Genomic DNA, 72089 nt, shown 5'->3' with positions numbered 1-72089 from the left:
TGTCATAAAATTTAAATTAATGTCAATTGCGTTTGCCTCACTTAAACACAGCGACATGTTAATGGCAGAGTAGCTGTTATGTGTGATCAATGAAATATTAAAAAAGATATAAGTATATATTAATTGATAATGTTTTAACAATGTATGTAGCTATGATATCTGCGTGTAACAAATAACAACCTTCTGAATCTGAATCTGAATCTGAATGTGTACACTGCAGAACCTTCCGGTATATACGCAGCGGGAGAGAGGAGCTAAGTAATTTAGTAGCACTGTTGGAGAGCTGTTTTAAAGCTCTGTACTGTATCTGCGCACACAACGGCACTATCTAAGTTATTCCAATCACTAATAGTCTTAGGAAAGAATGATTGTTCAAATTGGTCACTTTTTGAGATAATAGGTTTATAGCACTTATGATGGTTTATAGCTTGTTTTTCTACAATGTTTTTAGTTATGTAATTGTCTAGTTTCTTAGGTTTAATTAGGCGTTTACCACGAATAGGGGTCAGATAGGTATCGGTGGGCATGGCTGGCACCAGCCCCTCAGCCACCTTGAAGAAGAAAGTCAATCGTGCCATTTTCCTTCTGTCTTGTAATGGAGATAGCTCAAGTTGCTTCAACATCCTGGTAACGCAGCCTTGATCTCTTGATTTGTAATCCCCAGAAATAAATCTAGCAGCCTTCCGTTGGATCGACTCAAGCTGATATGATTGTCTAGTTGGTAAAAATTAGTGGATCTGTTGTTGATACTCATAACATAACATTTTTTGGCATTGAATTTCATACCCCAAGTAGATGCCCAAGTTTCCAGTGATTTCAGGTCTGTTTGTAGTTGGAGATGGTCTTTTCTGGTTTAAATTTGCCGGTATAGGAGACAGTCATCGGCAAAGAGACGAACAGTTGATTTAACGCAGTCTGGTAAGTCATTTATATGGCAGAGGAAGGCTAGTGGTCCGAGGACAGTACCTTGCGGAACTCCTGAGTCTACTGTGACTGGTTCGGATGCTTCACCGTCTACCACTACTCTCATGGTTCTGTTGGTGAGAAAGTCTCGAAGCCACCGGTTAATGTTTCTGTCAATACCATATAATTGCATCTTGTGAAGTAAGCTTTCATGAGGGACGGTATCGAAGACTTTAGAGAAGTCCAGTATCATGATATCTATCTGAGATTTATTGTCGTGGTGTTGTAGTAAATCATGAACTGTGGTGAGGAGCTGGGTTTCACATGAGTAGCCTGATCTGAAGCCGTGGTTTAGTGAGGAGAGGATGTTGTTTTGTTCAAGGTGGTCAAGAATGTGCTTGCAGATAATATGTTCTAGTAGTTTACAGGAGACTGATGTGAGTGAAACAGGACGATAATTTTCGGCAAGGTGTGAGTCGCCCTTCTTGAAGACAGGGGATATGTTTGCGCTTCGCCAATCTGAGGGTAGTTTACCACTGTCAATTGATGTTTGGAAAATATGTCGTAAAGTTGGTGCAAGGGTCTTGGCACAGGTTTTAAGGACAATGTTTGGAATTCCATCTGGACCTATGGCTTTGCTGGTTTCTATATTGTTAAGTAGTTTCTCTATGCCTTTAGTAGTTATTTTCAGTGGAGGTATTGGTGCTTTAGCTCTTAATCTTGTCGATGGTTTATTGTTGTTTCCTTTGGTAAAGACGGATCTGAATTGTTCTATAAGTATTTCTGCTTTTTCTTTGCTGCTATTGAATAGTTGTCCTTTTTTCTTTAGTGGTTGTACGCCAATATTATCTTGTCTTCTTGATTTAATTAGCCGCCAGAAAGGTTTACTGTTTTTTTCTTCTAATCCTTTGATGATAGTACTGTTTATGTGTCCGATTTCAGCCTTCTTGAATTCTTTTTTACATTCACGTTGAAAGGTTTTAAAGTGACTCCAGTTTCCAGTCTTCTTAGCATTATTGTATAAGCGGGATTTTCTTTTGACCATACGTTTAAGTTTATGATTGAACCATGGTAGAGACTTTCTTTTCTTGCTCATCTTAGATGGAACATTTTCTTCTACACTTTTGAGAATCCTTAATTTGAAGAGTAACCATATATTTTTTATGTCATTTTCATTGCTTGAGATGATCTCCCTTTCTAGCTTAGTAAAGTCTTTGTTCAACGTGTCCCAATTTGCTTTATTATATTGAAAGAATTTACGTGGTTTCTGTTTGATGTAATGAGGTAAGATGTCAATATCTGTAACAATCATGGCATGGTCGCTGATGCCTGGAACAGATGTGGAGGACTTGACAAGTGATGGGTTGCTTGTAAGTATGAGATCTAGGAAAAGAAAAATAAAACTGTCTATCAATATAATTTACATTACTTCTAAAACTGAAATGTTTACACTTACATTTCCTACATATTTTCAACCAGTTTGTGATTTCATATCAGTATGTATTCTATAACCCCAATAGCTTTCAAAGAACAAAACTATATAAAATAACAAGATGAATGTAAGAATGAGTAAATTAATTGATAATTACGTTCAAGTTAATGATGAATGCGGATGAATGAAAATAAGTTATTTATTGCCTATTACGTTTAATTCATCAATGGTGAGTAATGGGAAACTAGCAAAACCCGCCAAAATAATTGATTTTGCATAAAAACTCATATTATATTAATTCAAAAATTCAAAATTAGATAATAATAAAAGGCACTGAATTGGGGGAAATATGAGAGTCAAATTTCGTACAATATGTCCTGAAAAATTACTGTTTACAAAACTAGGATTTATCATCGATTGTTGTAATAAATGATTTAAAACTTCAAGATGAAAAACGTAGAAAAATGAATACCTCAAAATATTTCACTTACTTATGACTGAAGTAAGCCCTAATTGACACGTAGTTAATTTGCAACAGCTTAATTATAACATAATGTTCCGTTAGCATTTTCCAACAAACTACTTAACTCGTCTTTTTCATTTGTATGTAATTATATTGAGGTATATGCACTTGTTAACAACTTACAATTTCTAATAAGCATACTAGGAAAATAAATCTTGTACTGAAACTTGCAAGTCGAAATTAACGGTGTATTTCTATATATATATGAAATATGTGGCAAATATATTTTGTAGCATCGTGTCTTGCAACAATAGCAAGGACCGTTGAAGTATGGTTGTGGTAAATATTAGAGCAATTTCATTAATAAAGTTGAGAAATTTGGTTTAGTGTTGCTGGTAGCCTTTGTGTTCTGGTTATTATGAAATATCAAACTAAGGGTCAATGTCAATTAGGCTTTTATCAGCTAAAAGTGTTTTGTGTTACTCTAGCATCTATGCGTAACTATCATGATTTACCTAATGCGCTTGTTCAAATTGTCATGTTATTCAGTCTAGAAGCAATATTAAGTATCTGTGATTGCGATATAAGACGGTACACTGGCTTAATATATCAACAGTTACTAGATAATTACATTACTTTTCCGATTTAGCTTTTTGGTTCATAATTTTTTCAGTGCTTAATATAAAATACCTTGCTTGGTTACCATATTGAAATAATTGGATGAGGTTCTAGGCAGCTTTAACTACTACAGTCTACAAACAGTGCCAGACCGAACGGGAGCCAACAACATTCACTAATCAAAATACAAGGTTTTCTGATTTCAATTTATTATATTAATATACTCTAACTTCCTCCTTATTATACATGTACAGTATCTGTATATAAATGAGTCAGTGTTATTGGCATGATAAAAATTATTTTCAGCAGGTAGTTTCTTCATTTAAAGTAAGTAAAGTAAGAAACGTTTTCATAATTGAACTTAATAAGATACGTTTAAAATAACCTTTTTACACTATTTAATTTGTTGACATCCTAAATAATGTAAATCCAGCTTTAAATTTTGCGATGCGTTGACAATCACTAAAAAATACGGTTTTCAGGGTGGAGTTATACATTTGGAACACGTAATCGAGTCTTAAAACAGTTAAGTATAAAAAGTAGAAAATATATTTGTACGATTAAAACGGTTTGTCTTGCTTACTTTGTGAATATCTTCGGATAAAAATAACAAACTGAAATACATAAGTAGAAACTTATATAACTGTTTCATAACTTTTGCAAAAATCACTGTAATTTGTAAATTTAAAGTTAAGAATAACGCATCCATATAGATTGGTTAATATCTACTAAATGTCGGAAGTATTTAAATAAATCTCACTTTCTTTCGACATAATTCGTTTATCTATCTTAAGTATATTTTTGTAACGTTAGGGGATGTTTTCAAGTATTTCAAATAAATGATATGTGGTGTATTGGTTTCGTTTGTGTATGTTTGTTTTTCGTTGTTTTGTTTATTTTGTTTTTGTTTTTCCTTCTTTTTTGGATTAAATGTATTTTTTTGTCTAACAATGAAGTTGTTTGCCAACTTTGGTACTGTTATATAGTGTAGATTTACTAAACTGATTGTAGCGAGCCATCGGTAGGCAAGAGAGTTTTGCTCCTTCTTGTTTCTTTTAGATTAAATATGCTCTAAAACGTTTACAATGAGCATATAAAAAGAAAAAGAAGACCAGCAATCAATTCCGAAAGCCATTTATCAATAATCAGTGCTTCAAATCCATTACGAAGCTTTTAGTTTTATTAGCGTTATATCCTAAAGAAAAAGAAATGAGATAAATAGCGACATTACGTAAATTATGAAAGCTAATTAAACAAAACATTTACAGAATGTTAACTTTGTATCGTGTACTTTAGGGGATTGGAAATAGAAATTTCTCTCTAGAAATTTCGGATCTTTTTCATTTACATTTGTAGAAATTCTATGATTCAATCCCACTAACCACATATCTAGTTATAGATTTCCAAATGTTCATTGCATTCAACAATAATGTATAAACTAAACTGGATTCATCGTTAATCATAACTTTTGTTAGATAGTATGTTTGTCATTACTTAGTACTAATAGTATAAGTTTTCTTTTCCAATAGTTTGTGTATCACTTCTTTCAAGCACTCTGTTTCTTAAAGCATTAGTTTCTTTATTGACAGTGAAATGGTATAAATTTTTTAATCTCAAGAAAATTTAGTAACAGCATCTGTTTTTCAGATTTAATTTAATCAGAAAAAAATCCTAGCAAACAATTCACATGATTCAATCTGTATTCTACGGCTTTAGGTAAAGAATTGAAAGTTCCAAGGAGTGGGACAAAAATATCCCTTAAAATAGAAGATCTTTTGGTAAAGGTGTGTACCCTTTAAAGCAAGATGTCTCCAGTTTCATATTATTAATTGTAATGAAATATTTTAAAATGTATTTAAAAGTAAAATAATGTGAAGTGAACAAAGAAAATAATTTACATATTGCAAACGGTAATTACAAACTACGTTATTTACCAAAAAAGTTCAAACAGGTAAAAAATAGACGCAGTAGATATACGATGATTAATATAGCAAAATTAGTCATTATATGTTTATAATCTAAGCATAAAAGATATGTTTCAGTAAACTAGTTGCAAAACAATCGAAACGACAAACTGTTACATGAATAGACATCTAATGCACTTTCATTTATACGGTGCACATACATAATGTGTTCTGATATATTACAATTGTCAAGAAATACAGTCTTAAACTCACATTTAGCTTAATATAAAAGATGACAAAAGTAACATAAAAAAATATGCATCAATAATCAGTGTTTTAAGTTCTTAACGTAACTTTTAGTTAGCATTCCAACTAAAATGAAAGGTATTGAGATGTATAGCGACATTAACTCAATTAAGACAGCTGTTCAACTAAACATTAATAATGTTCTTTAGCAGCTTAAAAAAATTAAACTGACACACTAATAGATGAGTACATCAATAACAATCTTTTTCTTCGTTTGGTGATATGTGTTTATGTACCGTCAACGAAAAGGCTCAGCCCTAACCTGCAGTTTTCGATTTTGCCGTTTTGGAAATTCTTTAGCAAATCCTATTTCACTATTTTTACGTACGATCCCTTTTATATCATTATATTTCTTGAAAACTGTACTTGACTCAAAATAATATCTCACTCAGAAAGGAAGATGTTTTCACGTGCATTTTTGAATTAGTATCAGATATGTCAAGCAATTCATCTATGCACAAGTTTTAAACTTACTTCCCCAGCGAGCGCGTTAATATTAATAAACAAACAATAACTTTAATAAAAACAAGTTGACTTGATATTACTTTATAAGCCATTATTATAAAAGTCAACAAGTACTTTTATGAATCGTTTTTGCAAAATGATATATATGAACAATATTTCTCAGTTGGTAATATTAATATGTTAAGATTATTAAAAATCATAAAATTATATGGAAATTGTATATCTATAATTCATTAGGCCACATTTAACGAAACTTTAAAGATTGTTCGCATGTCGGGTTAAATCTATTCATTTCAAAAATCAAAACACTGCACTCAATACGTATAACGATATATTCTTAATTAGTCCTGTACAAGTGTGAGCTGAGGTTGTTTCTTTTATCTTTTATCGTTTAAAACGTGAGTAAATTTTAGTTTGATACGGTATTAACTACTAATTATTAGACAATTTGAATATTCATTACGTGATCTATATTATGCATGTGCATTATTAACAACTGTTAATTTTTCAAGTTTACAGTAGATGACCGACTTTATCTCTATAATATATATATATATATATATATATATATATGCTGCAATGACATCTAATGAGCCAATAACCTTTTTAGAAATTCAATAATTGTTCATAAAACAGATACACATTTTAAGATAAAAATCTTATAAACATGACTTTCTTTATGTTCAGAAGAATATTTCTCACTAAAATTTGGATATATTGTATCACATTTCCTCGAGTTCGTTCCGTATCATAAATTAATCGACATTGAAAGTATCCATTTTACAAACTTATACTCAAAAACAAAATTATTTTAGTACTTTTATTGTGTTTATAATGATTATCACATTTGATACCCTACAATAGCTTTCTAGCAAAATATGTATCCTAGTCGGCATTTACTACTTTATTACTTTCAGTACAACAAAATCTTGTACAGAAATTTTTTATCAAACAAAAGCCAAGCAAAAGTATGATTTTCATCATCAAAAGTACAGATGTTCTAAATTCGTATCGGCAAAACATAATTTCTAAAAATATAATGTATTTTTGGTTTATACATAATTCCTTACACATGTAGTGTAAGTGTATATTAAAATTGATAGGTTTATAGAACACTTTAAAATCCGTTCTTGGAACCAACTAAGCAATGAGTGTAAAGTTTCTAACTCAAGGAGACAATGGTTTGCCCTGGACGGGGTTTGAACCCACACGTCTTGTGATCTTAAGGTAAATTGTTCGACGCGTTAACCCTTCCGCTATTTTTGCAATAAATGTATACGATATCTCACTAAGGCGACGAAGAACAAAGTCTTGAATTAAAGAAAGCAAATTCATGACAGAAATTGATTAGATTTTTTATTTGTTTGTGACAGAGTATGGTCACTGAATTTTTCTGACACATAAGATAAAACCTGGCTTTTTACAAAACAAAATGAGCTTACGATAAACACATTTCAACTTTTCCTGTTATAAAAGTAAAACCTTTTTGTAACATTCTTTTATCATCAATCTGTCATGAAATATTTTAATATGATATATTTTGCTACACACCTAAATTTTAATGTTATAACGGAAATCAAGACTTCTAATATACATAATATTTATAAAATAAACGTTTAAAAACTGTCAACCAAACTTAATCTTTGTGAAAATAAAACTAGACGGACACTTTTTTGTCAACAAAGACTAACAAGTGTCCAGAAATAAATATGAGACTACCTTTCTCAATAACCAATTTACAATTATATTAGCTGATGCCTGTCAATTAAGTTAAAAGGTAAGTTGTGTCAAGTTATAACTCAGACCAAATTATTACCTTTCTCAATTACCAATATATATTATGTGAACTGATGCCTGTCAATTAAGTAAAGAGATATGTTACACACAATTTTTGTTAAAACTCGGACCAAATTACACTTTTATGGTAGCGCAATCATACAAACAAATTAACAGCTTAGGACTTTGTTCTTGAAATAAATTTCCAATAATAAAAGATTATACATCTGTTTATCTCAAAGACCAAGCCTGCAAAAATTGTTTTTTTTTATGTTTCCGACAAATTTCTTTGTAACCTTACTTCTAGAACGTATGACACGGAAACATAAACTTTATGTTATTTACTAGAATGATATTAACGATAAAATTTCATGCTAGACACTGACAGAAGTGGCATTGATTTATTTCCAAATTTAGAACGAGATGATGTCGTGCTAGAAAACAATTCGGAACCTTTTTGTCTATTACATATGACATAACTAATTCAATGCAATGCATCGGCTGTGTAAAGAAACGATGTGAGAAAACTCCCTAATATTAAAGCATTTATACTTTGATTTATAGGTTTGTTTTTGAAAAAAAAATGACAGTCGATTGTTATTTGAAACCGTTTGATTCCGCACACCTGCTATGAAAACATTTTTTTTTTGTTTTTGTTATGACTAAACATGTCTTCATAATTTGGAAATGATACTTACATCTGCTTCCAGAATAAAAGAGGATTTTCCGAGTGTCCCTCTCATGCTTTTGACAAAATTAAAATAGCAACACTTTTGTGATTAAATGGGACTTTATAGAAGTCAAATTGAAGATACAAGAATGTAATAACAAAACATTATGAATCTAAAGACTGTACAAACTACAAGTAAACTGATTGACACAGTATTATTTTAGCAAAATCTAACCAATACATCAACTAAATAATGGTTGGAATATTTATGAAAAAAATAGAACTGTGTTTCGACTATGGAATTATATTTAATTAAATCAATATTACAGTTTGACAATAATTGTTAAGACACATTTAAAATAATAAAAACATTTATTATTGATGACAAAGATACATTCTAAATTCATCCTGTCAAACTTTCTACAGTTTTTTATTTCAGTTTTACGACAATTCTACGTCATTAAAAATTCTTTTCAAGACTAAATAGTCATAATTTGCACTAAGAGACTTGTTATTCTGACGTTGACATTCAGGCTAACTAAAAAGGTTCTTTATGAAGCAATATCAGTTTTAATTAAAAAAAAACGTTGACAATATAATTCAGAAAAAGTATGTTTAGAAGAGTTTGACAAAAATTCATAAAATTTAAATAAATGCCAATTGCGTTTGCATCACTTAAAGCACATCGACATGTTAATGGAAGAGTAGCTGTTATGTGTGATCAATGAAATATTAAAAAAGATTAAAGTATATATTAATTGATAATGTTTTAACAATGTACGTAGCTATGATATCTGCGTGTAACAACTAACAAACTTCCAAGAAAAATAAAACTGTCTATCAATATAATTTACATTAATTCTAAAAATGAAATGTTTACACTTACATTTCCTACATATTTTCAACCAGTTTGTGATTTCATATCAGTATGTATTCTATAACCCCAATAGCTTTCAAAGAACAAATTATTAACTATATAAAATAACAAGATGAATGAAAGAATGAGTAAATTAATTGATAATTACGTTTTAGTTAATGATGAAGGCGGATGAATGAAAATAAGTAATTTATTGCCTATTACGTTTAATTCAACAATGGTGAGTAATAGGAAACTAGCAAAACGCGCCAAAATGATTGATTTAAAATCAAAATTAGATAATAATAAATAGAGAATACATGGTTGATGTCGGGATGGAGAAGGTTTATCCGGTGAGCGAGAAAGTGTATCTTGGCCATCTTTAGCGAGCCAAGATTTACTTTCGCAGCGAACCGGATAAACCTTCCCCATCCCGACATCAACCATGTATTTGGCTTATCCTGCTTTTAATCATGTTTTAGATTAATTAAATGGTTTAATTCTTACTTTTCCCCGTTAAAATAGCATCTATATGTAATATTTTGTTTTGCTGCTAACCATGTGACGTCATCATATGACGTAATGACTGGAGATAGATAAGTTTATCCGGCAGGGCTTTATCCAGCTGATGAAATAGACAGTAGCAGGATAAAAGACACTGAATTGGAGGAGATATGAAAGTAAAATTTTGTAAAATATGTCCTGAAAACGTTACGGTTTACAATGCTGGGATTTATCATAGATTGTTGTAACAAATGATTTAAAGCTTTAAGATGAAAAACGTAGAAAAATGAAAACCTCAAAATATTTCACTAATTCTTATTTATGACTGAAGTAAGCCCTACTTGACACGTAGTTTATTTGCAACAGCTTAATTATAATATGATGTTCCTTTAGCATTTCCAACAAACTACTAAACTCGCTTTTTCTTCATTTGTATGTATTTATATTAAGGCATATGCACTTTTTAACAACTTACAATTTCTAACAAGCATGCTAGGAAAATAAATCTTGTACTTAAACTTGCAATTTGCAAGTCGAAATTAAACGGTGTATTTCTATATATATGAAATATGTGGCAAATATATTTTGTAGCATCGTGTCTTGCAACAATAGCAAGGACCCTTGATTTATAGTTGTGGTAAATATTAGAGCAATTTCAATAATAAAGTTTATATCTGTGTTGAGAAATTTGGTTTGGTGCTGCTAGTAGCCTTTGTGTTCTGGTTATTATGAAATATTAAACTAAGGGTCAATGTCAATTAGGCTTTTATCAGCTTAAGTATTTTGTGTTAATCTAGCATCTTAACGTAACTATCTTGATTTTCCTAATGCGCGTGTTCAAATTGTCATGTAATTCAGTTAAGAAACTGAGTTTATCCTGCTACTGTCTATATCATCAGCTGGATAAAGCCTTGCTGGATAAACTTATCTATCTCCAGTCATTACGTCATATGATTACGCCACGTGTTTAGCAGCAAAACAAAACTACATATAGATGCTATTCTATCGGGGAAAAAGAAGAATGAAACCATCTAATTATTCTAAAAACATGATTAAAGCAGGATAAATCAAATACATGGTCTAAAGCTCGCCAAGATACACTTTCTCGCTTACCGGATAAACCTTCTCCATCCCGACATCAACCATATATTTTCTATAAGAAAGCTAGCATAGCGATATTAGATGGTACTCTGGCTGAATATATCAACAATTACTAGATAATTGCCTTACTTTTCCGGTTAAGCTTTTTGGTTCATAATTTTTTTCAGTGCCTAATATAAAATACTTTGCTTGGTTACCAAATTGAAATAATTGGGTGGGATTAGAGGCAGCTTTAACTACTGAGGTCCACAATAAGTGCCAGATCGGACTGGAGCCATCAACATTCACTAATCAAAAATACAAGGTGTTCTGATTTCAATTTATTATAATATTCTTACTTCTCCCTTATCATACATATACCTTTTCTGTATATAAATGAGTCAGTGTTATTTGCATGATAAAAATTATTTTCAGCATGTTGTTTCTTTTTGGCAATATAAACAACTGTTTAGAACAAATGAATCGTGCTAGTGAAATGTCTGTTTGGCTAGTGAATATTCCAATCTGGTAGTCCGACCAGCCTTGTCGATTAAAATCCTAATTTCTTACATTGTAGACTGAAGACCTTAGTTAACAGGCCACATAAGCATGGATAGTGGTAAAATTATGCGACCAGGCCCGTAGGAACGGGGGGGGGGCTAGTAGGGCTTAGCCACCCCCCCCCCAATAATTTTGGCAATAAGACAACATCATTAATAGTGATTTAAATATCGGCTCGATTTTAACGACAATTTTGGTAGTCTATAGCTATATAAGTAGCCCCCCCCCCCCCCCCCAGAATCTGAATACGCTTCCACAGGGCCTGGTGACTACAGTATCTAGTCATAGAGTGCACTCTATATTGTATTCGCCAAATACATATGAGCCGCGTCACGACAAAACCAACATAATGGGTTTGCGACCAGCATGGTTCCAAACCAGCCTGCGCGGATGCGCAGGCTGGTCTGGATTCATGCTGGTCGCAAACCCACTATGTTGGTTTTGTCGTGACACGGCTCATATTTTAGGTGATAATAAAAATCCCCCATTATAGGTCAAAAATAAATCCCCCTTTATGGCCGTAAAAACAACAACTCTTGAACTGGGACTGAAAATCCCTTTCAATTTTGTTTTAGTGCAGAATACATTAGCTTTATTTTAGTATACTTACTTCTATCTTTATTCTTTTTGATGCGATTGACTGGGCAGATTGTCTCTTTTTCTCGGGCCTTTGGTGCTCAAAAATTGTTGGTAGGGCATCTCTTTTTAGTTGCGGTCTGAAACCGTCGCCACATCCAACACTTCTCAATACTAGAGGACTTTTCTTAAAGGCCGACTGCTCAAAGTGCTTAGAGCAAAGTCTGCTGTACATATTTGGTACATAAACACGTTCTAAACTTTTTATCACTTTTCCTGAGTCTTTCAGAGCACGTCTGCCTCAATGTCTTATTTGTGGGAAAGGTAAAAAAAACTTACTTTATCTCTCCCAGACCGAGAATAACACCCGAAAGCAGCACACACAACCATGGTGGCTTAGCGTCAAAATATCGAATAAGTTCCACGGACGATTTTTCAAAGAATTATGTCACAATATTCAAAAACAGACACAAAATGTATAATCCTTAAAGAAAGTGATAAAAATAAACAAATATAAACGAAGAAAACTCGATTACAAAGCAACTAAAAGTGTATGGCATATACGCGTGTTATTATTGTTTAGACAGGAAGTGTTCACTAGTGACGTCACACGGTCAAATAGACAAGGGAGGTAATCAATGTAAGCTTAGCGAGGGGATCCAATTTCTTTTCATAAAAGTGCTATTTAAGTTACCAAAAAACGTTTTTCAGTGTGAAACGATGCTATTATCAGATTTTAATAATTCTTTAGAGCTTATTTATCACTTTTGAAAGGTTTTTCATTTTTTCACCAAATATGACCTTTAAAGTAAGTAAAGTAAGAATTATTTTTCATAATTCAACTTAAAAAGATACGTTTAAAATAATTTTCTTTACACTATTAATTTGTTGATATCCAAAATAATGTAAATCCAGCTTAAATTTTGCTATGCGTTGACAATCTATAAGAAAATACATGTAGACTGTTTTCAGTGAGGAGAAAATATAAGCAGAAAATATATTTGTACGATTTAAACGGTTAGTCTCGCTTACTTTATGAATATCTTCAGAGAAAATAGCAAACTGAAATACATAAATAGAAACTTATAACTGCTTCATAACTTTTATTAAGATCACAATAGTTTGTACATTTAAAGCAAATAATTACGAACCCATATGGATTGATTAATATCAACAAATGTCGGTAGTATTTAAATAAATCTCGCCTTCTTTCGACAGTACTCGTTTATCTTTCTTATTAATAAGTATATTTTTGTCACGTAAGGGTTTTTTTCAAAGTATTGCCAATAAATGGCATGTGGTGGTTTTGTTTTGTTTTGTTTGTTTGTTTGTTTGTTTATATTTTTATGATTGTTTTTCGTTGTTTTGTTTCTTTTGCTTTTGCTTCTCCTTTTTGGATTTAATGTATTTTTGTCTAACAATAAAATTGGTTGCCAATTTTAGCCACGTTTTAAATGTTGTTCAGTCATATAGTCTTAATTGCGCATAATTAACTTTGTAAAAGCTTAGATTTACTAAACTGGTTGTAGGGAACATCGGTTGACAGGAGAGTTTTGCTCCTTCTTGTTTTCTTGAGATTACATATGCTCTAAAACGATTTACAATGAGCATATTAAAAGAGACAGAAGTTACACCAGCAATCAATTCTAAAAGCCATTCATCAATAATCAGTGTTTCAAATCCATTAGTAAGCTTTTAGTTTTATTAGCGTTATATCTTAAAGAAAACGAAATGAGATAAATAGCGACATTACGTAAATTATGAAAGCTAATTAAACAATACATTTACAGAATGTTAACTTTATATCGTGTACTTTTGGGGATTACAAATATAAGAACATAATTGCTCTCTAGACATTTAGGATCTTTTTCATTTATATTTGTAGAAATTCTGTGATACAATGCCACTAATTACATATCTAGTTATAGACTGCCAAATGTTCATTGCATTCAACAATTATGTTTAAACTAAAATGGATACATCGCCTGTTGACAGAGATGCCTTTCTATTCAAAATTATTTTGTTTTTTGCACGTATTCATTATCCCTCATGCACAGACTCAATCAAGCCGAGTCTGCAATTCTCTTGTAATTTTGTTGTGATTAATGCTTCCGAAGGATCACTTTCTTTCCAGATTTTTATACTTCACAACAGCAGGTGTCAAGTGCTGTGTGGCAACTGTAAAAGTTGCCCCGTACTTCACTTCAGTGTTGTTGTATTTTTCCGGTCCTTCGGGATCATTTATGCCAGCACTATTAAGTGCTGATTATTGTTCATTAAGAATTGAGTACCGCTGAAGCCGGTGCTAGGGGTTGTGAGGGATGTTGCACGTATTCATTATCCCTCATGTACAGACTTAATCAAACCGAATCAGCAATTCTCTTGTAATTTTGTTGTGATTAATGCTTTCGAGGGATCACTTTGTTTCCTGATTTTTTATGTATAACGCAGATGCCAATAATTGGTTTTTCTGTGTACCATGAAAAGCACGTTCGTATCAGTCGACATTGTTGACAAGTAGTTCTCAAAGAAATAATGCATGACTAGCTATTGTAAAGTATCTGAAATGTTACAATTCTATCATATACATTGAAACATTAAAAAAATCGACTTCGTGTCATTACTAGATTTGATGATGATGATGATTATGATTATGATGATGATGATGATGATGATGATGATGATGATCCTTACTCACATCTTAAAGTCTGATGCATGCACATGTATGTCAGGCAATTATCTTTAAAATGTCCTGTACTTTTTCTGAGTAAGTAATGTCAAGTTATGTCAAAAGATTGCGGTTTGATGGGGGCGACAGGGGACAATATTCCAATCATTGCGTGTGACATTCAATTAACTTAGTTTCCAAAGCTGTCGTTACGAGAGAAAACGAATACGCTCAAATATGTAACGAAAATAATGCTCACGTTTGAAAGTTACTTCCTCAATAAGTACGCAGACGACATTTCCATCAAATCTATGATAAAACAGGTTTTAAATTTACCTCCTTAAAAAAGATCTTCAACATGATTTGGTTTATACAGAATTTATTTTAGTTCGATTGTGTAGGAAGCTATAAGCTTATAGACACACTTTCGAATCCGTTCCTGGAACCAACCAGTACTGAGCAATGAGTGTAAAGTTTCTTGCTCAAGGAAACAACGACTTGCCCCTGACGGGGTTTGAACCCATGCGGCTAGCGATCATTAGATTACTAGTCCGACACGTTAACCACTCGGCCATGCCGCCACTAAAAACATGATTTATGTATGCCCTTGTTCCAGGAAGACCAACTATACATAATTTCGTTATTAAATGCTAAAATACATTAAACATGATTGATATATTTGGGAAATAGATATCAATTTTCAGTGCATTGTTGTAGAATAATGCACAGTTCGAGTTCAAATGCGCAGGAATATAATCAAAAAGGTCAATAGGCATGTGTGATTGATAACGCAGCGTATGAAAGATAGACTGTGAATTATTATTATGTAGTGATGCAAGGAAAAATAATATCAGTTTTCTTTTCAACATGCAAAACATAATTGATAAAAATATGTTGAACTGTATTGAGCGTAGAAGTAATTTTCCTGACGTCATTTGGTTTATTGACGTCATACCGACTGTCATATGACGTGTAGGCATTCGTTGGCATAAACAATTCTAAACAAAATAGAAGTGTTATCACAGTACGCTGTTCGATGTAATTTTTGCATTTAATTTAAGTTTTTTGAATATAGTCAGGGTCTCATGGAACAAAAACACACACAATGAACTATTTTCTTTGCTCAAATTAGATTGTAATTGTCTAAAGAATAATCCTTTTAAGAATTTTTATTTGTATAAACATTTGCTGCTTACAATTATAAAATAACAAGAGATAACTAACACAAATGTTATTTAGCTGTAATTGATAGCTTAAGTCTAGCCGTTAATAACAGACGAAATTCCCGCATGAGTAAGCTATATAAAAATGTACGTTATTACAATAAAAAAGAATTCGCTCCTCTATCTATTTGATTAAAAAAGTCAGTATAAGACAAATGAAAGATAAATGCAAAACGCTCCCAGAGGATTTTATCTATTCTTTGACAATAATTGTAACAGATTACAAGATTGTTAACGATAAAGGAAACGACTGCTTCAGCCTACACTTGCACTAGTCAAGGGATTCAAAATCTTTGTCTGATACATTTTAAGAAATGAAGTAATTTGAAAAGATCTTATCCCAGTATTTTTGCGCGCATTCTTGAATGGCGTATTTTGGTATTGAAACGAATTGGATTTCATTCCAAATGCGTAGAATTTTAAAAGGAAAATGCTGATCAAAAGCATATCAGAATAAATTCCGTGATTTATTATCAATCTATAAAATAGAATCATGCACATTATATGTAGGATATGATATTATACAAGGTTTAATTGGCTTAGAAAATAATATTTCCCAGACGAAAAACAAATTTGTACTGTGCAAGTGTTTTGGATAGTTTGCTATGTTTTAATTTAGCTGAAAACTTGTGAAGAAACGTTATTTCAAGTATGAATTACATTCAAACTCATTTTAGACATTTATAAGATAAGATCATTTGAATATGTTTACATTGCGAAATTATCCAGCTCGCTATTCATTGTACATATCGCGACATTTCATTTTTGATAATCAAACACCCTCATACCAATCGGAATGTTCAGCTATTATGGCCGACGAAAAGGCCCGAGAAGTTGCATTTGCCCTTTCACAAAATCTGATTTCATTCCATAAGGGACGTCGCGCTTCGGCGCGGACGCCAATAAATCATGCATATCAGTATCAAAACAATCGTTTAAAGAAAACGCAGATGTACTTAAATACTCATTACTGTTAATGTCTTTAATTTTGCCACAAACGCATAATAAGTCACGTGACACTCATAACCAGTTGAAATTTTGCTACAGTACATATATATCAAAAGATATATTAATACGTGAAAGAAATGAGTGACGTCATTTTATGAAACGATGCGATTGTGACTGACAAGTTTGACGTTACTTGATATCTCTGTAACATATCTCGGACTGAAGACGTTAAATTTGTCCAAGAAATATATATTATCAGGCTTACTGAAAATCAGTATCATAGTCCTGTCTTTATATCTAGTGTGTAAGATCTTTTGTTTACACTACTTTAAAACTTACTAGAAATGTCTTGTTTCAATAATACAAAAGAAAACATTATATGGATACAGATATACATGTACAAATAACACTTTGTTATAAAATTAAATTAAATGTTTAAAACTTATTTTCATAGCAGTAAGAATTTTTGATACTTCTCAGTTCTCATAATCATTTTAGAGTTGGCAAAATAGACAAGTTTTAATATTGAATAAAAAACACATTATGTCTCAGAAGCAAATTGTCTTATCCATTATTAGAAAAGTCAAGCATGGGTTTTATAATGATTGATTGAATTATGGTTTTAGAGCATGTCAGATGCTAATTACCTGAAGAAAGCAGAACGTAATGTGAAATTATTTGTAATAAAAGTTGTAAAATGATAACAAAGTAGTACTTTTACTTCAATGCAAAACTACTAAATCAGTGTAACTGTACAAATTGTCAAAATGCAACAGCAGCAAATTATGGATATTGTCACTAGCCAATGAGAATTTTTTTGGAAACCATAACAAGACTATAATACTAATAAAAATCGTTTGAGAAATAAAACTAAAAGTATTCCTTTAGCATAATAAGTCTTTAATAACACGTAATACACTTTCAATTCAGATTATAATTTTTTTTACTGTTAACTTTATGTTTTATTTTGGTTGTCTGGAATAGGAAAAAATACTTGTTTATATAATCGTTAGATGCCATTGAGAAAAAAAGTAAACGATTTGATTAAACGGCTCAAAAAGGCGACGTGGTAGCGACTACAGCTGTTTAAGATGTTGTTTGCTTTTTGTTTTGTTTTTTGTCTTATTAGCGTCTAAGTAAGTCGTCTGGTATGCGTAACGTCAACGTTTCTATGGACTGTTTATGCAAAATAGACTGTCTGAAATGTTCATATTTAGGCGTTATAAGTAGGTAGAAGAAAAAGTAGAGCAAAATATTAATCATGTTAAGAATCCTACAAAATAATATATAAGACAAAATGTTTAAATGTTTGTAAATGTTTTTAAGATAATTTGATAGAATCTAGCCACGTATGCGTCGAGTAAAACTAATTTGAATGTGGTCCAACCCAAAAGCGTACAATTGTAAAATTAAGAAAGACATGGTTATGGACCGTTTTTGTTCTGTTTACCGTATTTGCAATATTCATGTTTCTTCACTCTCTGAAACAATTTGAATAAAACTATTTTGTGGAATTGTAATTAAGGTACGGGCAAATTGTGTATCATGTTTAAAATCCTTGTATAATAACGTCGTTATCAATATATTTTGACATCTAAAGCTACATTTTGAGATTTATTTTGATGTTAGAGGTTACATATTGCTTAAGCATGAAATATTTGAACTCGTAGAACAATAAGTTCGGCTACATATCTCACAAGTGATATTTAACACCCTTTAAAAATTGATTTTTACCACAAATCTTCGTTGAAATAAAATAGTTTTACGACAAAAGATCAATCGCTCAGATGTTAAGGCTGGAAATTTGATACAAATTTCTTTGCTGTTATTGACCATTTGTCGCCAATTAAAATATTTCGTTTCCCATAAATGAGAAAAACAATTCTCCTAAACATCCGGTTAAAGATAACCGTATTGTTAAATTTCTCAACAACAAAAACATTGAGTTACATATATCTAATGTGGGTTATCTTATTGTATCTTTTATAAACATTTGCTCATTTATTTATTTATTTATTTATTTATTTATTTATTTATTTATTTATTTATTCTTTCATTTTTTTATTTATTTATTTAACATTCATTCATTCTTTTAGTTTTATTTATTTATTTATATCTATTTATTTATTTATTTATTAACTTATTTCATTTTTTTTTATTTTTTTTTTTCATTTATTTATTTTTTAATTCAAAAATACAATGTAAATATGAATCAATGTTTTCCATCTGTTGTACATGACATGTTGAAACATTAAATAACATTTTTGTATTTTTGTCTTAATTACAGACGTTCACTTGACCTTCCTTTCATTTTGATGGCTAGACAATGGCATCAAAACAAAAACATTTCGTTTCATAGTTAATTAGAAGGAGCGGTACTTAACCTTGACTTCCATATAGTCTTCAAAAGAAAAAAATATAACGGAAATATATGTGCAGATAGAGAAGAAGTGTAAAGTCCTCGTAACTTTGTTTGGGGGCAGAGTTGCAATGTGGGAACGATAAAATATAAATAAATAACATGCAACATCCACTTAGAGCAATAAATATTAATTGATATGTTTGCATCGCACTTATCGGGTTATTTTTCTAATATCTAGTCTACGAACATTTAAGATCTATTTTCATTCAAACCATTCTTATGTTAATTTAAACAATGTTTAAAAACGACTGTATTAACAAACAAGCTATATTTGCATAAATACAAACAGCGTGGACAGATTTGTTTACTCAAGGGTTGAAAGAAAGTCATCTATCGGCACTCGGTGTAAAGACAGTGTTAAAGAATAGTCATTAGCGAACAAATATCGCCTTTTTGAATCTTTAGAAACTGTATCGAAATACTGTTATGAGAACACGCCATAGACTGAGAGCTGTGGGCAAATTGAATCTGGATATCACATCAGAACTGGTAAATTGACGGCACAGATCTATGTCGGTGGCTTTATATATATGTATATATATCTGTAATTGTTTTCTTTGCCTGAAGGAAATATGATTTCACGTGCCAGATACGATCGGAGACTACAATGATCTGACCATATTATCATGCGAAAGATCAGACAGTGGGAATAAATATTCATACAGTGTAATAGAAAAATGTTGCAAGAAATGTTGAACCGTATTTAACATCATTATGGTTTTATTGTTATTTTATTACCGTGCGGATTATTCGTTCATATTTCATCACGTATTTACGGATTTTTTGAGTGCATGGTATTATGGCAATAAAAAAGTATTTTCTGACATAGTTCTGCATAAAAGTGAGCGGTAAGGTGAGAGTAAAGTGATGTAATTTATAGAATGCGGAATTATTTCGTGTACATGTTTTTTGTGTTTTTTTTTTAAGATTGCGGGGAGTAATATAATAGTTTAATTTTAAACGAATACTTATTTAATTGTTTAAAAGCTACTTTGAGGAAAAGAGATAAAAAAATTAGCGTTTTAATTATATTTGAATCTGCTGCTGAGACAAAGTAATTGTTTTAAACGTCACTTTTTGAAAGCTCATTTTGAAATATAATCATATATAAATAAAACAACAAGTAACAAGCGATTAAAAATGAGAATGCAATTAATTTTTATTAGTTTAGATCACATTTATATAAATTTAAAATTAATTATAACTATAAAATATAAAAAAGATCAGGGATCATGTTTTGTATCCCTTTTTATTTACTTGTTAAGCACCACTGTATTATAGAAGCATTTCTAAATTTTATTCCTTTCTTGTTACCGATAGAAAATCTACCCTTAAGACATATATTCGTAAAGCCAAAGAAGACATGAACATACGAATAGGGATTACGCAACAAATGTGGTCTTTAACAAAGGGTTTAAGCATGGAAAATCTCCAAAACGCAATAAAACTTACTTGTGTTAGGTTTATATTTGTTTCATCATAAGGAAACTTTCTTGCATTTCTTCAATAATTCAATCAATTGTATAACTTTTAATGCACAACCTAAGCAATGATATTCATTTCTGTTTTAATTATCAATGTTAACGTTAGTAATTTCGTAACAGCTTATTTTTCATTCGTATTTAAAGCTTAATTAATCAGTTTCGTGACGTGCTAAATGTGCTATGCTCGTTATAAGCTTAACTCTAATTCTGCTAGCGGCAAATATACATGTCACATGCGGCAGTTCAGACAAGGAATTATCTGTACTAAAGTGCCGACTGATTATTGTCTCACTGTCGCTATTCGGTCGGTAAAATATTTGGAATTTTCCTTAATAATGTTTAATGATTTAATCCACATTTAAAGATGGAGGTGCCCACTTAAGATATTCAGCATGGGAATATTCTAAAGATCAAAATTCTAGATTCAAGATTCTAATCACAAAACTTAATTTGGAATCCGTATGTATATTCATAGGGGTATGAATATATAAAATGTTCGAGATAATGTAAAAGTCTGTGTTAAGTTAATGATAATGTATTGTTGTCAATCAGTGCAAAATTAATTAATAGATTTAAATGGTAGTGATTGGAAGTTTATGTGAGTAAAATAAAGTTTGAATTAAAAAAACAATGAAATAATATGTTAAATTTGTAAAAATAACGTTTTTTATGGCCATAATTTTATTTGTAGGTAAATAACAGATCGTTTAATGTTGATAGACGGTCGACATAATTGAATATATTTTGAAAGCGATCGAACACAGAAACAATGCAAGTCATGAATAACTAAGTGTTATTTGGTATGATAACCACGGAAAGTAATTTTGGAATATCATTCATGACAATTTACTTGTCGCCAGTTTTCCGACGGTATAGTGCGGAAAATTGCCGGTGATTATACGAGGTTTGACGCAACGGGGACCTTTCAAGCCATCTCGCTCACATTGAAAGTAGCTTTAACAAACGGATTTATTGTGACAACCAATAAATTTTATGTATACTGCCGCGTGTGATATTAACAAGCTATTTGATAGACTAGAATGTACGCTCATCGCATAATGACGTTATTTTATTTCCTCGTCTCTTTTCTGGAATTTTACTCGGTGATTTGTGAGAACATAACAATTGGATATATTACAGGATCCCAAAAACCTGAAGACGGTTTTTATCGGCGCCCCGGTCAAGCCATTTCCGGCGCCCTTACTCTTGCTTTGGATGAAATTAATAACGACACTGCAATCTTACCAGATCATAAATTGACGTTTTTAATAGCAGAGACGCGGGGAAAGGAATTTATCAGCATAAAAGAGACTGTTGAGTTAATTAATAAGAATATTTCTGTTTATATTGGACCCCAGGAAACTTGCATCCATGAAGCAAAGATTGCGGCGGCCTTCAACATTCCTATGATATCTTATGTAAGTATTTTCAATTATCTTTCATTACCCGTGGAATGTTATTATATACCAGATACTTATATCATAACAATTATTATTAGTTTTGGTATATTACAATATACCGGTAATTATTTCTCTTATAACGTGTGTTATCTTTGCGCGTACTAAATATATAAATATACAATATAAATAGAATACACGTTACAATACAAAAAGTAACAACTATGTAGCGGTTATGAGTGAGTAGAGCTACAAACATATCTTTCAAAACAATCAATTATTGATAACTCCATTGATGGCGTTTCATATTTTATACAATTTCGTTCGTTTGTACTTCTGAAATGTTTAGATATTTTAGAACTTAACCAAGCATTTCAAATTATAAAATAAAAACGGAAAACTGTCTACCATCCTGAAATGGATCTTTTTAAATGAAATATGAAGTAGTCGATTTCTTCATATGTAAATCGAATTTTATAAGCAACAAAACAAAAGAAAAAACAATGAAACGAAGAATTTAATAAATAATTAAATGAATAATTATGCAAATGTTGAAAATATAAATACAATTTATATTATTACTGGTATATCTTTCCATATCGTATTGGTAAACATTTGAAATAAGTCTTGATTGCCCTTAAATCAATACAATATTAAAAACGACACAATGTCAAAAACAACACAATGTCATAAAAAGCCAATATAAAAATAACACAATATCAAAAACAACACAATGTCAAAATTAACACAATATCAGATCAATAAAATGCAACAAAAATATAAATTAAACATCTTGATATAGATCTATATACTATTTCAGTAAATATATTGTACTGTATATTTCCTCATTCCGCTATTCACCATAATGAGATCACGGTCAAATTAGTATTACCACAGGTTGCTCTTTAAATAGCGCCTAGAAATGGTCTGCTAGTCAATTATAGTGTTTTATCTTTTCTTCTTACTAGACGCTACAATAAAACTTGTCGCCGATTTTAGAGCCTTGTAAAGTTCTGATTTCCCCAAACCACTGACCTTTTCCGAGTAATTGGAATAGAGTGTTCACTTAGCACCAATTATCTTTCTTACGAGACGAACACTTTTACTTGGTTCAGAGATTTGATTTACTTTGATCAAAGGACCGTTCTTTACTGGATGAAAGCTATTTATATAAGAGAACATTAGAAATAAAAACGTTCCCTGTAAAAAAATAAAAACAAGCATGCGTGCGTTCAGAATAAAACCAATGGTAATGTACGAGTACAAGTTATATGTGAAAAGTCATAAAGTTGTGAATTGAAAATTGTACGTGAATAAATCCCTAAAGATGAGGTAAACAGTAAGATATCACTTATGAAGGGAAAATGTACGGTAGCACAGAGGTGACATATGAGGGATAAATGAAAACACACACAAGTCACCTCTGTGCCACCGTAAAAATGGGTAAGGTATCAAACAGCTTATTATGTTACACTTTGAGATTGGATTTTTCCAGACCCGGTCAGTCTGCATATGTTCCTACCAGGGGGATATATGGCATCCATCATGAGAACGTGATGGTTTATAAGTTTCAGCCGGTCACATTTTTCCCAACTTGTAATATTTTACAAACAAACATTTGGATTTTATTGGTCATTATCATATGGATTTTAGTGTCAACAAATGAACAAATTAACTAGTTTACTGTAATGTAGAGCAATTACTTTTTTACTTTATACAAAATTCCATTCCCCCCCCCCCCCCCAAGTAAGATTTCACGATACATTAGAAAGCATTACCTCTCAGTCACGACAAAATATGTTGTCCTCCAGAGGGTGTTGCTATGCAGATGATGTACACGTACTGTATAAGAAAAGTATTGTTGTTGTCATTGTTGTTCTATATTACACCGACACCACTTATATAATAAATAATTATTTTTCCTTTTTAATTCTAAATGAAAATCAAGGGTAACTTCCTTGCATTATTTTCGGCTTACTAGCTAGATGGATATATTCCCCTATAAGAAAAAGAATTGTCCCTAATGAGAGAAATTTATCTACCTTGCTGTTTTAGTTTAAAAGTTATAAGAAGCTATTCATCACTTTTTTATGTTCAATTAATACCTCAAAAGTTGGAATAATTCAACTGTTATATTTTTCAGAAATGAATACCAACCATTTTATTTTGTAATGTTAACGCTATCATCCAATAGAAATACATCCTCTGCATAATTACATAGCTTGAATTCTCTGATACATTTTCAACACTTAATCTTCGGTAATAATTGTATGTAGGTGATTACTGAATTGTTTGCCGATGATTTCTGCTTTTTTGAATATGTAATAATAAGACAGGGACTTGCTTAATGATCGATTTTATTAATTAGTCGAAAAAATAGACATATTTAACAATACGCCACTAAAAGCTGATTCGCAAACAATGCATTTTATAGTAGAGAATATTTTATAGTTGCCCTATAATTAGAAACGCTTATATCTCTGATACTTTGATTACACAAGTGGGTGAAAACATTTAGATTGGGGAAAATGTGAAGACGATTAACACCCTTACCACCAGAGATATAGCATAACTGAACTCGTCTATCTTAAAATCATGGCAAAACCGTTCATCATGTTTAGGGATTTTTTTTATAATTATGTACTTTCTAAAGAGTGAACAGAGCAGATCATAGTCAGACGGGGCTCAGATGTACCGACTGATCTCGGTCTGCAATGTAACACCGCCAGCGAGGTCAAGGTTAAAAATATATAAAAACATATACAGTACATCCCCTGAAAAGCGACACCCTTTGGGCGACAGAGGTGTTGAGTGTTGCCTAGAGATTTGCTCTAAGTAGATAAAATTATTATGAATTCTTATTTTGGAAACATTTAAAACTGTAACCGTAAAAAAATGTCAGTTTTTAACTGAGGGTCGCTCTGAAGAGGTTATGCTGTATATAGATAATACTTTATTTATGTATGCATATTGATAAAGAACAGCCGTTGTTTTAGATGTCAATTCGTTAAAGTCATATCCTACAAGTATAAAGATATCTTTAAATAATGTCCGAAAAAGTGTACTTATGTATGCATTTATATAGAACAGTTAATTTTTTAGATATCATTTTGTTATTAATAAGTTTAGTCATTTTCTACCAGTATGGATAAAAAACTTTAAATAATCTCAGAATAAAAAGTGTATTTAAAATAGTTATATAAAAGCATCTAAAATCTTTTATTTTTGTATTGTAATCATGACACATGGAGTGATTTATATAGCAATCATTTAGTCTTCAGCTTTGCATACAAGACGTAATAGATATGATTGAAATCGATGGCATGAATATTAATAAGTTATATAAGTACTAGTATTTACATGAAGCCTCTGCCTAAACTGTTTGTAAACATAACCAGATATCCAAGGGGAATGTCTGGTCAAGGCAGCGTAGCACCGCCTGAACGTAAAGTCGTTTATAACAACGACCTGAAACCAACACTAAATTGTTTTCGTATTCAAATTAGGTACAGTTGATACATTTCAACATTTATTCCTCAATTTATTTTTCACCGCTTGTAGAATAGAATATAAAATATCTGTAGTTTATTCAACCAAAATAAAAGGTCCATTATGCCACAGAAATGGTTTTATTTTTATTTCTAAAAAGCTTTTTTATTTTTGTGTGTCTTGTTATAGTAAAAAGTAACAAATTGGCCAATTACCTGCAACGTCATTTGCTTCTGTTGTTTTTATAGAAATTCATAAAGTTATATTGATTTGGTATTTTGTATGAAAAGTCAAAATACTACTTTGTTTAAATTTGGTTACTTTTATGATAAATAAGTTTATGTTCAGCACTTCTTTCTTGGTAAGCAAGTAGTACCATACCCTAAAACCATTAATTAAACATTATATAACTCATGTCTGCCTTTTCTAAAGAAATGACATTTGTTATCATATTTAAACAATTTTTAAAAATTTTTTAAGGAGAAAATAGTGCGAAATTATTTTTATTTTTAAAATGCGTATGCTTTTAATTTCCTTTATATAGAAGAATGAACATAACTTAAAAAAAAGACAAGAAATGTTATCTCAGAGAATCGTCAAAATTGTTATGGAATGGAAAAATAAACGATTAAACAAACATTGAAGTGTTTATGGTTTTTGTTTCACTTTAATATTCGCATATAGGTGTTATCTATGGCAGTGTATATCATTCCTTCAATTTTAAGAAATATCGAAATAAAATCAATTAAGATAAACGTTCCGATTATGTTATTTCCATGATATATTCCCTAAATTCTTGAAGATAAATCTTTGAAAATTAATTTAGTTCCCAATTGTTATATATATTGACATATCTTCACTTTCAGAAGCCATATAATACGAAATTTAATGCCTTTACTTAATAAACATCTTTCGTGTTATACATTATTTAAAGAGGAAAATTAGTTTACCATACCGACGCAGAATTCAGCGGAAAATATGTTTATTTGAAGTTTTCTACAAGAAACAATAAACAGGAATAAGTTACTTTATTGACTTTGCCCACAGAGCTCTGTTAGAATAAAACTGGTTTTAGTTAAAAATATTAATGACTTATGAAGAAACACGGTCCTGTCTTAGACGCGAGTCAGGTACATTACCCGCCCGACCTCTAATTTCCCCTCCCATTGTTAAACATATTTGATGATTACCGACACGAACAGCTGACACATTTTAATGAAATCAAAACATATTAAAATTAAAATTCATGATAACCGACCAAAATAGTTAACACATGTTAAAATCAAAGCACAGAAGGCGCTGAATTTGTTTGGGTCTCAGAATGTCAGAAAGATTGTAAACCAATTTGTTTTTGTATACTGCCACTAATGCTTTCCAGTGTTTTAACTGTAGTAAATTGGCTATAAGTCTAATTGCAACACTGATAGTCTGTTCAATGTTTATTTGACTTAAAAAAAATAAATAAAAAAATGAGTTGCCTCAACTGGGAATTGAACTCGAGACCTCTCGATTTATAAGCGAGCGTGCAAACCCCTCGGCCACGGTGAAGGTATATCTTAACGGCCTGTAAAAAAACATATTATTCTAAATTAGGGTTTGTAACTCTTATTATTTCGACGCTAAACACAGATGTAAATAATCATGGAGCTTACTGTAAGCACGTATATCTATAAAGAATGAAACAATATTAGAAATCTTCGAACATTCGGGAACTACTTTGCTTGAAAATTAATGCGACTCTCATTTGACAATCTTTACGCATTGATCTCCCCTGAATTTTTCGGCGTTAGTGTACATATAAAGGGAAGTATTTTAGGCATTTGCAATTAACAGCAATAGGCTCTGAAATTTCGCTACCATTATTTGTTTGGTCTGACGACCCAAACAAATAATCAAAGCACAGAAGGCGCTGAATTTGTTTGGGTCTCAGAATGTCAGAAAGGTGAAGGTTGTGAGATTATAAAACAATTTGTACCACCAACGCTTTCAAGCGTTTTAATTGTAGTAGATTGGCTATAAGACTAATTGCATCACTGATATTCAATCAAATGTTTATTTGACTTAAACAATTTGAAAAAAAATAAGTTGCCTCAACTGCGATTAGCACTCCAGACCTCTCGCTTCCTAAGCGAGCGCGCAAATCCCTCGGCCACGGTGAATTGATATGTTAACGGCCTGAAGAAAACCATATTATTCTAAATTAGGGTTTGTAACGACGCTAACTGTTGTTTAACACTTGTGTAAATAATCATGGCGCTTACTATAAGCATGTACATCTATAAAGAATAAAACAATATTAGAAATCTTCGACCATTCGGGAATTATTTTGCTTGAAAATTAATGCGCCTGTTATGTGACCATATTTACGCAGTGATCTCCCCTGAATTTTTCGGCCTTAATGTTACATATAAAGGGATGTTACCGCTTCAAAAAAACGGACTACTTTCGGCATTTGCAATTAACAGCATTAGAGTCTGAAATTTCGCTACCATTATTTGTTTGGTCTGACGACCCATGAAATTTCGCTACCATTATTTGTTTGGTCTGACGACCCAAACAAATAAAAACAAAACACATTGAGATAATTTCAGATCACTTCCGACAACCGTAATTTATACATTACGTATACAGATAATTTAAACATATTTTGAAAACCGAATCAAACACTTAATATTTTTTTCATAAAATTGAAACATTTTTAGATAAACATATTTGTGGATAACCGACATTCCTTAATCTCAGAGGCGACTTGTTAAGGCCGTTTGCCTGATTTTGAAAATGAATTTACGTGCTTAATGTCTGACAGTGTAATTGTTTACTTACAACACTCAAAGTTCACCCATCAAGTAAATTGCCAACTAGAAAATCACAACAGCAAATACCTAGAGAAAGCACTTATACTTAAGCTACAAACAATCTGGGTATGATTTGCGGCATAATATTATGATAGATCCCCCAAGAGATCGTTTGTGACCTTCTATCGACCTCTGTGTTATAGATTAAAACTTGGCCTAAGGTTTCAAATCATCATACAATAGCATCAAGGATTACCATGCAATACACAAACATTGCAAATTGATGAATGTAAATATATCAACACAGTTTAAGTTGATATAAATACTTGGTACTTATATACAAGAATTAATGTCAGGAAGTGATAAAGGTAACACCGTTTGTTTTTAGCTAGAACTCCACTTTCTATAAAACAATTAAAATGATAAATGAACACTCGAAATTCTAAAATTCATCAGTTATGAGAAAAATGTAAGTTTATGGATAAACAAATTTTTAACATTGTAGGCTCTTTCAAGCTAAAAATTGGATTTTCAGGTCCGATGCGTAGTGCATACTTCGCATACTTTTTAAACGAGACTTTAACAAGACTAAATACGTAAGTATATTATCCTTTCCGAGCGTACGACGCGGGCAGTTTACGGACAAACTGACCACCCAAGTGACTAGTGTAAGTAATGATTTTGAATAGGCTGAAGACTAGTTCGTTTTTTCTTTCACAGATTTATTTAAATTTAGCCTTGTCACACCATTACAATATCATATCATATTTATATCCCAATGACTAGACAATTTCATATTCAAATTTTATCGCAATTAGGTACATACTTATTTATATGCCAACTTTCAAAGGTTGGAGACACTAACGAGTCCCCTTTATGTTCAGAGTAATAACACATTATTTTATCTTAACAAATGACTAAGTTTTACGCCTTTACGTAATGATACTCAAATGTTGACAATATCAACGGAATGTATTTTTTCGTTGGGTTTTACGTCGCACCAACACGGAATGTAATAACAAAGAACGTAAAACGTAAAATTCATATAAAAACCTTATTACTGTCAATTACTGATTGATTTATAATGAATCGTATTTACAAACATGTATGTAACACTGACAATACGGTTAATGGTCAATATAGTATAGTTAAGTTAATAACTGACAGGTTCATTATGGTGTTACATTGTCATCATTGATCTTATTTATCATACAGCGTTTATCTCATGACGTCATAGCATGGTTCATTGAACAATATAGATACCAGTCTGTAATAAAATACACACTAGAAGCACTTTTGATGACCTATAATGTAAGGCTTGGTTAATAACATATGACGAGATTAACAACAAGTAAGGGATTGACAAGGAATCACAATTACAATATATGTACGAGTATAAGCTTTGACATTTTCATGATGATGTAAGTCTATAATGTGTTTAGAACAACCACAGATTATTTAGTTTTTAAATAATTTTAAAGTCATTTTTGTACTGATGTTGGCAGAAAGGCATTAATTCTTTGAACTTTATGATTTGTTTAAAGCATGGTGACTTGGCCTTTAAATAAATGTTGTAAATGCTATTTATCTTCTTATTATTGTCTAAAGCAGGATAAGTCAAACCCTTTATAAAAATGTAAATAACCGACACGAAAGATTTTACAGAATTATCTAAAAAAAAGGGGGGGGGGTAATCCTCTGGAAGCAGTGAAAGCAACAAAGTAAAATTGAAAACGGTTTGATTGATTCACGAAGGATAATGAAAAAGTGCAACATCTCTAACACCGCCTAGCACCGGTTAAAACGGTATTCAATCTTCAACATATAATGTGCTGAAGTGAATATGCCGAAGAACAAAAAAAAAAGAACATTACAACCCTGAAACAGCCTTTAATAACTGCCACACGACTCCTGACACCCGCTGTAATAAAGTATGAATAAAACAGCCCTTTTCAGTGCTAGGGGTTTTGAGAACGTTTTCGCTTTTCAATATAGTTCATTAACACACCAGTCAAACATATTAATATGTAATTTTTTGTCTCCTTTTTCATTAATAAATGTTAAATTTGTGTACAATATTTTTGCTGGAGAAATATCATTTTTCTGTACTAGCATGCGCGTTTAAACAATCATGGAAATCCTTTATGGACTTTTACAAAGCAAAACTTGGATTGCTTACATTGTCTTTAAATATTGACAATACGTCTACGCAATTATAAGGCAGACAATATTTCCTGCCGTCTGAGTGAATATATCAAGAATTCCTTATGCAATTCAATTAGGATCACGTCATTGTGCCGCTTTTGTGTTTGCTAAACAAGCTTTGATTGAGAACGTGCCTTATTTCACTGTAACTAGCTTGGTTTTTTGTATTAGTTCATAAACAGAAAACTGACCAAACAACGTGTCAATTTATTTATATCTTTTAGCTGCAGGTATAAGTTGCACTTTAGATGATAGTAGATGTCAGTATATTTGGAATGATACAATTGTTTTAGTTAATGGAAGTGAAAATTTTGGACTCAGTCAGAGAAAAAATTCATACCAATATACAAATGTGTATATTTTCCCATTGTTGTAATATCGCTGTAGTCCGACATATCACTTAAAGTGAATAGGTCTACAATGGGCACATTTTCCATCAGTATTTCAAATATTGATAAAAAACAATGATAATATAACAATCAGATATTCTTATAAACTATTGCCTGAAAAAAAGTTGATTATAAAGTTCTAAGTGATTTAGTATGAACATTTATATTATGGATAATAATATTGTGTTCTAGAACATTTTATCATATATATTATTATAAGATATTGCTTGAAAAAATGTTGATGATAAAATTATAAGTGATTTAGTATGAACATTTATATAATGAACAATATCATTTTGTTCTAGAACATTTTATTGTCTTCTTTGTAAATATATGTAATTCCGATCATGTATCTCAATCTTGCCAGCAACATCCATACAAAATTATTTCGTGATTTGTTGTTATGTCTGTTAATACGTGATACTAAATACTGTTAACATAATTACTTACAATATTACAGCCTATGATGGGAGGTCTGTTTGTTTTGGGTTTTACGTCACATCGACACAGTATGACCTATACTGTGTCGATGTGACGTAAAACCCAAAACAAACAAAACAAACAGACCTCCCATCATAGGCCAATTCACTTTAAAATGAATTGGTCCGTAATATGAAGTCTGAAAGACAACTTATACGTATGTTGATAGTATTTTGTACCATAAGTCACAACAAACCACAAAATTTTGATATATGGAGGATGCTGAAAGGATCGATATCCATGATTGGATTCTACAATTTTTTTTATAGCAAGTAATAAATTGCTCTAGAACAAAATGTTATAATTCATCGCATAAATGTCCAAGCTTAATTTTTTCGCACTCGATCCATTTTTTTAAAGAAACATTATGTACGAATATCCAAGTGGTACATTGAATTGTTTAAATCAATATTTGGAAATGCGTATGAAAATGTGCATATTGTTGACCAATCCACTATAAAATTAATATTTAAAGATCGTACGGTCAGCGTGATTCTTGTTTTAATTGTGAAAGAAAGTAAACAGTGTTTAACTGATATGTCAATAATAAAGCAAACTGTAGTATGTATTTAGAATGCCATACTAGCGTTGATCTTTTTTAAACAAGAGGTATATAAAAACCTTATACAATTCGATTTTACATTTAAAAATTATTTAGTAACTAAGCCCCTGTAGATGTTCAGCAAGAAGGTGTCATATATTGATTAAGATGATTTAAAGGAAATGCATTTAAATCGCCAAATTAAACAAAATAATGTTTACGTTTTTGTGAATTAAACAGCCGATGATACGAGACAGCAGCGTCTTATTTCTAAATGTGAATTAAAATGCAAATTTTCTATTAAAAAAACCTGGCACTGCCGAAATTTATTACGTGTTACACTGAACTTCTTGTAATTAACTAGCAAAATATGCAAATTGGAAAATACAAAAATATATTAACGGATTATAACTGGTGGCGTAGTTATTTAATTGAAGAGTTAGCTCTATAAATTATGCAAATTTTAAGATAATTGTGGTTGGAAATCTAAATGGAAAGAGTATTGAGATCGAAGTTATTTTCTTTAATTTATATTTAAGGCGCAATTCGCCTAAGAAACAAATGATTTTTTTCATCTTCATCTTAAGCAAGGACAAATATAAGATTAATAACATATGAGTAATGGTTTTCGAGCATGTTATATGCTAATCACATAAAAGGAATATCACAAAATGTAACATTAATTTTCATAAAAGTAGCAAAATGTAAACAAAGTAGTATTTTGACTTCAATGAAACTATAACTAACTAATTAAAAAAAGAGCAACAGAAACAATTTTTGAAACTATAACAAACTACCGAAAGGAAAGCTTTTAAAAAAATGATATAAGCTTTTCTCTTTAGGGAGACTTTATAATTCCATAAATTAACCATTTCAGCAACAGTGATGGTTTAAACTACAAAATGAAAAGCAGCATAGATTATACTCAATAATTCTTTTTACAGTGTAATAAAGAACTTTCACCGTATTTGTAACAATAAATAATATTCTATTTCAGTAATAACGTGATAAGATAGACCAATACATTCAAAAGTCTAAATAAAAAGTTTCAATGCATTTTTAAATACAATACTGTCTTATATGTTTAGTATAAACTTGTGGCAGCTGTAAAAAGTTTGTCAGTACTTCACTTCAGTGTTGTTTAATTTTTCTGATCCTTCGGGATCATAGATTCCAGCACTTTTCAGTGTTGAAAATTAAGTACCGTTCATGCCGGTGCTGGGGACTTGAGGGACGTTTCACTTTTTCGTTACCCTTCATGTACAGACTCAATCAAACCGAGTTTGCAGTTTTCATGTATTTTGATAGAGATTAATGCTTCGGAGGGATCACTGTTTCTTCAGATTTTTAGTATGGGAAAGACTTAACAATTGCACAGGGTTTTTCGTGCACACATTTGAAATTGATAAGCAAAATGTCATATAGCTATTCTTTAGACACTTGGCAACTACTTATTGTTTTCTGAAATGGTACTTAACAGTAAAGAATAAAAAAAATATATTACCAAACAGACAGGTGACATGGCCGTTATATGAACTCGCGTTTAATACACAGGTTGTTGCGGGAAACAATATATCATCAGGAATGTTTTATATGTTCTGGTAACAGCATATTGCTATTCTTGCAAGTCCAAAAGGTCTAATGAATATTTTTGCAATAACTAACTTGTACCAAATCTAACAAACATTCTAAACATCTCTATAGGTAAGAAATGCTTAACATTATATGTATCAAAGTTCCGAACAGAACGCAGTTCTCTATAATAATAAGTAAATGTATTTTAATCCCTTATCACTTCTTTGCTAGAAAAGGACTTTTAGATGTTTTATTACATTTAGAAAATTTGTTTCACTTCCACGGTAAACTATATTCTCTATCTACCTTTTGAAATTTTGTAGTAATTTAATTTTTTAGGCGATAACTTACTTATTTAACGTTCTGAAATGAATGGTTATATTAAAAAGTTTGTGTGATGAATATAAAATACATGTATCATAGATTCAGTTATGTTACACTTATTTCGAATTTGCTTTATCCAGTAATTTCGCTCCTGATGGCCATTGCATGTTCGTTTTGTTATTGGAAGGTACTGATCAAAACTTCCAAGAACTTGAGGCCCAACTCATATTATTTTGTTATATAAATATTATTTATATATTATTTTATATGTATATGTTGCAATGAAATATGTTATAAACTAAACTGATTAGTTAAGATACGAAATGAATTCACGACTCATTATTGTACAAAGAAATCCACTGGCTTCCTTTCACACAACTATTAACTTAACATGTTATAGTGTTTGAAACAAAAATATACGTCTACCATCATCACCGGATTATACATTTCACTTAAAAGTGTCTTTGTTTCTTTTGAGTATACAAATAAAGTAGAAAACATTCTTTGAAAAATATTCTAACATCTAACAGATACATACCAATTTAACATTACGAAAGTCTTATTTGACATATGATATGCAATGATGTCCATAAAACAGAATGCTTATTATGGAAATATGTCACAGTTTTAACGAATGACGCCATATATCATACAATATTATTTTAAATCATATTATTTGATTGACATCTAAGTCCAAAACTTAAGAAGATATAATTTAGCGAAGAATTGCTTATGGATGAGCACAAATAAGCATGCGTATTGAATAACATATATGCACATTCATCAACAGTAGAAGAAAATACGAAACAATTATTTCAAGTCTGTAAAATTTCAAACAGACATCATTTCCTTTACAAATTGCCTCTGTCCGCAATACAAGAATTATACAATTCAGAATAAAAAAAATAAACACCATTTTTTGCGCCATTTTTTCAAATATAAGTGTAAATTTGAATTATCAACCAAAATCAATACAATTGTAGTAAACTTTTTACATGTTGTTCAAACTGCATGTAGTGAAAATAGTTCATCATTTTGTAAAATAATTAGAATATTGATAAAGGATGAGAGATTTCATGAAATTGCATAGATCAGACAATTTGTTCTCGTATATTTAGATATTTTCCATAATTGTCTATTGATACATATAGTTATTTCATTGAACTTGATTTATGCAGTTTTCTTTGATATTTTCTGGATGAAATAACAAAGCATGCAGGATATTTTGGAGAGCAGAGAAACATGTTCCTAATTGCTTGTCAAAACAAAACAGTATGATTACAAAGAGAGTGCTAGAAATGACCCTGAAAACACACTATTCTTGCATCCTTTATTGCATTTGTTCAGAGCAATTAAATAGCTAACTCTTTGTTATAGGGATTGTCCTGGATGTATGGCATGGTATGCAAATTAATAGAATTTGAAAATGTAAATTTGAAACTGTATAAGTTGAATGATAAAATGCTAATTTCTCATACTTCTGAAAGAGAGCAGAAAGAACGTTTTATCAAAGACTTAGCGTTTAGATGTAATAGTCCTTGCATTAAACAATAGTACTTTAAGTTTTATGTCTTTGGTACGTTCAGTGACTTAACAAGTTTACTCAAAATCATCGGTCTTCTAGTATTTTACAACATTATGCCGATCTTCCTTTAGAGTAATTTAACACGCTTATCAAAGGGTCAAAGAATTATAGCATCCTAGCAAGTAATAGCAGTGATTACGGCAAGACTAGAACCCGGAACTTCTTAATTCCTAAAACTTAAACACTCCTTTTATATAATAGAGGTATCAAATGTGATGACAGAAAATCAGTTGCAAATAAGCGCCATAAAAATGGATTACAGGATCCTTTCGTAATAAAACCAGACATAATTGCCTATTACAATTTTTTTGCATTGAATGGCATAGAATATCAAATAAAAGAGGAAATATTTTCAAACTTATATCTAATTATAGCGGCTGATATGCATAAATCAAGCTAGTAAAATTTAGTAAAAATAAGAAGCACTACCAACTATAACTGCTGTTGAAAAGTGTTTTTATTTTAACCTGTTTCAATTAATCATTTGTATGGGGTGAACATTCTTAATTGAGACAAAGTGCCGTGATAATTTTGTTCTGTTCATTTGTGGTGATATTTTTTTTTCAGTTAACTTACCGATGACACATCATAGTTTCATAAAGTAATATGTGGCAACGACCTATTGTGTATTGACTCTATTCTATATTTGTTTATATTTATATCTTTAAAATTTGATATATTAGGGATGAATTTTATTGCGCTTATTATTTCTCACATTTATATTCTATTACGTGATAAACATAAAGTTATAAAGCCATCAAAAAGAGATGATATTTGCAGAGGGTGATATTTGCAGATAAATAAAAACTCTTTTTAACTTGTCAAATTTAACATTTGCATAAATATCAAAGTGTTGATTTGATATATTTAAATATCATTATTTGTTAAAAAAAAATAGAAAAAAAATCTTTCAACACCACATGTTATAAATGTCATAGGTTTAGTGCTGAAATACAAACCGGAAAACACCCAGCTCTCTTGACATATATGATAACAATAATACAATAAACAAATCAGCGTCAGATTTTTAACAGATTTTTATATCTTTTTAATCTGATTAATACATATATTTTCTGAATTTTAACTTTTTATTACTTGTTTTTTCACCTTCAAAATAAAACTATATCAACTCAAAAATAAAGCCTTTTCGGTGTAATATTTAATTTAAAACACCGTTTTTTTTAAATTTTTAACCAATAATTTATCATATTTTCCTTCTCAGAACTGTCATTATATAATCTCTCATCATTCATTCTTTGGTAGGGATATATTTCTAAACATTATCTGATTATTAACCATAAATAACATTAAAAGTGTAGCCTTTTTATTACACCTTTGCTGAAGGTAATGTGTATAAGAAACACACAAAAAAAAACAATTCAAGCTTGTCGAAGTGAGTTTGGTGTGAAATGATTGTACATCCTTCTATAAGTCATAGGAGTTACAATAGTTTTTGTACCAAACAGTAGATTGGTAATTTAACAAGACATTCAACCAATAATCATGTGAACGGATATCATAGAGCATTCTCGTTAAAAAATTGGCAAACATAACTAGATCTTACGGAAGATTAGGAACCGACAAAAGCCATTCATGTTGAACATGGAATGACCTTTATTTGACTGGTGTTGCATATTTAAAGTTTCCGTTATAATTAGCATGCATATCAATTTCCACGACTACGGTTGTAAATAATCAACAGATAAATAGCTTTAAGAGACTGAAAATTCTGCAAGAAATCAATGTTACAATATCTTATTTTAATATTAATATGATAAACACATTGTACAAACTAAAGAATAAAAAGTTCAGAAATTAATTAATTAATGTTTAAAGTACTTCAGCTAAATTTTATATTTCAAAACGTTCAAAAGAAAAAAATAGCGTATTCCTTGATCAATATAATTCAAAATGTGATCCAAGCCAAATTTCAAACTGACATTAAATTTGTTATATGTTTTTTCTTATTTATTTATTTTTTAAATCATAGAAACTGAAAATGAATTTTTCAAGTATGTTAGAAAGTATATCGACAATGAATTACCATGGACAATTTATTCTTGTCTGGGCGTAGAAATGAGTTCCAGCGCTATTTTTAAAATCTTAAGATTTCGGTAATAGGCTTTCGTTCTTTCTGAGCGATGAAGCCATTTCAGGGTAAATATGCACATAAAGTAATTGTCAAAATCATGCAAATGTTACGGAGGCTGACAATACAATTTCCCATGATAGTTTACGGTAAGAAGCATAACAATGGTGAATGAAGCAACAAAATGACTTTATATAAATATTGTTTTCTTGACCTACAAAACTTATTACGGAAGTGGGATCATACAAAAAGTTGCATGATCGATTCAGATTCATCATTTCAAACAGGCTTGAATATTTAGAAACTTATTCGTATATTTGAGGAGTTTTGATTATTAATATCAGAGTTTCTTTTTTCAACATACTGATGTTTAAAAAGTAGAACACAAAAAGAAAATATTCAAATACAATATGCATCACATATACATTTATAAAAAGAACCACAGATGTCAACTTCAAAAAGTTGTTTTTTCAAAATTATTTTTGATCAGATTTATGGGAATGTTAATTGGGCACCTGAAAGTTGATGCCTACCTGTATTATTGTATGTAGTATTGTCCATTTTATCACGGTATCTCGTAAAAATATATGACTTCTTGATGCATTTTCCAAACAAGTCGTGTCCTTCCGCCCCTTCCTAACCCCAATTACTAGCCCTTAATATAAAATGTAATTAACGAAAACGTAAGGAGAAAAAGATTTAGTTTAAGAAAGCTGATTGCACAAAATGTTATTCATATGATTCCGTGGAGATTCTTAAATTTCCTACATCTTACAAAAGATGAAACATTGGTAAAGGTTATCGAAATCACCTAATATTCCCCTGGCAATCTAATATTAGAACATATTTTACATTATTTCTTTTTCATACTTTCATCGATTTCATCAGTTTACTATGTTTCATGATTTGATGTCTTTTGCTGTATAATATGTTGGAATAAGCATAAAAAAATCTGTAAATGTCATTCATTGATATCATTTAGATATATTTTCCCACCTTTTTGCAAACACTAACCAACATAAACAATCAGTTATCCGGTAGTGCGAGAGAAAAATGCCAAACATTTGGAATATATCTAGGTCAATATATACATTACATTGGTTACCATGTCAATCACCCACAACAATGATACGCTAGGATGTTATTGCCATCTTTTGAATCGCTCTTTTCTTCCAGTTCATGGAATAAAATAATCATTTTGTTATGACGAATGCTTTGAAAGAAACGATGCCATAACAACATTGTGTAAAAAGTCAGTTGTCGCTTTTTGGCATTTGTATTATTTCATACCCATCATGTTTTTTTTAACAAATTATCAAAAAAATCCTTTAATAACTTAATGTTTAATGCTTTTGTGTTGACCATTTCAAATTATAATTTCACAGATTATTGCAACGGTAAATCAAGCAGATCAAAATGTTATGTTTATATATTTTACACCATGAAAAAAATATGGAAAAAGTTATGCATTTTTTTCTATTTTAGAGCCTCAAAGTCTAGTGTTCTTTATCAATGATGGCGATTAAGATACAAATATTAGATAAAATGTTGCGCGCATTTTGACATAGTGTGCAAAAATATAAGTGCATTACTTACATAAGCTAGTATGCAATAGTGAAAAGAAAGTACGAAATTATCATTGAACAGTAGATAATACAGTCTAATTTCGAAAATTTCTAACAATGCTTTATAATTGGTACTTTATAACTGAACATTGTAGAGCCATGACGTAGCATGGGGTGTACATTAGTCTCGAATTGAATCTAACTAAAAGCTTTCTTAAGTAATTGCATAATTATTTCTTTCTTGTAGTGACATTTATCGTACACAAACTGTCTTTAGCCTTAAAAGTAATGAAACCTAATTCACATTTATAGATCGGCGACCAGTTGGCAACTTCAAATAATAGCAAGAAGTGAAACTCATGAAACATTATCTCAAAGAAAGAAATTTGAGATAATACAAAAAAGCAAACTAAGATCACTTTAAATTTGAGATTTTGTATTTATTTCAAATCCGTCTCAAAAGATAAAGACCGGAGTAATCCAGATTAAAACATAATAAGCATGAATAAGAAAATACACATAATAAGGTCAAACGTTTGCATACATTTTGCTATCAAAATTCAGCTGAATGTTCTTTAATACCAAGTTAACAAGTTACAAAACAAATAGAATGATATTTTTCGTGTCATTTTTGTCAGTCCACTTCTCAATTTTTCCAATTACACTCGTGGAAGAAAACAGAGTTGGTCATTATGTATACCAATCGCTTTGTTCGTACCATAGATCTTTCATAATTAGAAAATGTGTTTTACTATTCCTGGAATCAAATACTTGTCAAATGTTTTTGTACATCTATGATATACCTACCTTCCTTATAACAGAGTTATTGCTAACCAGTTAAATAATCAAATAATGGTTATACAAAATGTATAATGATTGTAAAAAACACTTAATGAATATAACGACCTACATTTTCTTTCTGTGATCATATTAATTACGAAAAGTCATCAATAGAAATACTTTCTTCGTGCCATTTTCTGTTGACTTTTATGTAGTATTTATATATATATATTTATCATTACGCTTTATTCTTAGCTTTGATGACTCGAAGAAAGATGAATACAATGTCACACTGGCAGGTCTCAGGTGCATTCAAGAATAAACAGACGTTATTAACGTCAATAAATTATAAAGAACAAAAGCTAGATATATTCTCGTGGTAATATATACATATACATCATCTTTGAAATATCACACAATATGAAAAATACCTCCAAGTTTCATAGAGCAAATCAGTATCGAGAAATTTCAATCCGAGTAGGCGTAAGATGCTGTGAAACATAATAAGAGTTCTACTTAGTAATTGTTATGTATATAATTATACATACATATTAATATATTGCTATATAAGTACAAACAGCACTTATTGTGGGGGAAAAAGCATTAAAGCCGCCGTGTTTGTTTTTAAATAAGACTTAAAGGAAACACAACAGGGCTATTAAAAATATAAAATAACAGTTGCAATAATACATTTATTCCATACAAGAGAGTACATTAAAACAAATGAAAACACTTTAACAATGATGAGTATTAAAATTGTCTATGTATATTTTTAACGCTTAGCTTATTAATAAACAGCATACACAAACATGTTACAGTTTACAATATATACAAAGCATTACAAGAAAACTTTCAAAACAGGATAAAATGGAAAGAAAAAGTCTTATAAAATTATTCTCCAAAACTTCATGTGTTTAATTTTTTCATAACATTTTTACCGCTATAGGAAAAGACACATGCTTATGTTGCTAGAACCTGTTGTCTAACTCTTTTCGACCTTTGTTAAAATTGCATGTGTTTGTAATAATTGCTGTTATGTGTATGTGTGTGTTAGATATTATATGTATACAAAGAACAATTCAACTTTTATTGATATCAACAATTTTTTTGCCATGATGGACCTTACATAAAACATAAGTGCGTTTCATCTTTATGATTTAACCAAATGCTGTTGGGAGCAGTTTAAATGAACACAAAGTCTATAATAAACTTATAATAATATTCAAACGCAAGTCTATTTAATAATAGTATCATTTAATTGCTTTTTACGTAACTATCTGACATTACTTAATGAAAGTTAATTACCAATCATTTAACAATACTCCAGTCAAGTCATTTTCTCATCTAAATACATGTTAACCGCAAATAAATAAACCCAAATAAAATTGTTTTGGTTTACAAATTGGAGCTAATCTTATTGGGAACTATTGGGAACAGTGTTGTATATCAACATAAGACGTTGTTCAGACACTTTGATAATGCTTGTATTTAATTTGTTTTAATGAATCCTCTGTTTGTCCTCTATGTTAAACTATAGTATGTAACAATATGTCCTTGTTCTGTTTCAACGTCCTTCATTGTTGATTGGAAGATACAAAGATATATGCCATTGTGACCTACACAAGCACCGCCTAGAGATGACATTTAAATATACCCTTCCGATGCTTAACCTTTGTTTAACTAGACAATGACGAACAAAAACTGGTTTCTTTCATAATTGAAGCCTTCGAATTTAGAGCAATAAGAGGCATAAGTATTTTATGTTTAATTACCTTTTAATCATCGTTTCTATTTAACATCTCCCACGACACTCTTAAGGCATAATTATAGCTAAAGATAGCTAATTGCGATTTAATAACGGCCAAGTCTCGGTAACTGACCGAATGGTGTAATTATTGGTCGTCCTACCTAAATTCCGCAATGTTGGTTTTTTAAGGAATATACCGGTCTTCTTTAAATTATTATTCATGGCTCTGTAAAGCTAATACTTTTTCTATTTTTGTGACTATTTTATAAGGAATTACCATTTCAATTGTATCAATCGTAACATGCAATCTATTTCTAAAACGAGCGTGATATTTCTTTTGATATGTGTTAAGTTATTTTTTGTTTAAATGGCACACAAGTGTTGTTAATATTTCGCATGCAAAAATACTTTATGTTCTTCTATTTTATTTTATTATTTAGTTTTGCCAAGAAAACAAACTATAAAAATTGAATGTTCTTAACATTTTATGAATATGTTTCATAGAATTGTTTTTGTTCCAATCCCTGAAAACTAATCAACAGCTTTTGATGTTAACATTAAACATGCTGGGGCAGAAGGCGATAAACCCATTGCTAATAAAATAGAGCCAGGCATCTGTGCAGTCTGGTCAAGCTCTCAACTGTTGGTAACTTATTTTTTGTATCTAGACTGTTTCAAATTTTGTATACAGACTGTTTCAAATTCAAACTAGGCCAAATCAACTTCACAAATTCAGTATGATAACGGTTAATGTTGACATAATTTCTCTGACGTAAAAGCAATCAGTACAATACTTGCTTTAATGATTTACATAAAATGTCGTACAATTTCGAGATTTTTTTCCTAAACTGTCTCAAAAGCATCCTGTCAGAAAATTGACATCAATGATGTATTTTATATGTGAATAGCAGATTTTAATGTCATTTTAAAACGTTGATTCCTGCACGTCAAAAGAATGTAATAACATGTTGAAATTATAGCAGAATAACGGCAACGACTGTTGTAATTTAACTGAATATATACCATTTTGTCCTCGTGGAATGATAATTCATTTCATCAAAATAATAACTTAATACAACCATTAAATTTTCCTCAAATATGGACCATTTTCTCATTTATGTAAATGTCATAAAACATATGTACTATTCTTGAAAAAAAAGACATTTATGTCACACATGTTGCATATGAATTCGTACATAAGATTTAATAAAACACTAACACATTTTCTCCGAAAGGGAAAATAGCTTAATATGTTAACATATGCAACTGACAATTAAAAATACTGTTTTTGTTAGATTATGTCTATTTTTTCACATTTGATACAAGAAGAGGTTGACATGGCCAATGTCAACTGATGTGTATATTTATCTTATAAAATAATAAATAATAATATATAATAATATAATACAAAATAATAAATAATAATTGCTTTTTTAAATAATATTTTACGTTTGTAAATTGTAATGGATAATTGTAACGTTCATATTATCTTTTTAAACGGATACTACAAATCAATAAATATATGGATTTTTTGTTGTTGTTGTTGTTGATGTTGTTTTGTTTTTGTTGTTGTTGTCGTTGTCGTTGTTGTTTTGTTTTTGTTGTTGTTGTCGTTGCTGTTGTTGTTGTTTTCTCTCAAAGAAAGGAATTTTGTAGTAATATATATTCGTTAAAGAGCAGTTGACAGATTTATTGCTAAGTGTAGACGGTTGTTAACTATGTTCTCCGCCTAATAGCATGAAAAGTATGCTCAGGTAAACTTTGAAAATTTGATAAGAGGTATTTTTTCAGAGCTTTATTAATATATACGAGTATAAGTTATTTATAGCCTCTTTTTTGTTGTATTTTTTCAGTTTTGTTCCGAAGTTGATGTTAGTAACAATGAATCATATCCAACATTTGCCAGGACGAAGCCAACTGATTCACAAATTTCAAAAAGTGTTGTGTCCATATTGAAAAAGTTCAAATGGCAAAAAGTTACATTTGTTCATACAAGCGAACCAGTCTTACAGCACACAGCAGACACAATTTATGATGTAAGTCTAGCTTTTGGTTTATTGATTAATTACATATAACGAATTTCCAAGAAGATTCCTTATGCTTCTTCAACTAAATCTTAAGCCTGTAGACGGCGACGTTATCTACCCACGCCGTGCCGTCGAATCATGGCCTGTATTGTTTTTTCTCTTTACAATATTTGAAGAATATGTTAAGAACTTAATAAGAAGTTTTCACTAAATGATGAATGGTGTTGTCCAGATTGAAACATATTTAACGCAGATGTTTAATGACTTATGTATGACGATATATATCGTTTTGAACGTAACGGTTTTGTTAACATAATACTGGCAACAACAACCTCTATAACAAAGACTGCAATACTAGATTCTATGATCAGCAAATTGATAACTTGTTCAATGGAGCCTTAGATACTAAATGATATTAAAGAAATGTTGTAAAAATTGGTTTACATGCTCGTCTTTTGATATGATTACATTTGATCAATATAACAATTTGATAACTGTTCCAAGAACTGTTTGAGAATTGTCTCCTTCCATGACAAACTGCATATCGTCCTTGTTGCAGACGATAATGATATTATTAGATGCTGTCTAGTGCAACATAAGCTCATTTTAAGAAGGATAAGTGACTTATGATTTCAAACGACTTGTTTAGCTGCAGACGATAAATATTGGCAGGAAGTTAAACCCTCTATTCTGCATAAAAGGATATTATAAACTGATCACAATAGAATGTAATCAGGAGCACAAATGTATGGTGCAAACAACGTGAAGAGGCCATTACTAATGTTTAATTTAAAACAGACATTCCATAAAGTGAACAAATAACTTAAAATTCATTTGATAAGAAAAATTGAAAATTAATTCAAGATAAAATTAATGTTACAATTTCACCCTGTCTTTTTGTGTGGCCTACATCACAGTAGCCGCGATATTTAGGGATCAGTCCGTCCGTCATTCCGCCTGTCACAGATCTTGTCCGGACTTCTCAATAACTACTGGTGCAATTTTATCCAACCTTTACAGAGATGATCAGTACCAAGTCTATTTGTGTATATCGTCGGCATTTTCCAGTTTAGTGTTTTTTTGTCAGAGTACAAGAGACTTATTCTCTTTCAACTTATTTATATTCCTTACTGAAACATATTTTTCTCTCAGAAGAATCCAATCTCAATAAATATATACTTTATCGTATATTCACTCTTATAGACGATAATTTGATTATGTACAAGGGTGCGTCAGTAAAAATAGACCGTACAATTCTGTCCGATCAATGTTGAAGTATTTTCACTATTTATGGGAAAATTAGATTTATTATCTAGATCAAAGATGAAAAGTTATACACAATTCTTATTATTTCTATGATACTGGGGCTAATATTTGTTTTCTTTACATTATATTCTATTATATTTTTGCGCAATTTAGGTTGAGAAACATTGCTTTACATTGATTAAAACTATTTAGCTATGTCATACGATATTTTCTACCGTTATTGTAATTTATAAGGATTGATATTTTTGTAATGTTTAGACGCCGTATTGCTAAATGTACGACGTCTGCATTAAGCAGCATATGCCTCCAGTTTCATGTTAATTTTCAAGGAAAATTTGAAAATTGACATTTTATAATGTTTAAACGCCGTAATGCTAAATGCATATCCCTACAAATTTATAAAACAATTAATTAAACATGTATTTAAGATTAAAATAGTGTGAAGTAAACAAAGTAAGTAAATTACAGATTGGAAACCGCACTAACCTAACAATCCACATAAATTACGAAAGAGGTAAAGAATGTTACAAAAGTAGCCCTTCCCTTACTGCGTTTGTCACGCAAAAGAAATATGCTGATAAACACTGCAAAATCAGACATTAATCCCACATACAAGTGAATAATTACTTGAATCTAGTATATTTTTACTTTTCTAAAAATCTCTGTTCATTTTTCACAAGGTTGATTTAATTTTCTTGAAATATCTTTTATCTGGAGGCATGTAGCGTCAACGTCTCTTAAGAGATATACATATCTATTGTATGTGTTTTTTGTCTCAAATACAGTTCTATATTTGTTGATAAACCGATTACATTTTCAGCTCATGCACATGTATGGTTTAGAAGTGACATTCCGGAAAGTTTACAAAGGTCCTTATTTTCACAGACACACGGTGAATCCATTCATCAAAATAATTCAAGAAACATTCGTTGATACAAGAAGTAAGTTTTAATGTACAGGAAATTTATGCCTAAGAAACGAGTAATTGTTTTCTTCCTGTGAAAAGGCAAACATGGTTTCAAAACGGCTAAACAATTGTTTTAGAGCATTTAAGACGCATATCACCTGATACGTATCGCCAGAAGAAATTAGCATTGAATTTGTCATAAAGGTAGCAATATGTAAACAAAGTAGTATTTTGATTTCCATATAATACACCAAATCACTATAACTGTACTTAGTGTAAAAACGCAGAAACAAAAAAGATGGTACAGGTAATTTGCGAATATTTTGTAAACTATAACAGAACGACACCAACAATAAGGATTAGTTGCCAAATAAAAGAGACATTGATGAGGCACAATTTGCCTTCAACGTTCTTATCCAAATTAAATTCAAATTAAATAGTGCAATAAGTATGTCATAATTCTTTCCAAAATAGTGTCTTCCTTGAGATTCCTTATTATACATTAGCCGCACACAGTGTGTCGGGGAGAATTAAAGGTTTCATTTTGCACTGTCCTGTTCCGTCGAAAAAAAAATCTGTTACACCTGAACCAGAAATCAAATTAAAACTTTAGATATATGTAAAACATCGCTAGACAGCTCTGTAGGAGAGTTTTATATCTCCATAGCATTTGGTTTTGGTTTGACAAACCTATTTGAAATTTCAACTACCTGTGCAATGATTCCATTCTTTTCACCAAAGACAATTTTTGTATAATTATGTATTTCTGTTACTAAAGTTATTCTTCTTTCCATAAACCCAAGTCAGCTTCTATCAATGACATTATTTTGGCATGGATATCATTCAGTGATAGTTTTGTTGGGTTTTTTATATTAAAGTAATTGCTCATTTAGAGCATCTGGCATATATGAAACAATCAATTGATCTTACAGAAAATCTGCCTTATGAACGCTATAACATAAATTATTATATGTATGCGGAATGTATTGAAAAGAAAATCTAGTATTATGTTTGCAAGGATGTAATGTTGATAGATTAATCTGAATTTTAGAATTTTATAAAAACGTAGCTTAATGTTACAATGTATTGTTAACCACTACAGGGGGTGGGGGTTATGACCTTAAATTAATCTGACTTTGTTTACGAGTCTATGGTATTGTCTGTGTATTTTATTACAGATAACCGAAATAGTTTACCTACAAAATAAGATTAATGTTTATGTATTGGTAATCGCTTATAAAGATTTTGTTATTTTAATTGCTCATAATCTATTAAATCAAATTTGAGATATTTAGTAACAAGTTTATTTCTGATCACATAAAATCTTGTATTTACTCGTGTATGAGCCTAAAGTTTAATATACACGTTAGGTTTTTTTGTTGTTGTTTTTTTAAACAACCAATTGCTAACTTTTGCCATACCTTTATTGTGTTCCAGCGCAAGTGTGCTTGCTTCTAATTCTATATTTATTATATCTATGTTTTCAAGTTTATGTGATATTGGGACAAAATTACGAGTTTGTTGGTTTGCTGGATCACTTGAATGACAGAGGTCTTCTTGACACGGGGGAGTACTTTGTTATTGGTGTTGATGTTGGGCAGTATGATCCAAAAGATGCACAGAAATATTTCAAAGGTTGGTATCCGTCTTTATACCATAATCTTTTTACCTGTTTCGGCGCCATATAATCTAAATTGCGCCGTAAAACCAAACAAAATAAAAAAATATATACCCGTGTCGGTTTTGTGACTTCGTAAAATCGGTATTTTGACGGAAAGTTATTTGCGCATAAAGACGCGCAATTATATGGTCAATGGGAAAATGGTTTATTTTTAATGTAAATAGTACATGTTTTATACATGAGATAACAATATAATATCCGTGTTTCCTTTTTACTAAATTTATTGAACTCCTTGAATAAGATAATATTATGGTCTCCAGGTTGCACACTATAATTTTTTTCAACTCGTTCAAAAATCGTAAGTGGACCGACAGTTATTAAATATCCTCTATTTATCGCATAACGTTGCTTGTTTTTATGCAAATGTCACCATTACATTACAGCGTATACTTTTTAATTTGAAATGTTTATGACGTCATCAATCATATGTATAATATTTTAATTTTTGGCTTCACTTATCCATGCAAGAAATAGAATCTTTCGTTGTCATTCTGTATAGCCTTTCGTTTAACTTGTCTTAGAAGTGTTACAAAGTTTTCAAACGATACTCATAGAACATTTGATTAAAATCTGGACAAATTATCGCGTTTATATTCATATCTTAATCACTATTGTCAGTATGTGTTTAACTTTTATTTACAAAATAAATTGCTCTAAGAATGGACATTTCATTGTAATACTACCAAATTATTCTTGGCATTGATTCACTGCGGCTGTTTTATGATTATCATCTTTGTCCGGACAGAAAAAAACTGCAAATATCCCATCAATATATCAACATCGTTTATTTCTTTGAGCATCTTATTTGACTGTTATATCATAATTCTTACGTTTATACCATAATTTGTCTATATATCACAATTTGGCTTATATATTGGCTTTTATATCATATTAATATTGCTTATATATTGGCTTTTAAATCATTACTTAGCGTGTATATCATTATATTTTAGCATTAATATTGGCTTTACATCATAATTCGGCTTTAATATGATAAATTTACTTTTATATTGGCTTAATATCATATTGTAATATTTTGGCTTATGTGTTATGATTTGGCTTTTATATCATAATTTGCCTTTGCACAAAAGAAATGGATTTAAGCAACAACAACGCGCAATCAAAGGCTTTACAAGAATAGCACACATACATGCACATTTAAAGTTGTTTGTACCCAGTATTTTTTAATGTAATTCGTTAATAAGTGAGAACATTTATTCACATTAAAACGGATAAAAGTTTATGGTAAAAGTGTTGTTTATTTTATATTTTTTGTTGAAGGGTTTCCCCTTTTTTTCTTTCTTTTTTTTATTTATTTATTTATCTTTTCATTTATTGTAAGAAAGTGGAAGTAAATAAAAAAAACATTTATATAAATGGCGGCAACTAAATCGACGCAGACGACCAATCTAGTGTATGTCATAATCAGTTGGCACATCATCTTCTGCACTGTTCCCTAAAAATGATAAATGGTTGTGTCCAGATTCAGATTGAAAAATGAACCATTTGGAATATTTAGCATGGTAAAGATTTATATTTTTTTTGATTTTCAGGGATTTTTACGGACAAGAATGTTACAAGCGACATACAAGGAGCATTTCGGTATTTTATTGGTGTTGCATACTCCCCACCAGTGTATCCGGGTTATGACACGTTTTCAAGACTTGTAAATAAGTATCTTGAAGCACCGCCATTTAACTTTGAGAACCCCTTTGCAACCTATGGAGGGCTTAAAATAGTAAGTACTTTAAAAAGATTGTAAAGATCTAAACTGTAAATTATGCATCTAAACGAAAGATAATCTACTTTGAAAACTTACTCACAAATATCTTCAAATATCTTCACACCCTTTAAAATGAATAAAGATGTTAAGAATTAAATTGCAAGACTTAATATACAGTACGTGTTTTTTTATCCTTTGAAACTTAAATATAGACAGAAACGACCACTGAAGTTTTGAAATCGTTTTTCGTGTTGTTAAGTTAGCATTGTTATCATATATAACTTTATACGAAAATATTTTAGTTCGATTCTATTGGAAGTTATAGACTTATTAAAATACTCTTAAAGATCATATATAACGCCACCATTTGTTGTCTTATGATTTCATATTTATATTGAATCTTTGGTATTTTTTATATTGAACATTTGGTATCTTAAAAGACAAAAAAGAAAGTTTCATTAATCATTGCAATATGGAAAAAAAATACAAAAAAAACAGAAACTATCTACAGGTAAATGAGCCAAAACAATATCATAACATTTGATACTTCATCATATCATATCCTTTGATGTTTTTATTGAGTTCGATAAAAATGTAATTTGTTATGTTGAAGATAAGACCGGAAGCGGCCTATCTCTACGATGCATTATGGTTGTACGCCAAAGCTGTCCATAAATGTATTGTTGAAGAAATAGATTACAAGAACGGCACAAATGTCATCAATAAAATCAAACATCAAACATATATGAGTGAGTGGTTTTTCTTTTTATCTTGTAGTTATGTAATATATAAAAGAGGTAAAATGATGTGTCAACGAGAAATGTAAAATATTGAGAAAGAAGTGAAAAATATATGGCTGAGAATCGATTAAGTCTGTTAAAGATTTACTTGTTATTATCTTAAGTGTATTTTTGAAAGATGGTATCAGACGGTTCTTTTGCCAAGTTTTGTTTGGTTTTATAGATATACCGACAATGTTAATGTCAAGCTTTAGTTGTTGAGGAAGACCTCAGCTGCCCTCCTACTTGTTATGAAATGAATAACATGTATATAAGTTTTAGTTACTAAATATTCATGGAAATACAAGTAGTGTCAAAGGAAACTTTTGGGTGTGCTTCGGAGTCATTACTTGCATAATAAACGGTCATTGATTAATTTACAAAAGGAAATATAACTATTAAATGATCGAATTTTTTAAATGGTAACGAGGATGACCAGAAATTAAACACATTTAAAATTATTTTCAGAATTTTTGTTAGTATTGAAATTAATAAGGCTGCATTGAGTTTTATTCATTGACATCATATATATCAAATGTCTAACAATGTTATAACTTTACTGACGACATGATCATGTTTTTCTGTTCTTGACTTTGTGCAACATATGTCCGATGTAACATTTTCTTCTATGTGTTACTTTGTTATAGTGTTTCACTCTATGTCATATAAGTTTTCTTTAACATTCTTTTACTTGGGGACCACAAGCCGCTTTTCATGGAATGACATTACTGTGTCACATTGAATGTTCCATGATAACCGCCGTATGAACACATCTGCGGATGTTTCTAAATTCAAAATATTACCATTTTCGTGTTCTAATGTTGAATTCTACCTAAGTCGGTGCTAGGGGGCGTGGACGGTAACTTGCACTTTCAATTACTGTCCATAAACAGTCCTTATCAAACCGAGCCTGCAACATTTTCAATTTTGCCGTGTTTGGCTTTCTTTATGGATTCTGTTTTTCTTTGTTTTCTTACTTGAACTCTGTCTTTGTCCTATTTTTTCACTTACTTGAACTTAAAGTTGTCATTTCATATCACTTACTGAGGTTCTGCCTTAAAAAGTTTGTAATATTACATCACTAACTAAATAGCCTATGTTATAATCTGCCTTTTTCATATTATTTCATTTTACTAAAACTCCGTCTGTGTCAATTTATATCACTTACTAACTAAAACTCTGCCCGTCTCAATTTATTTCACTCATTTATACTTCTAGTAAGTGAAATAATCTGATACAGGGCATCGAACAGGTTCTGAATATGATTTACAATCGATTATAATATATTAGTAATAACTTATTTGCCTTCTTCGTTGTTTGATTTATAGCCTTTAATATCTATAAAGATAATTTTGTTATGATATATTTGAGTTGATGTAGTGTAAATTTCTGTCTGGAACGAACGCTTGATATGAAATTGATTTTTAATTTGTCAAATAGAAAGCTTGTCATTTATTTTTTAGATAAAGTAGTATAAAATGTCTTAAAGATGGACAGACGTTACATTTTGTAATCATATAAGCCCGTATAACTCAATGTAATTCTATGGTCGCTTGTTGGATACTCTGATCGGGCAAAATATCTTCGAGACAAATGATTTCGGACTTTCAGTCTAAAGGTCATTTGCCTCTCACCGCCGATTCATAAATCGTGTACCTCATGCTTGTATCATGAATGATGCATTTGATTTGATAAGATCTTTCTTAATATGTGCCGTGTAAAAATTGCAACGTTTACAATTACAATTATTATTTTAATAGCTATTCACTGACCATTTTACTGCTCTTGTGAAATTAAGAGGACTTACATGTACTGCCATAATCCAAACGGTAAACTATCACCAACAGCAGCATCTTTGAGCGTTATAAATTACCATGTGATACATGTGTATTAATGACTTTTTATATATGTGTATATTTAAAAACTTTACTATGCAGTACTGATGCATAAAGTAATATATCGATTTATTGTTGCAGGTGCTATGGGTTATATTTTGCGTATTAATGAGTTGGGGGACGCTGAAGGCAATTATTCACTTATTGCACGCCATCACTTGTATGAAGGTTCGGAAGATTTTGGAATGTTCCCTGTCGGGGTATTTAGGCTCAACCAAAATCTGACTGCTTTACCGGTATGCTAATACTTTCAATAGATTATATAACTATAATTCTTGATAACTGATACTGTTTCATAAATATCCATTTTATTCCATGGAACTTGTGAATTTTCAAAGAATTATCTTATTCTTATGTGCAAGTTTTTATACATTGCAAAGAGTAGCGGTTCATTGCAGCACATCATTTGTTTTGGATAGTTACTGCAAAATATCAGAGAAAAAAATATTTTCAATAAAACAATGTTGATATCAGTAAATCTCCGCTGTGCGACGTTGTTGTAAAAAACAATATGTTTGAATACATGATATATTTAAACTGATTGTCCGACAATTTTGTTACTGTTCAATCTCTGTTTAAAAAGTCTTTCCTTTCAATTTAGCATACTATTGATAATTTGTAGTCACTTTAAGTACAGAAATTGTGTGTTTGTACAAAACACATAGTGCAGTACCTGAGGCAGCTGAATTATCACAAGAAATTTTCTCCCACATAAAGATAATTAAATTCCATTTATCACGCATTCAGGTCATTATTACATTCAATGCACTCAAAATTATATCTCAGATCCGCTTATGTTTACTTGTCATTTTCCCTTTCATCGCAAGAAATCTTCTCTCAAAATATCAACGAATATCCTTTAAAAGTTATCACTCGTTTAAGACATCATTACTTTCGAAGCACTAAAAGTTATATCCCGATACCTCTTATAGTTCCTATTGTTCCTTTCAGACTTTCCATTTCTACAAGGATGGTCATATTGAATGGCCGGAAGGATCACCGCCTATTGACGAACCACCATGCGGATATCGCGGACAAAAATGTATTCCTGCAAAAAGTTCGTAGTTTGTTATGCAAATTATTTTATTTCATCAATTTTGTAAGAAATATTCTCGGTACTTCTATTTTATAGGAAATACTGCAATCAGAACTTTGTATCATTCAAAATTTATTAATAAAAACTTTACTAACGAAAGCATGTTATGAATCTACAGTAAAATGAATTACAACAAATAAAGAAGCCGTAAAAAGAGTATATTTATAAATAAATGACGTTATTGTAGTTAATTTGTTTGTATATTTGCCAATTTATATAATAAGATTAAATATTGAGTGTTGATACTTTCACCCTTACCTTGCTAGTGGTAATTGTGCAGACCAAGACAAGCCGGCTAATATATATACGTGCTCTCTGATCATGGCTTGCATTGTTCGCTATTTTGTCAATACATCAGTTAAAATTTATCTAAGATTAGGAATGGTTTTGTACGGAAGCGTCCTTGTGCCAATTTAACATGTTCTATAAAAAGGATAACTCTTACGTAGGAGATAAAAAAGCGAAATTAGGGGTTTATAACTTCTCCGTATGACTTTATTAGTCCTATAAAGGACTTTATAACTCCTACAAAGGAGATAAAAAAAAGTCTAATTAGGAATTTTTAACTCCTACGTAGGACTTTATAAATCCTACTTAGGACTTTATAACTCCAACGTAGAAGATGGAAAAAATAGGAGTTTGTATCTCCTACGTAGCACTTTATATACGCTTCCGTAGTTTTGTCTAGATTGGAAGATGGATAAGTCAATTTAAGATATTTAGCGTGGTAAGAGTAAAACATTGTCTGCACACGACATGATGTTCATATCAATTCGTATCCGCGTAGGCGTGTAATGCACTTCCGGTAGCTTTAGACTGGAAAAGATCAATTACATTTCCATATTGAATTTCGTATTTAATTCATGATTAATTTATTTTATTTTTTTTTGACCGTAGGATATTAACTGGGCGTAGGATATTTTAAACGACTCAGAAATTAGAAAAAAAAACAATCAGTTTTAGGAACTCAGCTATTGTTTTCAACTTAAAAAAAAGCAAGACACTAATAACATTTTTCCTTAATATACATGTACAAGTTCAGCAATTAAATGAAAGTGTTTCATTAAACATTTTTTCTCTTTATTTGATTAGCCTACACGAAGGAAATACTCTCTGGGGTCACTGGTGGACTGGCATTAATTGTTCTAATAATTGGCTTTCTAGTCTATAGGTAAGTTACTGTTTTCGTCGTTGTCGTCGTCATAGTTGTTGTTGTTTTGTACAGAGTAATCACCGATATTTGAAGTGTCTCGTAGAAATATTTGGTTAATTTAAGCTTTTGCCTATAAAGAGATGTGTAAATAATTTGTTTTGCTTAGTCTAGACCATGGTTACCAATAAAGGTTTACTTAAATTGTCGTAACCGGAAGTATATACGGGCGACTGGTTCCCGGAGAGTGTTATTCATTTTATTTTTAGAAGGATATCTTTTGGACCAGTTGTCGGACAAAATTACCACTAGTCAACACAGTCCGCTCAAAATCTGAAAGCATGTATGCCATGTAAAACAAAGTAATTTTCAATTTTGTCAAATCGAACGACCTTTAGTTTTCATTTTGATATGTTGATTAATTGATTAAATTTTATTTTATTCTTGTTATGCTTTTATTTTCGTATTTTTATTTATCACATTCAATTTGATAAATATTAGATTTAAACTTTAATTAAATGAAAATAACTTTCAGAAACTGGAAATATGAAAACGATCTGGCTAGCTTGTTGTGGAAAATTGAATATAAAGATATTGACTTTAAAGATCATTTTCTTGGTACAATGTCTTCAAAATGTGCCACTAAAGGACGGGTAAGTAAACATGCTTTCTTTTATTGTTTTGACTTTGTGTTGACACCCCTTGGCTCTTCCCACCGTAAGACACCACTGTGGATGTCTCTAAATTCAAAAGAAGTTCATTTTTTTCATGTTTAAATGCAGGGGGGTAGACGGTAGCTTGCAATTACTATTACTGTCCATGAAACCGAGTCTGCAACATTTTTAATTTCTGCCGCTTTAAGTGTTCTTAAAGGGTTTCGTTTTTAAACTTTTTCATTAAAATACCTATTTTATTTCATTATTTGTTGTTTTGTTTTGGTTTTTTAAGCCTAACAATGTAGCTGTGTAGTAACCAATTGCTACAGAGAAATAAAGAACAAACAACGACAAACTGAAATAATTAAATATCAGTCAAAACACTAGGAAAATTCACAACCTCAAAATACTTGCTACGATCATAGTTGCGAAGAGCTAACTACATTTTATTCTTACGAAATAACCGATTTGGTTGATTTTGAATTCAATAAGCGTAACATTAAATCATATTATCGTATCGGAGCAGAAGCATTTTCAAACAGGAAATTAAATTATTTATCGAAGTACATAACAACAAATTTTAAAGAAATTTAATAAAATATTAAAATGTTTAATGAAACTAATGTAGACAAGCAAGTGCATAGATTTTTTTCTTTCTTGTATTGTCCCAGTTTTAAAACATTTGTTTGTGCTCCCCCGGCGGATGATCCATCTAACTGTCTTTCTTGAATAGCTAGATCGTCATTACCTATTTGTCAGCAATTGGCCGACTACTAATCCCACCTGATTTTTTTTAATCAGCGGTGAAAAACAAATAACCGTTAAGCGCAATGTCTGAGACCAATTTTGACTGATTCTAATAGTTTCGAGAATGTGTTTATAAGGTAATTCCTTCCTATACAAATGAACTAAAGTAACTTCCGTATTAAAAATTTATTTTCAAGGAGAAATTTCACCTTACATGAGCTTCAAATCAGCGAATCTCGGATTATTAATCCCACCCCCTCCCTGATAAGCCATGCGGGCGGTCCAATGCTTAGTTACTCAGGGAAAGCAATTAGTATTCTTTTCTTACTCGTACAATATAAAAGTAATAGATTAAAGTACTCTTCATAAGATCGATATTGTTGAACATAAATATGATTTAATAAATGTTATGTCTCAACTCTTTTCGTGGAAGACGGTTAAAACAGTTAAAAGTAAAGAAAAAACTAAATGGTTAAAAAAAATCATTGTCCCTTACAAACAAAGTCTTTTCAAAAACGAAAAGCCAAATCTACTTTTTTAAGTATTTGTTTTCATTGGTCTCTAAAGGTCTTTTTCTTCCAAGAATTTTCAGAAGCAAAGTTTCCGTGCATTAAATATATTGACTTTACCGTATACATTTGAATCCCTGATTAAAAGTCCGCTTAATAGCTTGTTTCAACTGATGTCGTGCTAGACTTATTTGATTGAAATCAACGGGTTATCAAATAAATGTAAAATAATTATCAGGTGGCATGTTTAAAATAACAATTTCGTGTTTAAATTGCTTTCAACATCAAAGGTCGTCTTCAGCAGTAAGTCAAAATGCCCTCGCAATTAATGTTAAAAGGTTTTGAAAACGTGATCAACTGCATTCGCATTTGACAAAATTGTTTTTGACACATAAAACCAAGGAGAAAGCCAGACTTTTACATTTATATTCATTTTTATTTCTCATAATGCGATTAGGACTGAATATAAAAAACTTGTGCTTGTTGTCAGTTGAAAGTGTCGTATGACTTGAAAACTGTGTTAGACTCCTCGTTCCGATGTACCGTTAGCTGTTTTGTATACATTAGAATAATTAATTTCAACATTTGCCATTGCATACCATTAAAAAGATACATGTATAAGGTTATATAACAAAATGTGGTTTATTGTGTTCATTTAAATTTTACTAGTTGACATGTTATATAAATACGGTATGACAAACCATTTTACTAATTTACATGTTATATGAATACGGTATAGCAAGTCATTTTACTAGTTTACATGTTCAGTGATTACGGTATGACAAACAATTTTACTATTTTACATGTTATATAAATACGGTATGGCAAACCATTTTACTAATTTACATGATATATGAATACATATGTCAAACAATTTTACTAGTTTACATGTTAAATGAACACGGTATGACAAACGATTTTACTAGTTCACATGTTATATGAATACGGTATGACAAACTTTTGTATTTATATTATATTCATGCTCGTATATCCAAAGTTTCGTTTTAAAATAAGCTTAATTAAAAAAAAGAGGTTAAAGCAATTCTTTTTAAAGATCACAGTAGATTGATCTCTCGATTTCTATCAAGCATATGTAACTTTATCTATCTATTTATTCACACCAAATCAATAAAAATGTATTTATCGATTCATTCACTCCAAGACAATATAGATTAATATGCCATGTCAATATAGATTCATTCATACCAGATCAATAAAGATTTATTAATAGATTTGTCCACACAAGTCAATTAAGATTTATCTATAGAATTGTTCACACCAAGTTCACATAAATTTATCCGAATATTTGTTCACACCAAATCAATACAGATGTATCTGTAGATTTACTCACACCATATCAGTAAAGTAGTATTCGTAGCATTGTTACAGGTTTATCGGTAGATTTGTGCACTAAGTTAGTACTGTTTTATCTGTAGATGTATTCACAACTTAATCGGTAGATTTGTTCACACCGAGTCAATAAAAATTCATCTGTAGATTTACTCACACTATATCACTACAGATTTTTAGTAGCATTGTTGAAGGTTTATCGGTAGATTTTCGCACTATGTCAATACAGTTTTATCTGTAGATTTAATCACACCACACCAATTAAAATGTATCGGTAGATTGGTTCACACCAAGTCAATAAAATATACCTGAAGATTTACCCACACCATCTCTACATAGATTTATTCAGGTTTATCGGTAGATTTTCATACCAACTTAATACAGTTTTATCTGTAGAAGTATTCACAACACACCAATTAAAATAAATCGGTAGATTTGTTCACACTAAGTCAATAAAAATTTATATGTAGATTTACGCACACTATATCACTACAGATTTTTAGTAGCATTGTTGAAGGTTTATCGGTAGATTTTCACACTATGTCAATACCGTTTTATCTGTAGATTTAATCACACCACACCAATTAAAATGTATCGGTAGATTGGTTCACACCAAGTCAATAAAAAATACCTGAAGATTTACCCACACCATCTCTACATAGATTTATTCAGGTTTATCGGTAGATTTTCATACCAACTTAATACAGTTTTATCTGTAGATGTATTCACAACACACCAATTAAGATTAATCGGTAGATTTGTTCACACCAAGTCAATAAAAATTTATATGTAGATTTACTCACACTATATCACTACAGATTTTTAGTAGCATTGTTGAAGGTTTATCGGTAGATTTTGTTAATATAAATGTTATAATGATTATCCTAACATTAACATCTACAGAGAAACACAGTTGTTCGTGTGAACAGTAGAATGTTTCAGCTACAAAATTGCCAGGTATAATCTATGGGCTACGGTTAAAAACTATTTCCACTTATTGCACTATCTATATAAATTAACAAGTAGCCACATAATTTTGAAGTAGGTCTGTACAATGTCTATCAAATTTAAACGTTTAACATAATTTACTTCGTGAAAATTAAGTTCTTCCTAATATCCACTTCATATTTATTGCAATGGAGTAGATTTATAATAACAGTTTGTCGAATTATGATACAAAGTTTATATTTACTGATATTTTATGTTCGTAATTTTTTTGTTAGACATTGTATTGCCTTCTCCTTGAAGGATATCAAAAGTGGCAAGTTAATAGATTAGATTCTGGTGATGGGTTTTTCTTATGGGGAGATAAATGGTACAAACATAAGCAATGTTACGCATCTTAACAGGTGGAATGTTTTCCTGTTAAACTGCTACAACAAAATATAATTTATTTATAACAACTACTATTCTATATTATCTTATATATAAGAAAACAATACTAAAAGATAATTCTATCATAGCATAAAGTTTGCTTGTACCGATACAAGTCAAGTCTGTGAATAAAGATCAACCAATGGAGAGAAAGGACATGACCTTACCAAGCAAATGGTCTTTATTTGGAGATCATGATCATTTCTTTGCTATTTAATCAATGAAGGATCGCCGAAAAGAACATTCATTTGCAAGGGAGGATCTTTATTTAGATGTGGTCTTTAACGCAGATTTGACTGTATAAATTGTAACTTAAAATTTCAAATTTCTTGCATTCGATTGTTAAAGTAATGACAAAATATTGTAATGTTTCTTCGATATTATTATTCAAGATATATTCTTGCATGCTGAAGATAAGTTTGTTAAGAGACATATCTATGATAAAAGTGCATATAAATATAAAATCATTAGTATAATGTAATTTTAGGTTAATATCTTCTCAGGAATTGAAAATATGTTTTATAAAATTGTTAGAACATAGACTTGATAAATACTGTAATATTTTTATGAGAGAGAAATATTTCTACCAACAATAAAACGAGTGTTTTATTTAATTAAGTGTAAAAGTATTGGCAAAAATATGCAACAATTGATTTCCTATAACGAAATTCTTTACATAGTGTAGAGCAGTGGTTAAACAGCTATGTGACCTTTTGTTTATTTTCTTAAAGAATAATCTTTTTTCAAGTATCTCAGATAACCGTTCAACTTCTCATTTGTCAGAAAGATAACAAATTGCATGAATAACATTATGTCAATATAGTAATATTTAATTAACACAATTATAACCATGGTTGAATTTGAAAGGGTTTTTTACAGTCGAAGTATTTAAATATTTAACAATGTAGTCTTAAGTAAATAAACTTGCTAGCTGTGCTTTTTATCAACTCATATCTACATGTATACCAATGCCATTTAAATATATTTCTCTTAATAAATCAGTGTATGTTTCCCAATGACATTTTGTTAGTATTTTCTTCAACTAGTTTTATATTAGATTATATATCTGATGACATTTCTTCAGTGTTCTCTTCAAGTTGTTTAAGATCAGATTTGATATCTTTATTATTTATTTGTTTTACATAGCGAACTGCTGTTGTTCGAGTTAACAGCCAGATGTCATTGGCATCGCAGGGTGAGTTCGATTTCCGGCAGCTTTTCACATGTGTTGCCACGTATAAAGGTATGGTGATTGCCGTGAGGAAAATAAGGAAAAAGAATGTTGAACTGACAAGAAGCATAAAGAAAGAGCTAAAAGTGGTAAGTAAAGAAATAAATCTATTCGAGATCTACTTCAACAGCGTTCAACGAGTGTAATGAAAACATATATTTAAAAAAAACTGTTTATAACATAAGCATATGCTTGTAGGTAACATTTCCGATAAGTTCACTCTGAAATTGAACTAGCTGACTAAATTGGCTATAAAAGAGAACTTTATTTCTACAACACAAATAAAACAGTGGAAAGACAAAGTGCATAAGCATAGTTTGATATAAAATGACATAGGTTTCTTCTATTTAGATTCGTGACTTACGACACGACAACTTAAATCCTTTCATAGGGGCATGTCTAGACTCTCCAACTGTGTTGATAGTAACATCATATTGTTCAAAAGGAAGTCTTCAAGATCTTCTAGAGAACGACGACATTCAGCTTGATGACATGTTTAGAGCATCACTCGTGTTTGACATTATAAGGGTAATAATTGTAGTTGTTTTTGAGTTTCTTTCAAGAGTACAAATGTTGTAATAGTGTAAGGTATGGTTATATGAGTGCAAGATACAGCTGTATGAGTGTAATATATGGTTATATCTGCGAAAGATACGGTTATATGAGTGCAAGATATAGCTGTATGAGTGTAATATATGGTTATATCTGCGAAAGATACGGTTATATGAGTGCAAGATACAGCTGTATGAGTGTAATATATGGTTATATCTGCGAAAGATACGGTTACATGAGTGCAAGATACAGCTGTATGAGTGTAATATATGGTTATGTCTGCGAAAGATACGGTTACATGAGTGCAAGATACGGCTGTATGAGTGTAATATATGGTTATATCTGTGTAAGCTACGGTTATATGAGTGCAAGCTATAGCTGTATGAGTGTAATATATGGTTATATCTGCGTAAGATACGGTTCTATGAATGCAAGATATAGCTGTATGAGATGGTTATATGTGCCTATGGTATCATGGTATGACTGCACGACATGGCTGTATGAGTGTAATATATGGTTACCTGAACGTAAAGTTGTAGGAATATCAGGTATGCTGTATGTAATAAAGCGACAGAATATGTTCATTATTTTGATATAAAGGTGCAAGATATGATTGTTTGAGTGCAAAATATGGGTGAACGACTGTCATGTTTGTATGGATATAAATATAGGTTGTATAAGTGCCATATATAAATGTATGAGTTCAATATGTGGCTGGAGTTCAATATGTGATTGAATGAAAAAGATATATGCATGTATGAGTGCAATATGCGGTTGTATTAGTTAATTAAATATGGTTGTATGAGTGCAGTATATGGTTATTTGGTGTGTATGATACGGTTGTGTGAGTGATAAATATACCTTTGAGAATATATTTGAAGAAGTGCAGAATATTGTTGTTTAAGTGCTATAAATTTCTCTTTTCCATGTTAAATGGGTCGTAATTATTGTTTTTGTTGTTTGTTTTTTTCTCTTTTTTTACAAGGATTTTTACAAGGATTTGATAAATTTTCCATAAAACGTTTAAAGTTATTCAATTTTATTGTCTTACATGCATAAAGTTGTCAAAATATTTATTGAAGGAGTAAAATGCGTTGCATTTCTGCACGAATTAGATTATTCCTATTTCATAGATGATTCATTATTTAGGAGTGGGTAATCTTTAGTTGATTTATTTTGGTACTAAATATTTAATGAATTGAATATCAATTTGTTTTTGAATATTATTAGTTTATTACATTCTACACGAATCGTGTTGTTGTTTGTTTGTTTACGTCTTTGTTGTTTTTATGTTGTTGTTTTTTGTTGTTGTTCTTTTTGTTTCCTTCTTCATCATCATTTTCTTCTTTCTGTCTTTTTCTTCTTCTTTTTCTATTTCTTCTTCGTCATTTTCTTCTTTGGTTTCTTTACATATTAAATCTTTTTTTTTTCAAATTCAATGTGAAAATCAAAATGCTTCGGTGAATGTAAGATAAATTCTTTATCTTCAGGGTATGATTTATCTACACGATAGCGAGATAAAATCACATGGTAAACTAAAATCCTCAAATTGTCTGGTTGACAACAGATGGGTGTTGAAAATTACAGATTTTGGTTTGCACGAGTTCATGGAGGGAGAGGAAGACGAAGATGAAGGAGACTTTGCTAAATATAGAAGTAAGAATTGTCATATAATAAATCTGATAAAGAAGTACTGCTGATATAGAAGTAAAAACTGCTGAAACAGAAGAAAGAACTGCAGATACATGTATAATATGGCTGATAAAGAAATAAGAACTGCTGAAAAGGAAGTAAGACCTGCTAATAAAGAAGTAAGAGCTGCATATATAAATTGCCTGATAAAAAGTTTTAACTGCTGAAAAAGAAGTAAAAACTGCTGACATAGAAGTAAAAACTACGTATCTAAAATATCTGATCTAGAAATCAGAACTGGTGATAAGAAGTAAAAAATGCAGATATAAAAGGTCCCACTGTTAAAAAAAGTAACAACTGCTAATAAAGAAGTAAGAATTGGTGGTAAAGAAGTGAAAACTGAAGATATAAAAGGTCTCATATTGAAATAAGAAATGTAGAAATAGAAAAATCTGATACTGAATTAAGAACTGTAGAAATTTTAAAAAGAATGGTTTACCTTAAATTTAAGTTTGCTTGAAAGATATTACTATGATGGTCAAGTTTCGTATTTGAAAATATAAATAACTGCTACACAGTGTCTTTATAAACATTTTTGAATACACTATCATTAGTTATTAACTACGTTTAAAATCTGACATTATAGGTAAACATAGTATGAATACATAAAGAAAAGACCTAAAGACCTTATTGTACATGACCTTTTTTTGTTTGTTTTTTTCTTCTTTTTTTTAGTTTTGTTGCTTTTGGGGGGTTTTGTTCCTTTGGGGGGTGCAGATTTCCATACATAGTGTGACAAACAGAATGTGTCATATTATACATATTCAAGAAGAACTTCCTACAGTTCATTATTATATCTTTAAATATAGATTTCATTCACAATTTACGTAAAAAGTGCGTTTATAAAATAACAAATGTTATTCAATGTACTAGTTGGTTTGGTTTAAGCCATATATATTTTATATAGTTCAAACATAAGTACAGTAGTTACCAACATGAAATGAGTAATAAGTGTACAACAAACGGAAAAAAAGTTAAAATACATTTGTACTAACAACTAATGAGCAGTAATATTGAATTGTTATTTATAAGTGGAAGCAGGTACGGAAGAAAATAATTTTTGCGGTTTAAAATTTAAACAAATGTACTAGTTGTGTGTTACTTTTCAGGCGTAAGTTATATTATGACATATTTAGAAAAGAAAGCAAATAGTATGTCTTCCCATGTAAATGGATTTTATGACTGATAGGCAAAAACTATAGAAATATACGATGTGTGTCATAATATTATTTTTCTGATACTTTTCAGATCTTCTTTGGAAAGCACCGGAATTGTTACGGGTAAATAATTCCCCAAGGCGGGGTACGCAGGAAGCAGATGTATATTCATTTGCCATAATAATGTATGAGATTCATGGTAGAAAAGGTCCATATGGAGATATTGAACTTTCTCCTAAAGGTAAATGTTGTAATCCTAAAAAACATTATATAAGCCTAGATGTATATCCATTATCAATTAAATTAGACTTTGTTTTCTTAGAGATATTTCATATGACGCAAAACCTTGGAATTTACAATAATGTTAGTGTCATTAAATATAAAGCTAAGAGTGAAAAAAACAATGGAACCATTTCTTTAGAAGTCTCGTGTACTTTTGAATAATAGGTCATTGTAATTTAATATTCTTCAAACTTCAAACAACTATAGCGTAACAAAACGTAGATTTCATAATTATTTATGTTCTAAATTTGCATGTGGCTCAAACTTTGAATCATGGAATCTCTGTAAAAATGTGGCAAAGTGTCCGTTTTCAGGATATTCTGAGAAATCTTATCGTATTATTTCTTTAAAATGCCACGTGCACTATTTTACTAAGACAAATAAGTATTAATTTTGTTGTGAAATTTGTTGGACAATTAAGGGTTTCTTTACTGTTAGTAAAAATCTAACTTTCAAAAGAGTTACCATATAATCAAATATATTTCTTGTTCAGACATTATTGATCGGGTCAAAGAGTGTCACAACTACATTCCATTTCGTCCACATCTTGGAGCGCTTGATACGACGCTGAAAATAGTTATAGATGTTATCAAAGAGTGCTGGGATGAAGATCCAGTACGAAGACCAGATTTCAAAACCATCCGAAACCGGCTGAAACCAATACAGAAGGGAATGTAAGATAGCATATTTTTTATTAATAAAGTACCTTAAGGTTCCTTTAGCCTTAATTGAACTCCACTGACCTTTTTGACAGGTGGGAACTGGAAATATGTTTTCGAGATTAATGCTCCACTAGGTGTAGGTCTAGACCAATCACTTGTGTGCAAAATTTCAGTTCATTCTCTTAATCCTTTTTTCCAGAATAATTATTCTGATTTTAAAATTACCAAAAATTGAAATAAATCAGAATAGAATTTTCAATTTATTTCTGGGTATGTTACATAATTATCTTTTGCATATCTTTCTGTTTTTAGTGCCCAGTTTGATATATGTAAGAAATTCAAATTTTATGTTTATAGACTTTTGAACCCTTTAACATGCTATAATTTTCAATACTGGATACCGTCCTTTTAAAATTTCCGGAAAAGTCATCATTAGTTGAATGTATTGCTGAACCGTCTTTTTCTAATTTTGCCTTTGTTGCAATTAGTATTAATAATGATATAGAGATTCGTATATAGTGAAGTAAAACTGCCTCAATATTAACGTTTTGCTACTTTAGTGACACATTATTTCTTATAATAGATCTACATTTTTTTCTTTGTTATTGTTAAATCAGAAGGCCATACTGAAAATAAGTATATTTTCTTACTGTGTTAACTTTGTATGATACCTTCTATAAATAAAGATTTTATTATTATTATTAATATTATAAAGCGCTACTAACTTAAATGATGAGCACCAATTTGTTTAAAATACATCCTAAAAACAGTATAAAACACATGTATGTCCCTTTCTAAAGAAGAATATATAATAATTTTGTGAGTAATAATCATGACTTTAAGATGTACTATCATATAAAAACAACTTCTGAATTTCAATATGTTATCAAGTTCAAGTATGAGCATAAAATTATTACAAATAGAAAAAGCATTAAATTTTATTTTGATGGGTTTTTTTTCTTCAAAAGATCAGTTTCCTAAACATTTTTACGGATACATCGGAGGGAATACGTTCAGCTTTCTCTCCCTGAACAGATAATATCATCCCTCTTGCAATATTAAAGACATTACGGTTTACAGTTCGAATAAATACTTTAACACCCGCAACTGACTCTAACGCTGTTTAAAGCGAAAATACATTAATATTTCTCTTATCAGAGTTTGCTGCATGTTTACACTTCATAGTTGAATATAACCCACTTTCAACAAGTGTTTTATATCTTGTAACATACCCATTTTGATAATTAAATTGTACAGTTATTTTTGTTGATAAGACCTTTCAATTAATTTACTATCGCAAAATTTAAACATTTTTACTGTAACAACTATTCTAATTATCTAAACGCCGACAACTTTTATTTATGTACAAGTAAATCTGGTGCAATCAATGATGTTTAAATAGATTTATGGGTATGACAAGAAATTTACGGCTTCACATTGCGGTGCGTTTTGTTTATGGGTTCATGCTAGGTAGATAAACAGAAAACTACGTAAGACCGGGAGGGACATATTACAACACAACTTTACACATTCGCGATATAAACTTCATGAATTCACAATGAATAAGTGAGTTTACTATTTCAGTATCACAAATTCACGATTTCAACGTCACAAGTTGTCGATTTCAACTTTATGAATTAAATTACACAAATTCACGTTTTTAACTTTGTGAAATTAAAATCACGAATTCGTGAGGAGAAAGAGTCCCCAGGGGTCTTTTAGAATTTTAAAGCATGAAAACTGTTGGATGTCTTGCAGTTTTTGGAAGTTATACGTATCCTTTTCTTCCAAATGAAAATAAAGCCTCATAAATACCGCCATTATACAAACCCAATATTATGGATCATTTTTAAGGAACCCAATATTATGGCTCATATTTCAGAAAGCACAATTTGTTTGATAAAATGGCTCATATTTCAGGAAACCCAATATCATGGATAATATGATAGCTATGATGGAGAAATACGCGAGCAATCTTGAGGCGTTGGTGGAGGAACGAACTGACCAGCTCAGGGAAGAGAAAAAGAAAACTGAAGACATCTTACTTCAAATGTTGCCTAAGTGAGTTCTCATGTTTGTTTTACATTTTCCAATTTCAATTGTTTTTCGGTCACCTGCAGAGAAATTGTTAATTACTGGTTAGTTATCCAGAGAAACTGGTCAGGTGTTCTTTCCACTAAGATATGACCAAAATAAGTTTATATTGGCGTTTATGCTGGTGTTCCATTTTTACATTGCTTTTTACTACATCTTTACCAGTGTTTTTGTATCTTTTAAGATCCTGCATATTGCGTTAGTACGCCAAATTATGTATTACATTTGACGTCGTTGTCCTTGACGTTGTGTGACGTTGACGTCATTCCTGTAAACAAGTATACCCGAAGACTTTTAAGTCGAAATGTTTTGATTATTTTTTTAATAAAACAAGACATTTTTAAATTGAAACTGGAGTTGATTACCATATTCATACTTACATAAATATTGGCGTAAAAGACAAGCTAAAAACAGTTGCTTCTTTGCTATTGAAAATACTGAACGTGTTTGCCAATCGTATTAAGTCAATTTTTAATGTACAGCTGTACCGTCTGAAAAAAACTTTGTTGTATTTGCTTAATCGCTGATGTTTTCTATTTAGTCTGTCTGAGACACATTTTATCGTCTGCTTTAATGCTACTACTGTATTATAATCCTCTGAGAAACATTGTGTCATTTGTCTTAATGCTGATATTGTTTTTATAAAAGCTTGCTTAGAAGCATTATAGCTTTTGCTTTCTTTAACTTCCTAGACACCTCCTATGCTTTAATGCGAACATTTTTGTATGAATTCAACTAATTTTAATATAAAACATTTTAGATCATTTTATAAGCGGAAAATCAATGATTAATTCGTTTATTTTTAACATAATTAATCGTTTGTTAATTGAGTGATTATCTTTATTTATATGCTGTATATAAGACCAGCGTAATTTTTCATTGACCTTGCAATCATTTGAAAGCTTTACATTTATTTTTTTATTCAAAGATCAAATACTGAATAAAATACTTTCATCTTACAACTGCTGTTTCTTTTGTCTTGTCCATGAAGGGCGGTGACGGAACAATTGAAGCGAGGGAAGGTTGTTGAAGCGGAATCATTTGACAATGTTACCATCTATTTCTCTGATATTTGTGGTTTCACAGCAATGTGTGCTGATAGCTCTCCATTGCAGGTATGTATACATAACTGATTTTGTACAACATAATTAATTTCTAAACCATTTTTCTGCTGAATTTGTGAAATGGATTTGTCCTGCATTTAAACAGTCCAGTTGATGTTTAAGTGAGTACAAGATTTGAGCATCCGTCCGAGCAGTCTGATCTGGCTCTAAACTGAGGGCAAGGCAAATTAGTCCGATTTTTTGCAGATTACTTTCTTATTGCTTGCAGCAATAATACTTGTCTTTAGTGATTACTAATCGGGTCAAGTGCAGCCGTTAAGGCGATATGACCATGTTTCTTTAATATTTAATACCAACATTTGCATTTTAAAAGGAAAAAATTCAAAAATCTTTATAGCTTAAAAAATTGTTAAACCCAAAAAATTAAATTTTTTGGTTTTTTCGCATTAAAGCGTAGGCAACCCATGAACCAGCAGTAGTTTGACTTAAACCCACGGCTGGGTTAATATTTGATTTGCAGCTATTAAAACGAGAAAAAGTTCTTTAAACATCTTTATAAATGCAATTGTTCATACATTCCTTTCAGTTTGTTTTCATTTGGCATAAAATGATCGAATCGTTAAAATATCGGAATAGTAATTTAAGGTTTGCTATCAGCATGGGTGCAAACCCTTATGGGCTAGACTTTGTTTCCAGTAGCGAAGAACTGTGTACACATTATTCAGTACTGGTTGGTTACATGAACGGATTCGAGCGTGTGTTTATAAGCCATACGTTTTCTACACAATGGAACTAAAATAAATTACGTATAAATCAAAATGATTATTTAAAACTTCTTAATTATCTTTAATTTCATTCCACTGACAAGATCTGCTGTGGAATTAAAATTTTAAAAAAGAATATGTGGATTTAGATCTGTAGAAAACACCGACACTGTTGCAACATAGTTTGTTGTTCTGTTGATATCATCCTTAGTCATTATATTTATAGTTAAATAGATCTTCTGTATTTTGTCAGGTTGTAAGTTTGTTGAATGATTTGTACACATTGTTTGACTCTATCATCGAGAACTATGACGTGTATAAAGTGGAAACAATTGGTGACGCTTACATGGTCTGTTCAGGGTTACCTAAACGAAACGGTATTCTACATGCAGGTATGTATCTAGTAAGGCCGCGATCTACATTTAAAATTATAGTCATAATCAAGGGTTCAAGTTTTCAAGTGTTTTGTACTAAAGCCTGTTCTTGGGGGGCATAAACTGTAGATTTCATATCGCACTGCTTTCGTAAACGGGGTTAATCAAAATGAACATGCAGTAGTTTCAGTTTTTTTGTGAAAAGGCTGCGTTCTTTGAGAGTTTTCCTTATTACATTATTTTGTGCTGAAATAGTTTGTTAATTAAATAGAATGGTATTCATGATAGATATAACTTACTTACGCCTCTTAAACATGAAAAAATAAGTCAAAATCATATTTAAAATCATAATACTTGTGTTTTCAATAGAAATGCACTGCTGCAGAAATGTTAAATAACACAGTCATTCATTTATCTGTTAAATATTTTTTATTTTTATTGTTGTTTTTTTCTTAAAAAGGGGAAATAGCGTCGATGTCTCTGCACTTACTGAAAGCCATAAAACAGTTTAAAATTCGCTTTCGTCCAGACGACACTCTGAAGTTGCGGATTGGAATTCATTCCGGGCCTGTTGTTGCTGGTGTTGTAGGCCTTAAAATGCCTCGATATTGTTTGTTTGGTGACGCTGTAAATACCACTAGCAGGATGGAGAGCAATGGCCTCGGTAAATAAGTTTTGACAAACACCGGTTAATATTTTTAAGCCTCTGTTAAAATAATTTTATACCTCTGTTGATATATTCATACCTCGGTTTATAACATTTGCTGTAAAATATCTGAAACTATCTGATCGTTATTCAACTGTTTGAAATATCTGTGTAAAGACATATCGTTTGGTATACTTTAGTATATCTGCAAAATAAAAGACAGTGATCTCTCAATAAGAACAGTGTAAGAAGAGAATAATTTATCTTTAAAATGAGGAATTAGAAAATCACATTTCGAGTGCTGAATATATCGTTTATTTTCTAGTATGAACGTTTTTTGTGTGTTTTTTTAATATATCTGAAGAGTTTTAAGATAATTTCAAATTGTTTTTTCAGCGTTGAAGATCCACTGTTCTCCACAGTGCAAAACACTTTTGGATGAATTGGGTGGATATATATTAAAGGAGAGAGGACTTGTAGCAATGAAGGTATTATATGTACATTACTAAGTTTAAATGAATGCCTCACTTCAATTTAATTACTTATACTCCAACATATTGTATACATGTAACATTAAATGTATTGAGTAAATTAATAATGACAAAACAGACATGTATAATTTTTAATGTTCTTCATATTAACCTCGTGATACTATAACCTAAAGTTATTATTGTAATCATTGTACTGCAAGTAGATTTCATTTAAACAGCTCCTAACGATTCCTTCTTATTAATTTTCAGTCTTCAACATAATAATTTCATTTACTCAAAGTTTGTGATAAAAATCATGCAGTCTTTAATTTAATTTGATTTTATTTAGTGCAAAAATAATGCTTTCCAGATGTACATCTTAGGCATTGACTGCTATTTGCTAAATTAGGGTAAAAGTGGTGTAGAGATATTGTTAGTTAACTACCGAGCAGTGCATGAACGTTCTTTTACAGAACAAAAAAATAATGAGAAAGTTGGCTTTAACCCTTAACTTGATTGAAATGAAAGTAATCAGCCGTTACGGTAGCTCTTTTTTGTAATTTGATACTGAAATCCTTGGAAAACCTAATACAATGAAAACATTTTTCTAAATTTTAAGTTTGGCAAATACATTGCACTTATTCAGCAGGTTTAAGAGTTTATTTGGATAATAAATATTTGAAAATATTTTACAAGAAGTAAGAGCAATAAAGTTGCATATCAATTTGATAAGCATCTACCTTTTATTTCTTCACTATAGGGCAAAGGCGAAATCCTGACGTATTTGCTGATTGGTGAAAATAAACAGAAACGTTTAAAACGATTGGAATCTGTATCCGCCGCTCAAGGCTTTGCTGTGTCAACTGTAAGTGAATGTGATATGGACGAAACTATTCAGTTCCGAACATCCCTTGATGGTGAAACAAACAGAGCATATCATTCCGTCCGCGAGTCGTTAGATAATACAAATGGACCTGAAGAAGAGTTTGATAATAACACAGTGACAAATGATCTTTGTAGTGAAGAGACTGGTCCAAGTTTTCATGACACTGGAATATTATGTAACGGAAAACATAAAATTGATCACAATAGGCACAGAAATGGTGATATTGAGACGCGTGTAGAAATGAAACCACTTCTTGGTCACGTGACATGAGTTGCTATTGGTTCTTGGACAACATTGTACATATGATGCAACAGCTGACTGTTGGAACGGCAACCATATCACACACAACTCAAGATTGTAATGAGATTTGACATTCCAATATATCATTGATATAAAATGTACATAAAAAAAACAATTACTTTATTTTATTTGACTGTGATTTTTAATTGTTACTCAAACAATATTCATGAAAACGAAGTTAGCCTAACTCAGTTCTCGAGTGGTTTTGTAGTGAGCTGATATATCGGGCTAAAGTGTAGAGGAGAAATGCATAAATACTCACAATTAACCTTTGTTAACTGGTAATCGAAAACAAAGGCCACTGAAAAAGTATTTGCGAATAAAACTTAATTAATTCACATTTTAGTCTGAAGACAATTTTTATATATTATTTCTTATCATGAACATGTATTATGATTTTGTATATGATAAAATATATTTCAAGATAAAACTTTCCTAATGTCACTTATTAGTTATTTTATATGTATATCATTTTGTTTCTGCATTCTAGATGCATTCCAATCTCTTGAGATTTAAGTTATTTTGTGTTCAATTAATATTCTAACGGATAGGAATAATTTCCAGAAGTCACAGGTGGGCTAAAGACACAGTTGTAATGGAAATAGACAGCGTGTATATGAAATCACGATAACATAAAGAAGCTGAAACTAGAATAAGCTAAGATCATCAGATAAAATACATAAATATTTCGCTGTTTTTTTTTTAAACCAATATTTGTCATAGATAAAAAGACGTTAAAATGTTTTTCTCTGGCCAACTTACCTAATAAGTTTGACTACTGAAATTAAAATGGCACAGTCTTTAACATTATTATTCAAATTTTTGTTTTGTAATTATATAGAATATTTGAACAAAAGTTGACTATATGCTTTGTCTTTGAAATTGTTAAATCTCATAAAACAATGGTATTTTTCGACAATTTTGACGCCTTTACC

The 72089-nt window shown here is 30.6% G+C and overlaps 1 protein-coding gene across 2 annotated transcripts; it reads left to right on the top strand.

Moving 5' to 3' along the window:
* Positions 1-21550: 21550 nt before the first annotated feature.
* On the top strand, positions 21551-71598 carry LOC132751239 (receptor-type guanylate cyclase Gyc76C-like). 2 transcript variants are annotated; one of them, XM_060741398.1, is made up of 22 exons: positions 21551-22277; positions 43674-43856; positions 45934-46054; positions 47509-47655; positions 49255-49439; positions 50038-50173; positions 52180-52334; positions 53050-53155; positions 54287-54365; positions 54880-54997; positions 58510-58563; positions 60127-60300; positions 60563-60739; positions 62254-62419; positions 63704-63853; positions 64388-64568; positions 66477-66617; positions 67642-67765; positions 68732-68870; positions 69313-69516; positions 69895-69986; positions 70729-71598. In XM_060741398.1, the coding sequence occupies exons 1-22, from the start codon at positions 21900-21902 to the stop codon at positions 71122-71124; spliced, it is 3606 nt and encodes a 1201-aa protein (XP_060597381.1). In that variant the 5' UTR covers positions 21551-21899; the 3' UTR covers positions 71125-71598. The 2 variants fall into 2 exon arrangements, with proteins under 2 accessions (XP_060597381.1, XP_060597382.1); XM_060741399.1 differs by lacking the exon at positions 58510-58563.
* The last annotated feature ends 491 nt before the right edge of the window (positions 71599-72089 follow it).

This window comes from Ruditapes philippinarum, unplaced genomic scaffold (assembly GCF_026571515.1).
Source record: "Ruditapes philippinarum isolate M1 unplaced genomic scaffold, ASM2657151v2 ctg2589_1_1_1_1, whole genome shotgun sequence".
Classification (NCBI taxonomy): domain Eukaryota; kingdom Metazoa; phylum Mollusca; class Bivalvia; order Venerida; family Veneridae; genus Ruditapes; species Ruditapes philippinarum.
Note: the sequence above shows the minus strand (reverse complement) of the source record. Positions and strands in the feature narration are given on the sequence as shown.

Bases quoted from the DNA above. Each gene is read 5' to 3' on its own strand.
- LOC132751239 (XM_060741398.1), top strand. From the start codon at position 21,900: ATGTACGCTCATCGCATAATGACGTTATTTTATTTCCTCGTCTCTTTT. The intron at 47,656-49,254 runs GTTGGTATCCGT...TTTGATTTTCAG, and splicing joins TGCACAGAAATATTTCAAAG to GGATTTTTACGGACAAGAAT. The intron at 62,420-63,703 runs GTAAGAATTGTC...GATACTTTTCAG, and splicing joins AGACTTTGCTAAATATAGAA to ATCTTCTTTGGAAAGCACCG.